At 33.7% G+C, this 60948-nt stretch overlaps 5 protein-coding genes, 1 long non-coding RNA gene and 1 other non-coding gene across 11 annotated transcripts; 5 read left to right on the top strand and 2 right to left on the bottom strand.

Annotated features, from left to right (window-relative positions):
- Positions 1-1515: 1515 nt before the first annotated feature.
- LOC137835671 (uncharacterized) lies at positions 1516-3423 on the bottom strand. The gene is made up of 3 exons (XR_011085114.1): positions 3067-3423; positions 2768-2898; positions 1516-2656 (listed from the first exon to the last, which is right to left on the bottom strand). It is a non-coding gene; the product is annotated as an uncharacterized lncRNA (long non-coding RNA).
- Positions 3424-9840: 6417 nt separating this feature from the next.
- Positions 9841-13937, top strand: LOC137835670 (BTB/POZ domain-containing protein At3g44820). The gene is made up of 5 exons (XM_068644276.1): positions 9841-9938; positions 10100-10242; positions 10438-10507; positions 11514-12728; positions 12820-13937. The coding sequence occupies exons 2-5, from the start codon at positions 10193-10195 to the stop codon at positions 13387-13389; spliced, it is 1905 nt and encodes a 634-aa protein (XP_068500377.1). The 5' UTR covers positions 9841-9938; positions 10100-10192; the 3' UTR covers positions 13390-13937.
- Positions 13938-14958: 1021 nt separating this feature from the next.
- Positions 14959-18582, top strand: LOC137835669 (protein RETICULATA-RELATED 1, chloroplastic). The gene is made up of 7 exons (XM_068644275.1): positions 14959-15718; positions 15815-15913; positions 16323-16543; positions 16952-17021; positions 17247-17326; positions 17461-17525; positions 17994-18582. Exons 1-7 carry the CDS (start codon positions 15317-15319, stop codon positions 18185-18187), a joined length of 1131 nt encoding a protein of 376 aa, XP_068500376.1. The 5' UTR covers positions 14959-15316; the 3' UTR covers positions 18188-18582.
- On the top strand, positions 14963-15044 carry TRNAS-GCU (transfer RNA serine (anticodon GCU)). The gene has a single exon. It is a non-coding gene; the product is annotated as a tRNA-Ser (tRNA).
- A 4322-nt stretch (positions 18583-22904) lies between the features above and the next one.
- Positions 22905-37902, top strand: LOC137835668 (AP-2 complex subunit alpha-1-like). Of its 2 annotated transcripts, XM_068644274.1 has the most exons (28): positions 22908-23401; positions 26387-26518; positions 26699-26824; positions 27134-27196; positions 27274-27371; positions 27459-27666; positions 27848-27919; positions 28001-28093; positions 28691-28792; positions 28974-29071; positions 29559-29640; positions 29803-29891; positions 30740-30845; positions 30926-30991; positions 31347-31453; positions 31542-31646; positions 31748-31868; positions 31964-32146; positions 32273-32503; positions 32807-32887; positions 32996-33160; positions 33243-33329; positions 36545-36670; positions 36783-36863; positions 36958-37029; positions 37176-37255; positions 37349-37515; positions 37589-37902. In XM_068644274.1, exons 1-27 carry the CDS (start codon positions 23270-23272, stop codon positions 37503-37505), a joined length of 3063 nt encoding a protein of 1020 aa, XP_068500375.1. In that variant the 5' UTR covers positions 22908-23269; the 3' UTR covers positions 37506-37515; positions 37589-37902. The 2 variants fall into 2 exon arrangements, with proteins under 2 accessions (XP_068500374.1, XP_068500375.1); XM_068644273.1 differs by having other exon boundaries at positions 22905-23401; positions 37349-37902.
- A 959-nt stretch (positions 37903-38861) lies between these two features.
- LOC137835667 (DDT domain-containing protein PTM-like) lies at positions 38862-45988 on the bottom strand. The gene is given in 10 exon segments (XM_068644272.1): positions 38862-39015; positions 39017-39882; positions 39963-40445; positions 40699-40727; positions 40845-41302; positions 41417-41541; positions 42018-42300; positions 42452-43496; positions 43678-44316; positions 44992-45988. Coding segments are annotated over 10 exon segments (4734 nt in total). The 5' UTR covers positions 45741-45988; the 3' UTR covers positions 38862-38958.
- A 3764-nt stretch (positions 45989-49752) lies between these two features.
- LOC137835666 (DNA repair protein RAD5A) lies at positions 49753-58959 on the top strand. Of its 4 annotated transcripts, none has more exons than XM_068644271.1 (20): positions 49753-50419; positions 50502-50635; positions 50982-51117; positions 51308-51361; positions 51451-51576; positions 51656-51807; positions 51991-52075; positions 52167-52439; positions 52531-52677; positions 52755-52910; positions 53570-53637; positions 54300-54422; positions 54495-54594; positions 54691-54803; positions 55732-56010; positions 56135-56335; positions 56555-56648; positions 56752-56823; positions 57522-57620; positions 58292-58959. In XM_068644271.1, exons 1-20 carry the CDS (start codon positions 49952-49954, stop codon positions 58412-58414), a joined length of 3003 nt encoding a protein of 1000 aa, XP_068500372.1. In that variant the 5' UTR covers positions 49753-49951; the 3' UTR covers positions 58415-58959. The 4 variants fall into 4 exon arrangements, 1 of the variants encoding a protein (XP_068500372.1); XR_011085112.1 differs by having other exon boundaries at positions 49791-50419; positions 55732-56006; positions 56190-56335; XR_011085113.1 differs by having other exon boundaries at positions 49791-50419; positions 55732-56006.
- Positions 58960-60948: the final 1989 nt, after the last annotated feature.

The raw sequence follows: 60948 nt of genomic DNA, 5'->3' as shown, positions 1-60948 counted from the left end.
CGTAGAGAATTGTCCATTCTGAATCCATACTCCATCTCTCAAGCAATTGGTCTCGCTAAACTCATTGAAGACAAATACCGTGATTCCAAACCCAGAATCTCACGCCCTTTTCAAGTTCAGAACTACAACACCATCCATACTTCTTCCTAGTCACCACCCACAAGAACCACTCCAAACCACCAATCACAGACTACCCTACCCATTAAACGACTCACCCCAACTCAACTACAAGAGCGTCGTGCACAGGGATTATGTTATAACTGTGACGAGAAGTATATCCCAGGACACAAATGTACACCGTCTCGATTCCTGCTGCTCTTGGATGATCTTGACCCACCTCTGGATCCTGTGGAGGAACCATCCACCACTATAGAGTACCCAGAGACCATACATTTTCATTTATCACCACTGGCCCTATCTGGTAATCCATCGTCCCAAACCCTGAAATTTACTGGAATGATTCACAACCTTCCTGTCACCGTTCTGGTTGACTTTGGCAGCTCCCATAATATATTACAACCACGTATTGCTCACCACCTTCACCTACCCATTCAACCTAGTCCCCCCGTCGGTGATGGTAGGAAATGGTGCCTTTATCCAATGCCAAGGCATTTGTCCTTCCGTCGACATTTCCCTCCAAACATCAACTTTTACAATTCCCTTTTACCTCTTACCTATTGAAGGAGCTGATGTAGTATTGGGTATTGACTGGTTGCGTACCTTAGGACCTATTAAGGTAGATTTTTCCATCCCCAGCATTGCCTTCACCTACCAAAACCAACCCATCACTCTACAAGCGGCAACCACTTCTACACCCACCATAACAACCTACCATCAGTTTTGTCAATATCTCTCTACTAACTCCATTGCATCTCTCCATCTCTTGTCAATTGATAGCCCATCATCATCCCCAAGCTAGAAAGCAACCTACAAAATCCCTCTTCCCCATTATATTCCTTACCTTTTCCCATGCAAGCCATTCTCCTCCAACATCACACAATTTTTCAAATACCCCACGGGCTACCCCCACCGAGGCTACATGACCATCAAATTCCCCTCCTCCCACACACACCTCCTATCAATGTTAAACCATATCGCTACCCACACTCCCAGAAGGAAACTATCACTACTCTCATTCAAGAAATGTTGCAAGATGGTTTCATCAAACCTAGCAACAACCCTTTTCCATCCCCTGTCCTCCTTATAAAAAAGAAAGATGGTAGTTGGCGTTTTTGTGTTGACTACATAGCCTTAAATGCAGCCACCATCCGTGACCGCTTCCCAATACCAACCATCGATGAATTGCTAGATGAATTAGGTTCAGCTACAGTATTCACTAAGCTGGATTTATACGCAGGGTATCACCAAATAAGAGTCACCCCAAAGGACACCCATAAGACAACTTTTAGGACCACTGATGGACATTACGAATTTTTAGTCATGCCATTCGGCTTGACTAATGCACCCTCTACATTCCAAGCTGCTATGAATGATCTTCTTCGACCCTATTTAAGACGGTTTGTCCTAGTTTTTTTTGATGATATTTTAATTTACAGTCCTACATTACAAGATCATATTACTCATTTACAGATTATTCTGGATCTCTTAGACACTAAGCAATTCTTTGTGAAGTTAACCAAGTGCAGTTTTGCAACCACTCAAGTTCATTACTTAAGTCATATCATTTCTCTTGGTGGTGTTTCCCCTGACCCAGAAAAAGTCACTGCCATACATAATTGGCCACAACCACGTTCACTCACGGAACCCAGGGGCTTCCTCGGTCTCACCGGCTTTTATAGAAAATTTGTTCGACATTACGCCACTCTCGCCGCTCCTCTCACCGACTTATTACATAACCAGAAATTTATGTGGCCTGTGACCGCTGATACAGCTTTCACCGAATTGAAATTACAAATTGCAAAGGTTCCTACACTACACCTTCCAGATTTCAGCCAACCCTTTGTAGTGGAGACCGATGCGTCTGCAGTGGCAGTGGGGGCAGTGCTCAGCCAGAACAAACACCCACTTTCATTCTTCAGCAAGAAGATGTGTCCATGACTCCAAGCGTCATCCGTGTACGTAAGGGAGATGTATGCAATAACAGAAGCAGTAAAGAAATGGCGTCAGTACTTACTAGGCCCACACTTCAAAATTTTCACAGATCAACAAAGTTTGCATACATTACTGTCACAGACTATTCAAACACCAGAACAACAGAAATGGACATCAAAATTACAAGGATATGATTTTCAAATTTTATACCGACCTGGAAAACAAAATGTAGTTGCCGATGCTTTATCCCGCCAAGGAACACCAACACCTTCATTGTTGTTTGCTTTGTCTTCGCCGATTCCCCTCTTATTTCAAGAGTTACAACAGTTCTTCAAAACCTCAGAAGGTGCCCAGTTAATTCAATCTTGCACGCACGATCAACCCCAACCCAATTTGTTCTCAGTTCGCAATGAGATGTTGTTCTTTCGACACCGACTGTTCCTTCCGGCGTCCAATAAATTTAGAGAACAAATCCTCCACGAAATGCATGAGTCCCCCACAAATGGCCATTCCAGCCTCAAGCCTACCCTCGCCCAAATTGATGTCTCGTTTTATTGGCCAGGATGGACGCGGGATGTGAAACAATTTCTCCAACAGTGCGTCACTTGCCAAAGAAATAAATACATGCCAAAAAAAATTCAGGGGTTACTTCAACCTCTACCGACACCAGCACAAGTATGGAAAGATTTGTCTATGAATTTCATAATTCACTTACCTTCCTCTGCGGGTCACACGGTAGTTTGGGTTATCTGCGACCGCCTCACCAAGTACGCCCATTTTCTGGCTCTTCCCACCCACTTCACGGCGCAACAACTCGCACGACGCTTTGCTGTGGAGATCTTCCGCCTTCATGGAATGCCAAAAGCAGTCGTATCAGATCGAGATCCACTCTTTGTTAGCACGTTTTGGAGACAACTATTCAAAGCTCAGGGTACAACATTAAAATTTAGCTCTGCCTATCACCCACAAACGGATGGGCAAACTGAGGTTTTAAATAGAGGGCTCGAAGCTTACCTGCGATGTTTCACGGAGGACCACCCGCACACATGGTACCAATACCTCCACCTCGCAGAGTTATGGCACAATACGACTCATCACTCGGCTATTGGCACCTCTCCCTTCCATGCTCTATACGGTCGTCCACCTCCTACCATCTTGGATTTGTTGCACACACCTCGCGCTGACACCACTATCTCGGATCTGCTACATCAGCATACCTTAGTGTTGCACTCTCTCAAACATAATCTCCGCAGAACTCGCCAACGCATGTGCGACCAGGCAAATCGGCACCGTTCGGACCGCATGTTCAACGTAGATGATTGGGTCTGGGTTCGCCTCCAGCCATACTGCTAACAATCTGTGGAACGTCTTCCCTGTCAAAAACTATCTCCTCGCTACTCAGGATCAATACCAAATAAGCCGCCGCATAGGCACCGTTGCGTATGAGCTCAGATTACCTCCCTCCTCTCGCATCCATCCGGTCTTTCACGTCTCACTTCTCCGGCTTTTCAGAGGACCAACACCATATCCCTCCCCACACCCAAACTCAAACTCTATCAAGAACATTAACTCGACTAACCCTTTAAGTTCCACAATTCAAACCACACCTGACCCTCTGACTACACTGTCCTTGCCGCCCAATCAAAATGCGCCAACACATCTAATCCCAGCTGTGTCAAAGAGCCCAAATCTTGCGCCCCACACTTCACCTAATATTCATAAAGCCCCAACTACACGTAACCTCATTCATAACTCTGCGCATGCCACTACACATAATCTTTTAAATGCCCCTGGCCCACCCCTAAAAACCCGTGCCCCACCCACTCCTCATAATAACCCTTTATCTCAAGTCCCCACACCAACTACCGTAAACCACATTAGTTTCCCCCTCGAGCCCCGTGCCTCACCCACTCCCCTTAATACCTCAAACGTAGAAAACCCTAACCCGGGTCCAACAAGACCTACACCTATGTCCAAACCTTCACTCCCACACATTCACCAAATTCCTATAACAGCCAAGCCCAACCAATCAGCTCAACAACCCCACTTAACTCAACAAGAACATCAGACTCACTTTGAGGACAAAGTGTCTCAGCCAGCGGATGGTAATGTTACACCAGGGCCCAACAACATCAATAGGCCCAAACGTCAGATCAATAAACCTAGATGGATGAAAGACTTTCTGATTTAATGGGCCTAAAGAATGTTTAATTTAATTGTTTTCAATTTTCAATGTAATGTGACTTAAAGGGGAAGCCCATTGTATCCTTTGGTAAAACCCTATTTGAATACGAGTTCAATGAATGAAGAGGGAGCTTTGCCCTTGGTCTTAAAATTCTATCTCTCGTAGTTCTTAGTTCTTAGTATTACTGTAGCGAAAACCTAACAACGTGTTTTGTTTCTTTAGTTTTTTATGGAAATAATTACCACTCTTGGGAGTCGATCAATGGTTGCAACCCTTAGTGCTACAACATGGTAGTGTCTTGGATTGTCCATGTTATGTCTGCACCGATTTAGTAAAGTGTGTTATGGATGAATAAAGCTGAAGATATTTGGGTAAAAAGATCTTTCTATTATTATGTTTTTTCACTAAATTGAGGATTTTGTGGGATGAACTTGGTGGTTTTAAGCCTGATCTGATTTGTGTTTGTTCAACCAAATGTTCATGTGGAGTGCTTTTTGTTATTTTTCAAAGAAAAAGAGAGGATGCCTATGCCATTTTTTAATGGTCTTAATGAAGGTACTCTAATGTTTAATCACATGTTTTATTAATGGATCCAATACCTTCTATATCAAAGATTTTCTCATATAAGTCTCAACATGAAAGGTAGTTTCTCAGAAGCAACTACAAGTTGAACCTATAACCAACAATCGGGATCCACAAGTATAAACAACTGCAAGTTCTGTAGAAGATTGGGACATGTTGAAGTTGTATGCTCCAGAAAACACGGTTTTCCCTCCAACCAAAAAAATAAGAATGTGAAAAACAAGAAATTTTGCACATAGTTGTGGTAAAGATGGCCATAACATTGAAGTCTCCTATAAAAAACATTTGTTTTCTCCTCAACACAAGCTTTATAATAGAAGAAATAATATTGTTAATAATATAGAAATTGTTCGTGAAAGTAGTAATGAATCTGTTCAACATAATCAGAATGACACAAGATTTTTGTTTGAGCCAACAACAATATCAAGCTCATATGTTTTGATACATCAACAAGGAATGACAAATGACAATGACTCTATTGAGGTTAATTAGATTGGATCAGTCACTTTAAATCATGGACATAATTCTGCATCAACAAGTATGAAGGTAATCAATACTTTGATATTTCCAATTATATTATTTTTAGGGATAGAAAATCCTAGATTATTGATTCAGGAGCTATTGCCCATGTTTCATGTTTTTTCACAACAAAAAGATTCTTACAAATCTATTACTCTGGTTATTGTTACCTAATGGCAAGCATGCTAAGGCTACTCATATTGGAAATGTTAAATTGCAAAAAAATATATTTTAACTGATGTTTTTATTCATATTCGAGTTTACTTATAATCTGGTTTTCATATCTTGTTATATGAGATTATCTTTTTTCCTAAAACTTGTATCATTCAAGATACAAAGACCAGAGAGATGATTGGTACAATAGAGATTAAAATTGTTTATATGCTTTTTCTTTACACAATAATCTCTACATAAATATCAGTATCGCTATTAAGCAGAGAAATGATTAACAAAATATTAACCTTTGGCATGTTAGATTGGGACACCTATCTATTGAGAGATTGGACATAATAAAACACAAATATTCTTTTATTCATAATAACAAATATTTTATTTGTATTACTTCTGATCTTGCTAAGTAAAAAAAAAAAACTTTTGCTAGTAATTCTCATGCTAAAGATAATTTTGATCTTATGCATGTGGATATTTGAGGACCATGTTCTAGTATTTTTATGGATTATGTTCTAGTATTTTTATGGATGCATATAATGTATATAGATATTTTTTTTACTATAGTTGATGATCATACTTTTTTTACTTTTTTATTTAGTTATTTCTCATGAAAAACAAAATTGAAGCTTGAACTTGTTTGAGCAATTTTTTTAATATGTTAAAATTCAATTTTAGAAAATTGTTTAAATGTGTTAGAAGTGATAATAGTGTGGAATTTAAGATGAATGATTACTTTGATTCAAAAGGAATTGTACATCAAACTACCTATTAAAATATCGAAACAAAATGCTATTATTGAATGAAAATGTTAACATATTTTAAATATTATTGAAATTTTGTTGTTGTTCATGTAGTTTTCTGATAAACGTATTCCTACACCTTTTTTTGATAATATTTCTCTTTTTGGAAAATTGTATGATAATCTAAGTGAATGCCTTTGCTATATGAATAACATAAAGGCTTAGAGAAAGAAATTTGATCCTAAAGCTAGTCCTAGTACACTTTTGGGAAATAAGGAACCACTAAAGGATACTTAGTCTTTAATCTTGCTACTCACAGTATAAAAGTTTTCAAGAATTTTATATTCTATAAAAACAAACTTTCATTATAATATGATAATTATAAAAGTGATAAAAAACCTTGTTTACTTTTTGTGTAGCAATTTTGATATTGCTAAAACTTATGAGTTTGATAAATCTATTAATAATTATGATGAACCTACAAATTGTCAAACAATTAAGACTAATTATGGTTTGAGTGATTGTAATAAAAATAATTATTTTGTTGTTCCTATTAGACGTGTTTCTCAGATAAGGCAACTACCTACATATTTAAAAGATTATCAAGTTACTATTAATACTACTAAGACCAAGAGAATGTCTAGAAATAAGAATCACATATCTTTCTTTATGCCGTATGAAAGATTGTCACCATGTTTTAGATTGTTCATGTTTGTTGTGCAAGTTTATCGTGAACCTAAAAGTTACGAGGAAACTTGTAAGTATCCACATTGGAGGGCAACCATGAATGGCGAAATTATGGCTTTAGAAAACAATAATATTGGGTATGTTACTTTTTTATCGAAAAATAAATATTCTATAAGCTATAGATGGGTTATTAAAATTAAGCGCAAAGTTGATGGTAGTCTTTAGATATAAGGCCAGACTTGTAACCAAAGACTACACCCAATTAGGAGAATTATACTTTATTGACGCTTGTTCACCTGTAGTCAAATTAAATACGGTTAGACTTATTTTTCTCTGTTGTAGATGTTAATAATTGGTCTCTCAAACAATTAGATGTCAATAACGTTTTTTTTACATGAGAGTTCCATGAAGAGATATATATAGACATTCCTCTGGGTATGTATAATGTTTCTACTAGTGAGGTGTGTAAATTAAACAAGTCTTTGTGTGGTCTTAGGCAAACCAGTTGACAATGGTATAAAAACTTTCAACTTTCCTTGTTTCAGATGGTTATAGCCAATCTAATGCTAATCATACTTTATTTTTCAAATTCACAAATTGTATCGCACAACCATATTAGTGTATGTGGATGATAATATCCTTGTTGTAAATGATATAATTGAAATAAATTTGATAACAAATCTTCTTAACAACACCTTTAAATTTAAAAATCTTGGAGACTGGACATATATTTATTGGCTTGAAAGTGGTCAGAAATGACAAGAGAATACATTTATGTCAACACAAATATATTCTAGATTTATTTGAAAGTATGATAATGTGAGCTCCTATAATAACTCCTATGAATCATGTTGTTAAGATGACATTCATTTTAAGAGATAGTTTCATTATCCCTCCTTTTATAAAAGAATGATTGGAAGACTTATATATCTAACAAATACTACCGGATATAACTCAAGTTCTTCATGACCTTAGCAGCTTGTCTCAACTCCTATTAATGCTCATCATCAAGTGACCATGTGTATTTTGTGATATTTGAATCAAATGCTTGGAAAAGGAATATTTCTTGGTGATAGTAGTGAATTCTAGCTAAAATGGTATAGTGACTCTAATTAGGTAGAATGTGTTGATACTAGAAGATTATGACTGGATGCATAATTTATTTTGACAATTCTCTTATATCTTGTAGTTTAAGAATCAATATACTATCTTTATAAACTCCTCTAAAATTGAATATAGAGTTTTAACTTCAACTCAACTGCTAATGCATTAGAGTAGATTGTGTATCTTATTAATGACTTAAAATTGATTATAAACAACTAACTTATTTATCGTGACAATCAATATGTTAAACAAATTGCTACACTCTCGAGAAAAAAAATAAAACTAAGTAAAGAAATAATGTATGATACTGAATTTAGAAAGTACATAGAATCACATATATTATAGAAAGAAATATGTTTACACAAAACTTTTTCTAAAGACTTAGAAATTGAATTCTTTATAAATTGAAATGAACTTAAATAAAATCATTTTTTATACAATTTTAAAATATTGCAGTTGGAATGAGTGATCTTGAGGAGTGAAGTAATGACATTGTTTTATCTGGTATGATAAAGAAAATACTTATAATGATGAATCACTATATCTAAGAATGATTATTATTTGCACTCCTTTATATTTAAATTAGATATTCATAAAAAAAACACAATTTCATATTGATTAAAATACTAATTAAGTTCATTATTATTATTATTTTGTAAAGAAAATATTTTTAAATTGTTACTATTTTGGAAATAATGACAGTTGATCTGTTTAAAATTTATTTCTATTTCATGTACTTTAGTTAAAAATAAATACTACCTTATTTTCTAAGAAAATAATTTTTTTTTAAATGGAGACAGTTCAAAATTAAATAAAACCTATTACAAGCACATTTTTGTCTGCAAAATAAAAAATTGTATAATATATATATATATATATATATATATATATATTAAGAAGAAGATTACTTTTTTGTAGCATTTTTTATTTTTATCAACTAAATAAACTAAATAAATGTTAAACATGTTTATATATATATATAATTTATATGACAGTTAAAATGGAATCCTATTTTGACTTCATTTTCCTCTTCTATAACAAATGTTATTTCTTTTATTAATTTTATTTTTCAATATTTTTCTCTTTGTCAATTCTGTTACACCAAACAAACCATAAACGGTGACATGCATGTTAGCATTCCAAAAAAACGATGTCACCCATGTTTAAATGCGCAATAGTGGGTTCCACTCACCAAACAAGACCAAATGCAACCACTCGCACCCTGGTTAAGGTAACAAGTAAATGGAAGCCATTGGACATGATTCAACAGTAGGCAAAGTTGTTAAGCTCAACCCCAAAAGAATAACCAAACAAAACTTTATATAAAAAAAGGAGAGAGAGAAAGAAAATGAAGAAGGAAGAAAACAAATGAAGAGACAAAAACTAATTTCCACCTCACATCACACTCCCTCTCATTTTATTCACTGTAATCTTCTCCTTGGCCCCGACCACGCTCCTATGTGCCCTTTCTTATTCATTTCCATTCACTCACTTCATTCTTTTTTTATGACTTCAACCAACCACACTTTTCCTATGTCAATATTATATTCTTTTAACTTTCTATTTTCATTTGAAAAAATATTATTCTCAATTCCTTTATTTTAAATATATATTATTTTTATATATTCTCACATGAGTTAATACTTAAAAAAATTAAAACAAACTTTTGTTAAGTTAAAGAACTAAAAAAAGTTTAAGAAATTAAAAGAATATTTTAAGTAATTATTTTGACAGAAAGTTAAATCTTATTATTATGACTAGAAAATATTATTTATATATGTGGTGATATTAATATATATTATTTGTACCAAGGCTTTTAAGTTACGAAACTGGCGCTGCAATTTTTTATCAAAGCTTGCTTTACTTTACCTCGACAGTTTCTGCCGTCGTGATCCTGCGTCATTCTCTGTTCTTTTAGTTCCAATTTTCAATTCTTTAATTGTTCTATTTCTAGGGGCTATGCTCTCTGTGCCATACTTTGGCTAGTTTATTTTTCTTCCATGTAAAAGATACACTATTCATCTGTGCCTTTATCTTTTTCCCTTTTTTTTCTTTTTAGAAATAAGAAGAAGAGCCAACAATTTAGGAAAAAACAATGATGTTGTGTTGGTAGCGTAAGTGGGGAAAAAGAGGGTCTTTCCTTCCCTCAACCATGGCTCCTACTGGGAAGCTTTCCGGGTTTCGTCGAGAAGGCACTGATTGGTACTCCCTTTCTCAAAAAAAAATGTTTTGAAGTGAAAATTCGTGTTTTTTTTTCAATTGACTGATGAGAAAATGACACCTTTTGTTCACCTGATTACTGGGTGGAGTCCAAGTCAGACATGCATATCGAAAAGAAGAAAAAAAAGATTTTGATGTGATTTATGTTGTTAATTTTTTGGTTTGTGGTCTTGATAGGTTCTGCAATGGGGGACTGCCAAGTGATATCACTGTTTCCATCGAGGGTGTCACTTTCCATCTTCATAAGGTACCTGCTTTCCTTTCAGAAATTTGCTCTTCTCTCTCTGGTTTATTGATTGATGAAATAGTTGTTGGGTTTTTTTTGTGGTTCTGGTTTGTCCTACTGCTCTTTGTGTTTTTATTTTTTCGGAATTTGATCCAACCGCGTTAATGTGATTCATGGCTTTTGCTTCTACTTCTGGTTTCTTTCATCTCTGTTGTTTAAGTGTTGTAACTCAACATCCCTCTTCAAATAAGGGAATTGGATTAGACTTGCTAGAGATACCATACCACATGTTATGATGACCACTAAGCTTTCTTGGTTTCACCTTAAATTTCATCTATTTGTTGGAATTTAATGCAATTCCACCAGTTTATGGGCAACCTTGTATTCCTACACTGGAATCCACTTGTATGGTTTTCAAAGGTTGTGATGTTCTTGCTGGTTTTCTTTTTGGAGTTTGACTTTAATATTCCTTCAGCTTAAGGTCGGATAGAGCAGGGAGAAGACTGTCTTTAATTATAAATTGATTGTATTTCAGCTCATTTGGTACTGTTTAAGATGGTGGTTATAGAATTTTGCTTCTAAGTTGAGGATGTTATTCATGATGTATATCCATTGGTGCAGATATTTCAGTACTAATGCTTGACTTTCCCAGTTAGCGATGAAGCTAAAAATTTATCTAGTTCTCAAACTCGTTTTACTTTCATGATTTGCTGTTACGGAAGTAATGCGACTAGGTGAAGTATTTTGCTTTGCATGTCATGAACGCTTGTTCTTGTTTTGTCTAAATTAGCTTTCTTGGCTAAGAGGAAAAGTTTGAGCTTTGAGATATTTTTGGAAATTCCTTTGGGAACTGGTTTTTCCGTTTTTTTCAATTTGGACTCGATGCATAATTCCATGATGAACCAGTGAGCATTTCTGTATCACAATGCTTAATTTATGTTATGGTAATTATACTGTTACGTTATTGGTAAGTTATTTGTGTACTGAGTGCATTGGAGTTTGAGTAAGTTATGTAATGGAACTGCAGTTTCCTCTTGTGTCTAAAAGTGGAAAAATTGCTAAAGCACATGACGAGTTCAAGGATATCGACATGAAGACTCTGAAGATGGTGCTGGAAGATTTTCCTGGTGGTCCTGACACTTTCTTAATTGCAGCCAAATTCTGTTACGGGTATCGTGTGGAACTGACAGCCAGAAATGTAGTATTGGTTCACTGTGCTGCAGAATACCTTGAAATGACAGATGAATTTGGAGAAGGTAACTTGTTGTCAAAATCAGAGAGTTTTTTCCATAAAAACACATTGCGCAGCTGGAAAGATTGCATTTTGGCTCTCCAAAGTTCCGAGCCTGTTCTACCTAGAGCTGAAAAGCTTCAGTTAGTGGGCAAGTGTTTGAATGCTTTATCTATGATGGTTTGTACGGATCCAAGTTTGTTTGGATGGCCCATGAAGATGTATGGGAGTTTTCAGAGCCCTGGTGGAAGCATTCTTTGGAACGGCATAAATACTGGTGCCAGAATTAGGAGCTCAGAATCTGATTGGTGGTTTGAAGACATCTCATATCTCAGTGTGAGTTTGTTTGAGAGGCTAATTAAGACGATGCAAGCAAGAGGTATAAGACCTGAAAACCTAGCAGGTGCCATAATGTACTATTCTAGAAAGCACTTGCCAGGTCTAGGTCGATGGCAGGGTGGTCAAGGTGGCAAGACCAGAACAGTTGCAAGTTTCAGCTTGACGCCTGCCACAGTTGATCAGAGGGTTCTGTTGGAAAGCATTGAGAAGCTTCTTCCTGACAAGAAGGGGAAATCTTATTGCCGTTTCCTGCTGGGACTTCTTCGTGTGGCTTTGATATTGAATGTCACCCAAACTTGCAAGGATTCTTTGGAGAGGAGAATAGGGATGCAATTAGAACTTGCAACTTTGGATAGTCTTCTAATTCCTACCTATTCAGATTCAGATGCATTATATAACACTGAATGTATTGAACAGATAGTCCATTATTTTATATCTACAGAATCAAATTTAACTGCCTTTTCTCCTTCATCACGTGACCAGCAAACGCCAGCATCACCATCATCTGAGTCTTTGAGGAAGGTTTCGAAGTTGATGGATAGCTACATTGCAGAAATTGCTTCAGATGTTAATTTAAAACCGGGAAAGATACGCAGACTTGCAGATGCCCTCCCTGAGTCGTCAAGATTATTGCATGATGGGCTTTACAGGGCACTGGATATATATTTCAAGGTTTGATTTTTCTGAGCTACACTTTTACATAAAGACTTATTTGTGGTCATGGATTGTTAGTTTAATGATGACTGCTTATGCTATTGTGCAGGCTCATCCTTGGCTCTCTGATAGAGAGAAGGAAGAACTATGCAACATCATTGACTACCAGAAACTTTCAATCCATGCTTGTGCTCATGCATCCCAAAATGACAGGTTACCCCTCAGAGTTGTTCTTCAAGTGCTGTTCTTTGAACAACTGCATTTGAGAACAGCATTAGCTGGATGTCTCAATGCATTGGATGGTGAGATCGCTCCAGCGGCTCCCGTTCCTGTAACCGGCTTAGTTGAAACGGCCGGTGAAATTGTACAAAGAGATGGGTGGGTGACTGTTGTGCGTGAAAACCAGGTTTTAAAGGTGGATATGGATAGGATGAGTTCTAGAGTTGGAGAACTTGAAGAAGAGTTCAGTAAAATAAAGCAAGAAATGAAAAGTGTGGCAAAATCTCACAGCTCCCGAAGCTCCCCTCGGTTGGTTGCCAGGAAAATTGGGTGTAAGCTTGTTCCTCGGCCTTCAGATGCTCAACCAGAATCCCTCAATCGCACCGGATCCACACCAAGAGCATCCATTGAATGGGCACGGCGTTCCCTTAAGTCCAAGAACTCAGAAAGTTTTACTTGAGTATCAAGAAACCATAATCCCTCTTCATTTTATTCATATATATATAGCAGTGTTGTGTGTTATAAATTTTTTGTACAAGGGAAAGGGAAGGAAAATGTTTCTCAATCCATTATGCCCTTTTGTTTCACCTGTTTACATATTTGAACATTTTCCATTTCTTTCCCTTGTGTAAAGTTGGCTGTAAACTTATGTAGGCAATTTCACAAATTGTCCTGTTTGTTAGGGGAGTTGCTCCTGTATTTTACTATCCCTATAGATTTATTCTTCATTTGAAACAGTGAAAGATGTTTGTTTTAGACCCATTTGTGTAGAACATTATTGTCATCGAAGAAAGAATCTTCTATGTTCCCCCTACTGCAGATGCAAAGCTGATGCACAAAGGTTGGAGAACTAAAAATGTAACTCACAATGTTGTGCTTATAGCAGAGCTTCTTTTGTAGATGACAAATATTGTATAGTTGTGAGGACTGTAATTTCTTTACAAGTGACACAAATATTTTAAGCTCTATCATTTATGCTGTTTTTTCCCCTTAGTTAGGGTCGGCAAATTTGGAGTTTATGATGTCTGCTAACTCTTGCTTCTGTTAAAACTTTGATTAATTCAAAATACTTACTATCTCAATATACATTATACACAAATTTTAGTTTTAACTATATGATTTCACATCAAATACTATTAAATATAGGAAACTAGTGTTTTAATCCTTTCAAATGCGCATAATAAATATTTTTTGTATATAATTCTTTAAATAAATTAATTATATGATTTCAATAAAAAAAACTTATATTAAAATGTGAAAAATAAAACTAATTTGATTTAATTTTAAAGATAATATTGCATTTATGATAACAGTAATTTATTCAAAAATGAATTGAATTTAAAAATAGTTAAACATAACGTGTAGTTGTGCAAAATATTACTGATTTGGTATTTGTTATTGTTAATTCATTATAAATATCAAATTTTGTTTGTATACAAGATTTATGTTTCCAAATTTTTATACTACACTTAATGAGATCGTGTTAATCTAAGATCCATGAGTTTGAAGGACTAATTTATTTTATAAAAAGGTTAATTAACATTATGTCATTAATCACATTCAACAACTATTTACCGAATTTTAACTTGAACGTCGAAGTGTCTTCTGCAGTTACTTCATTCATGATCGATTACTGAATTCACCAAGAACAAATAATATGGAAGACAGAAAACATCTCCCTCCCAAATCTATGTGAGAACAATATGATTAACATATTTTTAATTTTTTACTACCCAAATATTATATAAAAGCTAAATTAAAAATACATGTGTGGAAATCAAATTAAAAATACTTAGTAATAATAAAAAACACTAAATTGATAAGTTTTACCCATAGGAACCAACTGAGAATAGGTTACAAAATCAGAGTTATATTTTATGTTTACCCTTAAAAAATATTAGTAACTCTTGTAACTCAAAATAAAATACAAAGATAATAACATACTAATAAGAGTTTTCTAAATTGTAAAATTTTAAAAAATCAGTGGGGTAGTAAATAGTGTATATAAGCACAATCAGAAATGAAAACCAACAGTCGCTTTGGCCGAGTGGTTAAGGCGTGTGCCTGCTAAGTACATGGGGTTTCCCCGCGAGAGTTCGAATCTCTCAGGCGACGTTTGCTTTTTTCTTTTTTTAACTTTTGTTCGAAATTTATTACTGTTATATAGAATTTCTAGTCACACTCGATTCCCGAATCCTGTTCGAAATATAGAATTTCTAGTCACATTCGATTCCCGAATCCTAAAGTAGAGCCCAATCTGTTGCAGTTGCAACCTATTATTCTGCGACTTTTTATATCTCTCTCGCAGTCACTTTTATTTCCCCACGCAGCATAAAAACAACACTCCTACACAAGTGTTTTGTTACCTCACGCGCCGCCGCACCAGCATGTCAACCTTCACCATTTCCAACAACAGCGCCGCAAAATGGCCACTCCCCAAATTCAACTCTTCCCACTTTTCCCCCTCCTCGCCCATCATTCTCCGCCAATCGCTTCTCCACGTGAGCGCCTTCAGGATCCACTGCGTCCCTCCCGAACCCCTCCTCCCGGTGTCAGAACATAATCAGCACTCTTTTGGCGGCGGCGGCGGAGATGGTGGTGATGCCGGCGGAGGAGGTGGCGGAGACAGAGACGGAGGAGGAGATGAAGAGTTTGGACCCCTTTTGAATTTTGAAGCGGTTATGAGAGAATCCGAAGCTCGTGGCGTGAAGCTGCCTTCGGATATGGTGGAGGCCGCCAGGATCACAGGCATCCGGGAAATGTTTCTTCTTCGTTACTTGGAGTTGCAGGTGGGTTCTCTCTAAAGTTTAAATTTTTGGGTTCAAAAAAATGTTTTTTCTTCCCTGATTGTTCTCAATTTGCCTTTTTTATTATTATTATTGCAGAGCTCGTCCTGGCCTCTGTCTTTCCTGATGCAGCATTGTTCCATGCTGAGAAATCGAATGCTCGCGGACCCTTCTTTTCTTTTCAAAGTTGGAACCGAGGTTTGTTTCTCAAAATTGTTAAATGTATAGTTTTTTTTTTGTGTTAATGGGTAGAAGGAAGAATGATAAAAAAATAGTTAGAGAGAAAATAATTGATGATAAAAAGAGAGATTGAAATAAGAGATAGAGCGGAAGTCAGTTGTAAGAGAAGATGCATGTGTAAATATAACAAGGTTGTGTTTGATTATAACTTAGAAAAATACTTTTGTCAATTTCAATGCACAATCAGAAGGAAGAAAATGTTTCTTTTAGAATGAAAGAACTTTTCAAGTCAAACATGTACAATTCTTTGTTCTGGGTATAATGATACCGTAATGGTTATGATGTGAATTTGATGATTGAATGTTTTTACTTTAATTTTTTTGGATTAGATGTGGCGACCTGATTATCATTGTTTTGGCATGTGCAGATTGTTATAGACTCTTGTTGTGCAACGTTTGCAGAGGTTCAGAAAAGGGGCAAAAATTTCTGGGCTGAATTTGAGTTGTATGCTGCTGATCTTTTGGTTGGAGTGGTTGTTGACATTGCTTTGGTGGGTCTGTTAGCACCCTATGCTCGAATTGGCAAGCCTTCATTGTCAAAAGGTTTACTTGGACAAATTCAACAGGCTACTGCGGCTCTTCCTAGCAGGTTAGTGTTTTGAAAGGGATGAAAATTTTGTGAATTCATTATTGCTGTTCCAATGTGAGATGTTCACATGGTGTCATGTATTCCATTTGCTGATCTTACCTATCGGATAAGACTTTTGTTCTTATTGTTGTTGTATTGTGGAGCACCCCATTAATTCTATAAAATTGTATATGGAAGCTGGGGTTATTTAGCAGTTCATTCTTAGATTGAGATTTATTGTATTATGTTATAATTACAGTAATTGTGAAAAGATCCTACGAAGATCTTCCACCCCTTCATTATGCATGATGGAAATATTTAGTTAACTTCAAATTGCTTATGTTGTTATAAGCTTCTCCAATCTTTTTAGAGATCTAGTGGAATGTGAAATTATGGATGCTGTGATACTGAATTACAATTTCAATGCAGTGTTTTTGAAGCTGAAAGACCGGGATGTAAATTCTCTGTGATGCAGCGCATTGCTACATACTTCTACAAGGTGCCCTGTGTTCTGAAAGTTTAAATGTTAAATAACTATTTAATTTATGGCAGAATACATCTTATTTACAAAACCCAGTAAATAATAGAATCAAACTCTCTGCATGGAATAGTATGCTTCCGATTGCTTTAGTATTATATATAGTGCTATACTGTTATATTTGTTTCTTTAATTGGTTTCTGGTATTGGTTTATTCTTGTGAATACCTGAAATTCTGTTTTTCAGGGTGCATTGTATGGATCGGTTGGCTTTGGATGTGGTATTATTGGTCAAGGAATTGCAAACATGATCATGAATGCTAAAAGGTATGCCTACCCAAGATGGGTTCTGTTGTATTGTTTTATTACAAAATTTCTTACTACTAATCCCTTGTTGGCTACATTATTATAATACATGCTTGAATTTTTAATTATGTAATGTTTTTTTATACTTAAAACAGGAGCATTAGGAAATCTGACGATGACATACCTGTGCCTCCTCTTCTGCAAAGTGCTGCTCTTTGGGGTATGTCTTGTCCTGTTTATTCAAATTTTCTATCTCTAGTCTGTTCAATTTCTTGGGTTGGCTCTGCTGTATTACAAACTACAAGCCATGAATTTTACTTTCAGAAAATGAGTTTCATATTCATGTTTCCATTATCTCTTAAAAAGTTGTTTCCATTATTCTCAAAAGAGTGTTCTATTTTGTTTCCTTGCTGCCAAGATGGACATAAACATTTGAGCCAACTTGTTGCATTATTTTCAACAAGGTTGCATTTACATATTCTCATGTACCTTTCAACTTCTTGAGAGATGAGAGGGAGAAAAGGAAAGTGAGGCCAGATTATTGTGCTAGAGTCACAGCCTCAAGAGGACATTGGATCATGTTTACCAACATTACATGTGGAGTGGTGTAACAGTGGTTGAAAAGATGGTGATGCTATAAGATTATTACCATGTAACTTGCTTTATTTGTTTTCCTTCTATGTATCAGGATTCTTCCTTGCTGTGTCTTCCAACACCCGTTACCAGATCATCAATGGACTAGAAAGCCTTGTTGAAGCATCTGTGGTGGCAAAGAGGGTCCCACTTGTTGCAATGGCATTCACTGTGGGTGTGCGATTTGGCAACAACATCTATGGGGGCATGCAGTTTATAGACTGGGCAAAACAGAGTGGAGTACAATGAGTGTCCACACTTAGCAAAATTTCACCTTTTTCAAAGTTTTGTCTGAAAGTCTTGTCCCAAGGAAAAAGGCTCTTTATCAAACCAAGAACTGAAACTCCCAGCATTTTTTTATCTGTAGGGCATCTTCTTGTGATTAAAATAGGACCATACCCTCTCTTCACTCTTCATTCCTCTTGTTTTTTCTTCTCTACAATTTTTCACTTTCATTATCCAATGTTATGTAACTTAGCTGTGGCAGATGAAGGGGAATTAAGCTCCTTTTAACTAGGTATGTTATTTCAGTTAAACTATCAAACTCTTTCCTTTGGGGAATTATAATTTATGTTGGATTACCTTACAAGGGAAATTCATAATTTAAAAAAAATAAAAATGTACTGAATTTGAATTACTTTCTAGATAGATTGTTTTATTTTTTAAATGTTTTTGTTTGTATATGACAATTCAAAATTATTAAGTTTTAATTTTATTGTTTAGATAGAGTATTTTAATTACAACAAAATATAAACTTTATTTTAAAAAATAATATTTAATAATTTAAAAATATTAGTAGATGATGAATTTTAATCCGTGACAATCGTACCATCTTTTAGCTAAAATTTGCTAAAAGAAATCATTTCAAAAGTTTTTTTTCAATATTATTTTTAGTTGATATTAATGCAATTATTTTAGTTAACATTGATTAAGTTTTTTTAAAAAAAATTATTAGTTGGAATTATTATTTTTTCTTACTTTTGAAGATAACTAAAAGATTCTCTTACTTGAAAAATGTTATAGTCAAAATTGATAGAAGTTTTTCTAATAAATATTAGAAAAATAGTGGTTACATTTTTTCCTAAAATTAATTTTGATAGTGTGATTTGAGAAATAATCAATTAGTTTTAGCTTTAAAAAATTATTTGTCAACATCATTTAAAAAGGACTAAACTGAAAACAAAATACAAGATAATAAATCAACATGTACACGTGAGATTGAAGAGAACATGACAAATTTTAAATTTTTTAAAATTTAAATTGTATATAGTTTTAAGCACTTGATTTCCTCTTAAAAATTTCAATAATTTTTTTAAAAATTATTCTATCTATAAAACATATTTTATTTTGAATTATTTTAAATTTTCTATTAAAATTATTTATTTTCTAAAAAAAATCCTCCAATTAACTATTTGAAATGAAATGAAACTCAGTAATAATGTTTGAAGTTTCCAATTTTGTCGTTTTAGAAACAATTGAACTACTACATAAAACTAATATAGATTATTTTAAAAATATTAATTTCAGTATTAAAAATTTGTACATTGGTGAATGATGACCTGTGTCCCGAAATAAATAAAAAAATCTATCAATTATGGAATAATTTGGTCATTATTAGTGTCTTTTAATGCTAGTTGTATAAAATTTATTAGGTGATATTATAAATTCAGAAGCAATTCTCTACATAATCACAAACTGAAGCATGCCTTTGTTTGTTAGCCCAAGAAAAATGAATTAACAATAAAAGGCACACTGCGAGGGGCCCACTCCAGCTGTAAACACAATGTTTTTAATTTTGACAGCTGTGAACTTAATCCGACTTCAATAGCGCAATTTCACAGAGGAAATGCTAATTTGAGATTCAATTTCAATAGTGTAATTTCTACATTTCTTTAGTCCAAATGTTTGGGAAATGATACCCATGGAGAGAGTTGAAGAACGAACATGAAAATGAGGAAGAGAAGAAAGCATGATTGAGGAAGAAAATTTGATTCTCACTTAGTTACATATTTTTCAACAATTAAGTGTTTAATAGTTAAGTATAGTTAATATATTATTAAAATGTATCTTATTTTTTATAATTATATTTATTTGTAAAGTTTGTAATGAAATATCTTGTTGATGGACCGTATTTAATATTTATTATTACTTAGATAAAGTTATTCAATTTATCGTATATTTGATGCATTAATTCTGACTGACTGAATAGTCTTCTATATTAGGTGGTGATCTGGTTTGTCCAACCTTATCACCCAAAAATTTATTCAGTTTATTATAGTACTAGTGAAAACACATGCGCGATTCATATTTTCTTCTTTTATTCAATTTTCACGATGATAGAAATGTAACATACATATAGAAATAATTTTGGATGAGTCGAAATTGAAAAACAAAAAATAGAGTGCATAGAGTGATTAAAAGTGTGAGATTTGGTGTGAAAATGCGTGAGAGTATGCTCTCTTTCTTGCCTTCAAATAATGAACTATGGGAAGAGTGTGAAGTCATATAAAAATTGTACATTAATATTAATTTAAAAAATAATTTTATTTTTTAAGTAATTAATAATGACAAAAGTAATTTGTATAAAAAAAACGGTTATAATAAAACCCTTGTTAAAGTGTCAAAATAAACTTTATTATTTTCTTTTACAACACATGCATGTATGGAAAGATTTCTTTTGGACACTTTTGAATGGATGTTGGGAAAGACTTATTTAAGAAAGTTTTTAATGCATGTATTTGTTAAGTGGTTAAGGAATGAATTATTTTTAAAACATATTTTTTAAGTTATTTTTTTTTTAAATTAAAAATGTTAAAATATTATAATGAATTATATTTTTTGGTGCACAAATATCAATAAATATTTTTTTTAATATGTTTGATTTATAGTTTTACTTTTAAAATATAACTCAATTTATTAGTTTTTAAAAGTTGGTAAAAATATTTAATTATATATTATTTTGTATAAGTTTCATATAAATTTATCATAATTACAGTTTTTAGTATTAGTATTTTTAAAAATTATAAATATAACTCATTTTTTAATTTTAAAAAAATTATTATCAATAATAATTATTCTTTAATATTTTCTAACTGTAATACTACAAAAATTAATAAAAAAATTGTTTTTATAAATATTTTTTGGTTTAATTAAATTTTAAGTTTCTTTTAAATTTGAGTATTTTTAATTGAATTATTGTCTTTTGTATCCACATATTTAAAAATGTGAAACTTTTTATTTAATATAAAATAATATTATGGTTAATATAAATGACAAGTGATTTTTAACATTTTAATTATGTTGGATAACCTCTTGAATGACTTTCATTTACTAGAAAAATATCATAATTAACACCATTGATATAATGTGACAATAATAATAATTTCTTATAATTCAATATGATTTTAATTAAAATAATAAAAAATACTTGTTGTGTTTTATATATTAACTAGGAAATCTTAAATTTCTTAAAGTGTAGAGACAAGTGAGTAAGATCACTCTACAATATCTTCTTATACAGATAATTCGGAAATATTAAATAGTGAGGACTTAATTGAAAAAATATAAAAATTTGCAATACTTAATAGAGCAAACAAATCTAAGAGACATTTAATTGAAAATATCTACATTTATGAAACTCTTAATTTTTTTATTTATTTTTTAATAATTATCATAATATTTTAATTTTAATTATGTCTTTTATATTTTATTATTATAAGAAGTGGATATATATATAGACGTAAAGAAGCATGAAATTTTCACTGGTTAATATAATTAAAATCAAAATGTTCCATTTTATTAACTTATTTTACTGTAGTTTTATAACATGCAAAACGTAAAGTATAACTCATTCAAACCTTTAATATGCTTATTAAATATTTTCTCGTAGAAAAAAAACTATAATTGAAGTAAAAATAAAAAGAACTTGATTTTATTTTAATGATATACCATTGAAGGTTCAATGAATAAAATATTCTATAAAACTATTAAAATAAGTAAGACATTAAATAAGGTAATATTCAATCAAAAGACATAAGTAAAAAAATTATATAATATTTTAACTCAATTAAAAATAAAGAAAATTAAGTTCGTGATCATCTGTCTTCATTTTATTTAGATGAGATGAATTAATTTTTTGAATCTGCCGGTAGAGCGAACCTGCCAACTAATCCATCATCTTTTATTTATGATACTTTTAAAAGTAATGTGATGCTTTTAAAATCAAAATTGATGATGATTATGGATATTTTTTGTAAAATTATATTTACAATAATTTTTTTATATATAATTAATTCATTGGGTATTATTGATATTTACTTTATTTTATTTAGATATTTTATTTGATTAGAATATTAGAGTTGATTTAATATTATTATTATCTCTTAATTTTTATTATAAAAAATAATATAAATAATTACAATCAAATAAATAAATTCTAAAAATTAAAAATAATGGACTAACTCACTAATTCATGATATAATTAATTAAACAAATTACTAATTTAAACTCGTATAATCTGATCAATCGGATCCAAACAGACACAATCCGATTTTAGATTTTTGGTTATCCTTTTGTTCCTCGAAACCTAGTTAGAAGAATATAGCTAGGAAATGTGGTTCAAGAGTGATAATGGACCCTGTGATATAATTCCAATTCCAAGAGTAGGAGGACATATATGACTTTAGGTCTTTGACCCTTCCCACACGTCCTTGACTTACACACCGAAGGCCAAAGAGAGACAATAAATATCATAATCATGAGCGGATAAAAAGACACCAAATGCAAATACCAAACCAATTTCTTAAAAGAAATGGTGAAATAAAAACAGTCAAAACACTTTATAAAACAATTTTATTTAATAAACACATACAAAAAGAGTATGTTTAAAAAATACGTTGAAGAGCATATTTTTAATAATTTATATAATTTAATTGAGTATATGTTAAAGTATGTGAAAAAGAAAAGTCCCGTGGTGGCAAAAAGAAAAACAGAAAATGATGGAATGACGGAATTGGTAAAATGGTATGAAAATGGAAAATAAAAGGTGGTTCCAGCAGTGTTCGAGGGCCTTTTCAATTTCCGTCAGTCCACCCTCTCTCTCTCATTCTTTCTTTCTTTCTCTTCTCTCTCCTGGCGAACTGTTTTTGGGTCTAGATCAACCGTAACACACAACTGAATTGTTTCTCCTACTCGGTTCTCCGTTCGACGTTCCGCAATTCGGAGCTCAAGATCACCGACCGTTCAAAATCCGCGTTGGATCGGATCGAATCCGCAACCGAATTGAGTTTGGGGATCTGAAGAGAAGAGAGGGATCTGTGAGCGCCATAGGTGATGGCGATGTCGGGGATGCGAGGACTCTCCGTGTTTATAAGCGATATTCGCAATTGCCAGAACAAGGAGCAGGAGAGGCTTCGTGTGGACAAGGAACTCGGCAACATACGCACGCGCTTCAAAAATGAGAAGGTTCGGTTAGGGTTTCTCTTCTCCTTTCAGCTTTTTCCACTTAGTTCCTGTTGTTTCTGCACCGTTTCTCGCTGGTTCTGTTGCTCGAGATTTTGTTTGTTATCACCTCGAGAGGCAGTGGAAACCTAGAAAGTTGTAATTGATGACCTCTTGGCAGTGTCGGGATTGGTGTTTAAAATTGATAGAGGAAAATTAGGTATCGGACGTGCTTTGAATGGTGAAATGAGTTGGACTTTAGCGAGTTTGTGATGTGTGGACCTGAGATTTGTACTGGTTTACAGCTGCGTGAAAAACGAAGGTTTTCATGATAGTTTAGTTGTTGACGAGTATATGGAAAAATTAGCAATAAGCTGAAATTGTAAGGGTTATAGAGTGTTCTGTACAGTTAGGTATCCGTTCTTGGTTTAGGTGTTAAGTTATTCTGATGTGTTCACTTATAATAATGTCCGTTTGGCTGCAACATTGAAGATGACATAGAAGGGCAGCTGGTATCGATCGATTTAATAGCTCATGTGTAGATATTTATGTGCTAGAAGGTAAGTTCTTCTCAGTTTAAACAGATACAGTACTAAGTAGATCTAATACATTGCAAGTAGCGTAGTTTATTTCTAAAATAAATTCTGGTGCCCATTTTGTTAGTGTGGCAAAGAATGATTGGAAGCCTGTATCTCTAAGGTAGGAATTGACTTCAAATATACTATAATTTGTTCGGCTATTATATTATTATATCTGTCATCAGACTTTGTTATGTGTTTTATAACCTCTATAGATGCATCTATCTTTCTTCTAACTTAATTTCAGTAAGTTCCAATCTAGAAGATGGTCCTGGCCTTGCATTCTGATGGTTAAAATTTGCTATTGCATAAAATCAAGTAGTGAAGTGGATGAGTTTAGTATTGTTCCTGAAAGGATTCTTACTATTTGGTTTTAGGGCGTAACTTAATCCCACATGAATACAACACAGTAACTAAATACTGAAAAGCTAGAATGAAAATGCAATATTTTCTATGTCAGTTAGTTAGAGAGTAAATATTCAATGTTGGAAACACCGTCAATCCAATTTCATTTGTTTTTTCCTACTACCTTTTAGCATTTTACCTTAACTAAGATCTAGTCTATCGATTGATGGAGGAATTCCCTAGATTAATAATACTCAATTCTTGCCACATCAATTCTCTTTAGTTTCTAAAACCTAATTAATTTTGTTCTTGAGTTCTAAGAAGAATAAAGACATTGATAATTTATGGTGTCTATGTTACTCACAAAAAATCCCCCTCAACAGTATTTATAGAAAATTAATGATTATGGTATTTTTAGCATGTTCTTAGACAGGTCATATATAAATTTTCCATCCTCCTAACAACCCACAAGATTGTAAATGACCAATTCAGTATCATTAAGTTTAACACTCAGTTGAATAGAAGGAAACTTAAATGAAATTGAAATCCAAATAAATTATCATTCAAACCAAGCTGTCTTCGTTCTAACAGAAAATTATTGATCCTAAATAATGGAAGAAAAAAATAAAATTGTAAACTTATACCATTATTGATTGTGACTTTTCCTTTGGAGCTTTCTAGTTCTATTCTAACCTGAAGCGCAAATTCTCTTTATGCAAGCTCCCCATCTGACAACTCTCTCTCTCTATAAAATCTCATTTATATTAGGTGGGAGTCATTTTTCCTGATTTGTTTTGGATTTTTGGTGCTCTAATCCTTCTAGGCCTATAGCTCCTTAATTTTCAGATAAGGAGATGGTTTGTTTGATTCTCTCCAATATGAACTTGGAGATTTGAGTAAGATTTTGAGCTTATGTACTCTTTGTTTCTCTACTTTCTCCATAATATCTCTTATAAAAATATTCTGGAATATACCTGAAAAGCCAAATTAAACGTGAAAATGTATGGAAGAGGAACTAACTCAAAATCCAAAAATATAATCTAAAATAAGCTCAGTTGAAAATTCTGATAAATAGGAACCAAAGGTGTGTGCGATTTTGCAGCACATCATTTTCTTAGCACAAGAATCAACATATGTGTAGTCAATTTGTGTGTTTGGGTCACTTTGACACAGTCACACGCATATCTGTATGTTTCCAAATGTGTGGCTCTGAATACAATTTTGTAACAGAAATTGATGATCTATGACTCTGAGGATTGCAATGTCATTGCCGACTGGCAAACTAAAACATTTAGTATTGATTATTTATTATAAACAGTACCCAATGATGGAATTTCATTTTACCATCACCTTCAATGGGTTATGAACTAGTTTCTAAATATGAGGAACCTTTCACATTAAAGAGTTCTTCTAGCATTGGACTGTGGTATTGGATGCAGAATACTGTTGTTTGACTTTTGCCTTTGCTGCACAACTCTTTGTTGGGATCTGCTTTTATCCTTGCCAACATAGTTCTTCCTTAACACTCTAATGGTGCCTATGGTTTTTATTATAAACTGTCATTTTTTTGGCTCAAATGGAATCATATAATCACACCAGAGGGTTTCAGAACTATCAATTTACTAATTGATTTTCTTTATTTTTCAGTCACAATTGTAACTCCTGGAGCCAAAGTTGGTTTAATTGTGTCCTGAAATCTGTTTTATTTGTTATTTCTTCTATATTTGTTGTTTTGGATATTTTTTTTTCCTATATATCTGTTAAACTACCCTTTTAATTATAGAAAAATGAGTTTCTGAAATTTATTTTTTTTGATTTTTTAAATCCTTTATTTTTATTTATTTTGTTGACTTTCTGCTTTTAGAGCAGAAGGGTTTTCTAATTTTTGTTTTCCCTTTCCAAAACTGTCTTTATCTCAATGCTTTGGTTTGTTTATATATTCCGGTTTTTCCTGAAAGTAAAATATATCTACTCATCTATTACTCAAGTTCCATCAATTTGTTCTTGCTGTTATTCAAAACAACATTGATGTCTTACACTTATGAATGGCTGTATTTAATTTGTTTTACCTTTGGTTCTGCTGTAGGCTCTGACACCATACGAGAAAAAGAAATATGTTTGGAAAATGCTTTATATATACATGCTTGGCTATGATGTGGATTTTGGTCACATGGAAGCTGTTTCCCTTATATCTGCCCCAAAGTATCCTGAAAAACAGGTATTTTGTTCTCCTCCGTGATGCCTTTTTGTAATGTTTTGTTACTCTCTGCTGATATATACATTACTCCATTGTTTTAGAGCGTTGTTTCAGTTTCAGTTCATTTCCATGTTTACCTAGCAGAGAAAATATCTATAGACTGTGAAGAAGGAATTCTAATATCCTCATAAATGACTGCAGGTTGGGTACATTGTAACTTCAAGTTTGCTTAATGAAAATCATGACTTTCTTAGGTTGGCTATAAATACAGTGCGCAATGATATCATTGGTCGTAATGAAACCTTCCAGTGTCTAGCATTGACTATGGTATGGTAATACCTTTCCTAGAATTGCTCGTCATATTGATCATTTAATGGTATTACTTTTTTAGTATCTTTAAAGGTACTAAGAAGAAGTCTTTCAACAAGTTTTGCAATTTGTGGTGGACTTTCTCTTCTAATCATTTTACCATCCTCTGGTGATTATGTTCCATTAAAATCTTTTAATTGTTAATATGAACCTTCAATGAATATATAATTTATAAAGTAATAAAATGTCCACATTAGATGACTCTTTAAGTTTTTTTCTTTTATCATTGTGGTTTCAATGTATGTGAGCAAAAGGGTTATCTTGTAGGTTGGAAATATTGGTGGGAGAGAATTTGCTGAGTCCTTAGCACCTGATGTGCAGAAGTTGCTGGTAAGAAATTATTGCATTATTGTTAAATAGGTGGCTTTATTGGAAAATATTGATCTTAACTGCATTTTGTGATCTAGATATCAAGCAGTTGCAGACCACTTGTCCGAAAAAAAGCTGCATTGTGTTTGCTGCGTCTGTACAGGAAAAACCCTGATGTTGTCAACGTAGATGGATGGTAAATCTCAATGTAATTATGCTAGTATGCACTTTTTTCTTTATGTTTTTTCTTCAAAGAGCTTATTTCTCAACCTTCTACCTTAAGGGCGGATCGGATGGCACAACTTTTGGATGAACGAGACCTTGGTGTTTTGACATCTTCTATGAGTCTTCTTGTTGCATTAGTATCAAACAACCACGAGGCGTATTGGAGTTGTCTTCCCAAGTGTATCAAAACTTTAGAGCGGCTTGCTAGGAACCAGGATATCCCTCAAGAATACACTTACTATGGTATCCCGTCTCCCTGGCTTCAGGTTTGTGAACTTTTCTTTTTGTCTAATATATATGTTTTTCGATTGGCATTGGTTTAAGGAAGGTTTTGAAATTCTTTCAGCTTGCTTTCTATTATCGAGAACCAAGTGCTGTACTAAATTTTTCGTTTTATCCAGCATGCAAACCTCCTTTTATTCTTTTACCAATTTTTACTTAATGTAGGTCAAAACAATGAGGGCTCTTCAATATTTTCCTACAATTGAAGATCCTAATGCCAGGAGGTCACTGTTTGAGGTTTGTCAGATCACATTGAAATGTCCAAAACTTTTGTTTATTAGATAACAATTTTACCCAAGCCTTGATTTATTATTTCAGGTCTTACAAAGGATACTGATGGGAACTGATGTTGTAAAAAATGTGAACAAAAATAATGCATCCCATGCTGTTCTTTTTGAAGCCCTTGCTCTGGTATGTTTATTGTGCTATACTATATTGTAAACAAACAACCGCATTTTTGTTCTTTACACTGATCACTCTATATGGCATTAACCTGCATGTGTAAATGATAATCCAATGATTATGAATTTTACTGGTCAAACTAATTGAAACCATTGCACAGTTAACCCCAACTTTTTACATTGTACTTCTAGCAATTTTTATGTTAAATGCTTCTTTTTCATTTGTGAATTCACTTCTCAAGTAGACATATTCTCATGTGCTTAAATAATATAAGTGGGACTCTGATATTACTCTGTACTATTTTACCCTAAGCGCACCATATATCGCGTACCAAACTTCAAAGAGGGAAATGAAATGCCATTTCATTGTACATATATTTTTCTTCTCTTTTTCTATATTTGATTGGTTGTCTTCATTTCTATGCACATCTTTGTAAGAATGCTTATAGTGTGCATATGGGGGTTCTGTAGGTTTCCTTAATTCTTCATATAGAGATGCATGTAGTGAAGTTGGTGGCTGTTACACCCCTCCCAATTTACTCAAAAGGAACTTTTTCTCACAATGAGATGTTGTAATTATTGTCTCTATTCTGATTGTTCTCTTCAGGTGATGCATCTTGATGCTGAAAAAGAGATGATGTCTCAATGTGTTGCTCTTCTTGGAAAATTTATTGCTGTCCGTGAACCAAACATTCGGTATCTTGGCTTGGTAAGTTGTGGCCACATTTCACTGCATATTTATCTTTTCTTTCTGTTTGAAAGGAGGGACAAAAATTGCATGGCCAATATTCTGTGGTAGATTTCATTACAGTTTAGAAGGCTTTGGTGGTATTGGTTGGTTGTCATAATGCAATGTTGCAGTTCATAACATATATGCTATTACGGTGCAGGAGAATATGACTAGAATGTTGATGGTTACTGATGTACAAGATATCATAAAAAGACATCAAGCTCAGATTATTACCTCATTGAAAGATCCTGACATCAGGTTACATGTTTTATTCTATATGTTAACATCATTGATCCTGTATATATCATCACTGAATTATTTGCATTCAGAACCCAGTCTTTACTTATTGGTATATAAAGTGGGCCAGTTAAATATAGGATGCCCATTCATTGATTCACTGTTGTTACATTCCTGCTGACCTTGCTACAAATTTAAATGGAATTGAGATCAAAGGAGACACTTTCTTTTCAAGATATTGGTTTTAATTTTTATGGTCTCCTGTATTGTTAATGAGTGGATTATAAATTATTTTATTTGTTTTTTTCAAAATGGCAACCTGTATGTGAACGTTTATACTGTTTTCTAAACTAGTTTCCTTTAAAATGCAAATTTTTGTTAAATCTAGTTTCCTTTATACTGTATGTGAACGTTTATACTGTTTTCTAAACTAGATTCACTGTTGTTTCATTCTGAATGCCAATTTTTGTTAAATCTAGATTTTGTAACTGCATTTATCTACATGCAGTATTCGGAGGCGTGCTCTAGATTTGCTTTATGGCATGTGTGATGTTTCAAATGCAAAGGATATAGTTGAAGAACTACTGCAGGTATGGAGCTACTTCCAAACTAATTCATGCAATTTGAAAATCTATTGCTATGTAAACCCTACCAACTTCCCAACAGCCTCTTCATAGTACAATAAACAAAAGAAATAAATGTATTAACTGGGTATATAAAATGATTAGTTTGCGATTTCAACTGTTTTGTAGTATCTCAGCACCGCAGAGTTTGCAATGCGTGAGGAATTGTCACTTAAAGCTGCTATTCTAGCTGAGAAGTTTGCACCAGACCTTTCATGGTAATGTAATTGAACCTACTAAAGAAATTAAATAATAGTATTGTTACTGTAGCATAAATCTCATCATTGATTCTCATGATATGTAACTCCTGAACTGGTCATAAAGGTTACTTTCATACTGTTAGCCTCTAATGAAGTCTTAAAAAATGCAATATATAGTTTCTTCCTTCATAGTGCTAATAAATCTAGGACAACGATTCAGCTATTTTAGATGGGCAAATAAACAGATAGTTTGCCCTGACCTTGAAGAAAATCCCCCAACAGGCTCGAGTGCAAACCCAAGTATTGATATGTCACCCAATTATTAGTTTTAAGAGTGGTTTCATTATCATACATTTGATGAACTTTTTTTATAAAAAATTAAAAATTCAGTATAATTGATGTGTCCTTTCATCTTTTGCTGTAGCTTCTTTTCTATTACTTCTATTTTGAGGATGACCTGTATTCAACTTTTTCACTTGACTTTTTTGTCATAAAATATCTTGAGAAAAGACAGTATAATTATAAAATTCAAAATAACAGCCAACCCTGTTTATTGTCAATCAGAATTTTTCTATTGGCAAATACATGCAATTAATTTAGAAATTACTGGGGACGGCCTAGAGGAACTGCTAGATTGTGTTCTTTATGAACATGTGAGATGAACATAACTAAGTACTATACATTTTTCTGCAACTGTGAAGGGATTGCAAGATTTTGTTTATATAATTTTGTTCAGTATTAGTAAAATAGAAACAGTAAACCTGTCACCCTCTTACCTTAGAATAAAAAATCCCTAGTTATCTTAGATCAGAACTTATTATTGATGTAATATGTACATTGATATCATGCCATCCCTTTTTATACAGGTATGTTGACGTGATTCTTCAATTAATTGACAAGGCTGGGGATTTTGTTAGTGATGACATATGGTTTCGGGTGGTGCAGTTTGTTACAAACAATGAAGATTTACAGGTTTGTTTGAAACTTGTAGTGACTATGATGCTGCTCCCTAACATAGAAAACATTCACTAGGCATTTTATGTCTTTCTCAGCCTTATGCTGCGGCGAAAGCTCGAGAGTATCTTGACAAACCTGCTATACACGAGACAATGGTTAAGGTTTGTACTTTTACTTCCATTCTTTAATTATCTGGATGCTACTAGTTTGTATGGACAATATTTCTGCTAAGTGACACTTTCTTGAAGAGGGTTTCTAAACTGTAAAATGGGTAAGAAATATTTAATTATATTCGAGCAAAACAGAGACATCTTTGCGAAGTGGTTCCTTTAACTTGAACTTCCATAATCGCTTGAGGGATGCAAGAAGTATTTCTTTCTGTTATTATGGATTTTATGTAGTATTGTACTTTATATTGATTTGTTCGCAAATTGAAGTTTCATAATTTATATATTGATTTATTCACTGTTAAAAAGCAAGTACTTGTTTTAATTTCTATCTCGTACACTTCAACAGGTCAGTGCGTACATCCTTGGAGAGTTTGGACACCTTCTAGCCAGACGACCTGGGTGCAGTCCAAAGGAAATATTTGGCATTATACACGAGAAGCTTCCTACTGTATCGTAAGGGGAATCACAATCTACCTCATCTAATTTTTTAGTTGAAATCCAATTTTTCCAAGATACCTTACAAGATGTGCTTTATATTCAGGAATTCTACTATTTCTATTCTTTTGTCTACATATGCTAAAATTCTGATGCACAGTCAACCACCCGACCCTGAATTACAAAATCAGATATGGACAATATTTAAGAAGTGAGATTGACCTCTTCAGTGTTCAATTTCTTATTATCATGGTTTTTTATATAGTTCTTTATAAGGCCATAGGTTCTTCTAACCCATTTGCTCATGTTTAGATATGAAAGCTCAATTGAAGTTGAAATACAGCAAAGAGCTGTGGAATATTTTGCATTGAGTAGAAAAGGTGCAGCTCTAATGAATATATTGGCCGAAATGCCTAAATTCCCTGAACGACAGGTTTTCTTGCAATATTGATTCAGAGACAACTTGTTTGAAATTTGCACTATCACTTTTGATATATACTCATGGATTTTATACTCTTTCAAATTCAGTCTGCTTTGATTAAAAAGGCTGAAGACACTGAAGATACTGCAGAACAAAGTGCCATAAGGTTACGACAGCAGCAATCTCAAACATCAAATGCTTTGGTTGTAACTGAACAAAGTCATCCTAATGGAACTCTTCCTGTTGGCCAACTTAGCCTTGTAAAGATTCCCAGCATGAGCAGTGCGGTGGTTTGTTGTTTCACTCTGCTTTGTGTATCTTCACAAATGATTTTGGTCAACATGATTTCATCTTTAACTGTATAATGGTTCATCCTATTTCTTAGTTTCACTCCTGTTTTTTTTTTTTCTGAACAGGATGATACTTCAGCAGGTGAAAGATTATCCCAGGAAAACGGGACTTTGAGTAAAGTAGATTCTCAACCTCCTTCAGCAGATCTCCTTGTTGATCTCTTGGGTCCATTGGCTATTGAAGGCCCTCCCAGTAGCAATATCCACACCCGGTCAATCTCTTCTTCAGGATTGGAAGGAACTGTGGTTGAATCCACAGCCATAGTACCTGCTGGAGAACTGACCAACTCTGTGCAGGTACCTTGCATTAACTAGTAAAGTCTTTTGCTTAACTGGCTGTGCTAACTGAATACTAATGCAAAATTCCATTGGATATGGTTTTTTGGCATATTTTCTACATCTTATATTTTTCTACGCTTGATTATTATTGATGATGAACCACATTCTTTCAGCAAGACTTTCTTGGACAAATACAAATTTAGACCATCTAACTATTACTCTTTCACTAGACTCTCTTCTCTAGTGTTCAATATTAGAAGGATATTACTACAAATTTACTGGTCGGCATTGGAATATAACTTGCACGTTTTGTATGTGCAGCCAATTGGAAATATTGCTGAAAGATTTCATGCTTTGTGCATGAAAGATAGTGGTGTTCTATACGAGGATCCCTACATTCAGGTATTTTCTTCATTTATTTTGTAATGTTCTCTATTTTTTGTTTTAATTTGATCATGTATATTTGCATCTTAAACTTGTGTTCTTAGATTAAAATTTTTGTTTGCCCAGATTGGTATTAAGGCAGAATGGAGAGCTCACCTTGGGCATCTTGTTCTTTTCTTGGGAAACAAGAACACTTCTCCTCTTGTCTCTGTGCAAGCTTTAATATTGCCTCCCACACATTTGAAGATGGAACTCTCTCTAGTTCCAGAAACCATACCTCCCCGGGCACAAGTGAGAATCCTTTTGTTACTGTTGGTTTCTTTCAAATATTGTTATTTTGTTAATTTACATTTTCCCTCTTTTGATTGTATAGGTGCAATGCCCACTTGAGGTCATTAATCTCCATCCAAGCAGGGATGTCGCTGTTCTTGATTTCTCCTACATGTTTGGTAACGATAGGGTACTTAAATTTAAACTTATGTTTCATTTGTCTAATTTAAAAAATACATGCTTTGAAGGCTACTCCGAAAAGAAAATGCCAGTTGACTACTTTATGTTAAAACACACACTCACAAAAACAGAGAAGAAAAGGGAAAGAGAATAAGATGTGGTACTAAATTTGAAAATTTATTTCCCACACACATGTGCCGCAATACATCATCTCTCTAACCAACTTGAATTTGTCAGCCTTATGAGGCTTTTGTTAAAATATCAGCCACCTGTTCAATGGTACTGCAGTGTTTTAACTCCAGCTTTCCTTTACTGACTTGATCCCTTAAGAAATGAGATCTTGTCTCAATATGCTTGCTCCTTCCATGAGCAGTAGGATGTATACCCAAGCTTATGACTTGTTGTCTAGTAGCATCTTCATTTCAAGTTCTCAAGCCACAAGTTTTGACAAACTCCCATTGAAGACAATGCCACCACTGACTTCTTAGAACACCATGAAATAGGTGCTCCATACATTATAAACACAACCTGTTTGTAGCCAAATACTTCATCAAATATTACGATCATGTTTTGAAAACAACCCATATCCCAAAGTGCCATTCACATATCTCAATATCCTCTTTGGTTCAAACAAATGAGCAATACTTTGATGAACCCTAAATCTACTAATCAGCCCCACTCCATAAGCTATGCCAGGTCTATATCTGCACAAAAATCTCAATGAACCAACAATCTGCTTATACAAGGTTGCATTGAATACCTTTTCAGTTTCTTCCTTCTCTAACTTAATACCACAATCAACTAGTGTTTGGGAAGAATAACAATCCCAAAAAATAGGATAGCAAACTCAGATCTCTCACGTCAAACTAAAACATAATTCTCCTTTAAACTTGTCAATTTCTACACTGCATTGCTTTCAGTAACTAGTAGGTCGTCTACATAGAGGCAAATTAATATTAAATCACTTACAGTAGCTCTCACATAAAGTCCATATTTTGTTGTATGGTTGCTGAAACCCAACTGCAAAAGGAAGCAATCTATTTTTAAATTCCAGGCATGAGGGGCTTGTTTTAGCCCAACCCAAAGGAACTTGACTGTCATTTTATGCGGGAAAAGTTGTTGTCCAAGGGTGTTTGTTCCGAGTTTGCAAATCCAATGAGCAACTTGCACATGTGTTAACAAAATCCTTAAGGGGACCTCGGATTGAATTTATTTGTTCCAAGCTTGGTACATACAATTTGTATGCTCCAGCTTGAGAGGGATTGAATAGCTATTAAATATAGGTAGTTAGTTGTATTGGAAAACTGCTATATGAGTTGTTTACATATTAGCATTAATTTCTTGTACCTTTTGGTGTTCCCCATGTAATTTTCTTCTATAAATAACAAAGATCAGCTGAGATAATAAAATCTCTTAAGCTCTTTTTATTATATTTTCAGTCTTTAAGTGTTGTGATATTTTTTATCTCGTGGCCAAGATCGTACATTTCGACTCTTCCTTGTTGTGGCTGCTATTTGTCATTGGCTACTTCACCAATGACGTTGATCATGGTAACCTTGAGGAAGAGACTTACATAGAACAACCTTCTAGATTTGTTGCTATGGGAAGTATGGCAAAGTTTGTAAATGTGGATATCTCTATGGACTGAACCGATCATCTACAACATGGTTTGGTAAATTTAGTTATACTAAGCAAATCTTTGGATTGAAACAAAGTGAGATTGATCTTACAATTTTCTAGTGTCATACTTCCCCTGAAAAGTTTGTCTATCTAATTGTTTGTGTTCATAATATAGTTATCTAAGGAAATGATGTCTCTCGGATTTCTCAACTAAAAGAGCACTTATTCAGTCACTTTTTGACCAAAGATCTTGGCTATTTGAATACTTTACTGGTATTGAAGTGGCTCAATCAAAGAAAACATTGTAAATGCTCGAGTTTTTGGACGAGACAGTGCTAGAAAATTGCAAGCCCATTGATAGTTTATGTGCACCGAAATCAAAAGTTAATAGTGGGCTAAGGTGAAACCTCTTCAAATTCAAAGAGGTATTGGAGACTGGTGGGGAAACTCATTTATCTCACTATTGGAAGACCTAATACCTCTTGTGGAGTTGGAGTTGTTAGTCAATTCATGCATAATCCTCACATGGACCATTGAAATGTTGTGATTTCCATGATATGTCAAAAAGACTCCAAGACAAAGATTGTTGTATGAAGGCAAGGGAAATAATCAATTTTTAGTGTATTGTGATGCATATTGGGTTGGTTGTCCCATTGATAGGAGGTCCAACACTAGATTCTATGTGAATGGGAGGGAATACTATTTCTTGGAAAACAAGAAACAAAGTATTGTCTGATCTAGCAGAGAAGCTAAATATTTATCTATGGCTTTGGCCACCTAGGAACTTGTGTGGATTAAACAACTACTTCTAAAGTTGAAATTGAGCTGAAGAAACTATATTGTGATAATTAGGCTGCCTTTTTTATTGTCTTCACTGGGTTTCATGGGAGAACTGAACACAATGTTGGAGGCCAAATTACAATATATAAGTGGGGACAACTCTCACCTTACAAACCGGTTTTGTGAGGATGAGTTGAACTTAAACTTTTATAAAATAGTGTCAGAGCCTATCCTAGTGAGGTTTGTTGGGTCAATTGTGTCAGTTGATATCATGCCGTTGTTGGACTATTCATAAATATCTAGTCCCATGCACAAGATGTCAATGCTTTGGTGTGAGGGGATTGTGTTGGAGATCTCACGTTAGCTAGAGATAAAGCAAAATTACAGTATATAAGTGGGGGACTTTAAGAGAGCATAGAATTTAGTTTATACATTCCAAGCATAGTGCATACAATATTTATGATCTAGATTGAGGAGGAATGTTTAAATAGGTGATATTATTTTGTTGTACATCTTTTATAAAAGCTGTTTTTGTGTATACCTAGGTTTAGGAACATAGATATACTTGTAACTTAGGAGTCAAATTGTTGGTTTTTCTCTATTTATCTAGTACTTCCTCCTTGTTAAATAGAGGAAAACCAACAACATTTGTCGCCACATTAGTTCTTTTGCATCACTACATTGGTCCTAATGTTTTAATTATTAAATAGTCCTTCAAACATTTTTTTCCCAAATCTGTCCTTCAAAATTGATGGAAAGGGATTTTCTCTCTCTTCTTGAACAGAACAAGAAAAGTTTACCATTTTAATCAATGTTGCTTCATAGGTCAATGTCAAGCTTCGCCTACCTGCTGTCCTAAATAAATTTCTCCAACCTATATCTGTATCTGCGGAAGAGTTTTTCCCTCAATGGAGATCACTTCCTGGACCACCTTTGAAGCTTCAAGAAGTGGTATGTATCTGCATTATTTTTATTATTTTTTGTGGCAGATTTGCAGTTGCTTTACTGGCTTGTTCTTTATGGTTATCCAAACTTACATTCATCTTTCCTGTTGGTTTTGCAGATTAGAGGTGTTAGACCACTTCCACTGCTTGAAATGGCAAACTTATTCAACAGTTACCACTTGATTGTTTCCCCTGGCCTTGTATGATATTGAAGTTCCTCCTTTTACTTCTTTTTTATTTATCTTTCTTGATATTCTTAACTACTAATGTACATTATTTCTGCTATCTATCTAGGATCCCAATCCAAACAATCTTGTTGCGAGTACAACATTTTATTCAGAAAGTACTAGAGCAATGCTTTGTTTAGTAAGTCCGCAATCCCTACAAATAGTATAGTCGTCATTATAACTTGTTTGTTTTAGGTTTATCCCAGTCATTCATGATTAAATTAGTGATAACATTAGTTAAAGCTTGAGGTAGTTTTAAAGCTTTTATGTGAATGGTGTACACAGATAAGAATCGAGACAGATCCAGCAGACAGAACCCAGCTAAGAATGACAGTTGCTTCAGGGGACCCAACACTTACATTTGAGTACGTGATTAATTTTCTACTTTTTTACAACATGTTTTCTATAGATTGATTCTGAATACATCTTTTGCTGATAATTCTTATATTGGCTTGCAGGCTGAAGGAGTTCGTAAAGGAGCAATTAGTCAGCATTCCCACTCCCATCGCAGTTCGTCCGACGACACAGCCAACACCAACATCTCCACTGGCTCAACCCAGCAGTGCTCCTGCATCCATAACGGATCCTGGGGCAATGTTGGCTGCTCTTTTATGACAACATAAAGGTGTTCGTTCATTAATCATTACACATTTGTAAACCTCATCTACACAGCCTAACCCATGTTTCCCTCAAGTTAGTGAGGTGGATATACGAAATCATGATGCAAGGGCTGGCGGAATTACGAGTGAGCTTGGTTTGAGCAGGGATTTCTGGGTTGGTGGGCATTTTTGAGATTCTTTCTGCACAAAGTGTTTGTCCTTTAAGCCAGATTTTATATATCAGTTGGGCAAGGGTTCTCAGTTTTCTCATATTTTTCCCCTTCCCAGTTTCGCTGGATTGTTTGCGGTGCACCTCATAGCATGTAAGATATTGTCTTTGATAGAAACAATTGTAAGTTTGAAATTGTTATTTTGACATTACATATACAATAATAGCTTGTGAATTAAGGACATGCGCATTTTTGCTATCGATGCATTAGGGTTATTTTATGTTTATATAAAAATATTATGAAGCGTGTTATGCCGAAGCAAATACATCGAAATTTCCGTTGCCAGGTAGTCGTTGATTTATATTTACAGCAAGTCCAAAAGATGCTTTAATCATATTCTCTAAAACCCTAATAATTTGAATTATAATTTAAATAGTGAAAACTTTAGTAAACAAGAAGTTTCATAAATATTGAACTCAAACTCAATGTGTATTATAATATATGAAGAATTAAGATGAAGATAACTAAGATTTTCTCGGTATATAAGAGGTTAATCTAAGATTCAAAATAACTATTCGCACTTAAAAGAGCTTAAAATTTTAATCTGGTTATAGGAAAACTAGGTAATATTCAATGTGAAATTACGATTGTACGAATAAATTGATGACAAAAATCACAAATTCCTTGTATTAGGACGAATGCAATTATAATACCAATAAGCTCATGAACACTTAATTCGCAAAGCCTATATCTTATCCACTAGTATAGTAGCAGAATCTTAGAAAAGGTTATGAAATCCTAAAGCGCCTAGGGAAGCTGAATGAAAGCGGTTTTACAGTGCACAGTGTAAAGAATGACTGCCAATGGAACTCGGAAAGGGCAAAGGCATCTCAGTTTGAGCTAAAGATCCAAAGGTGAAGGCTTCAATTTTTGACCGACCACCAAAAAAATATGAATCCAATCTATACAAATAATCCTGTCAGATAAGCAACACAAAAACATGCTTATCTCCCATGATCAGAGCTAACTTCTATGAATCCAGCAATAGAAGTGGGAGGAAATGCAATTATTATGGTTCCAGAACATTCATCCAAATGGTTCACGGGTTGAACACATATATCTGATGTGAAAATTACTCAGACTATCCCAGTCGCAGGTAACAAAATTCATAGCAACCTGCAGATGAATTAAACTCTGAAGGCGCACAAGAAGTTCCGCTGCAATTCATTCAACTCGTATAATACCCGAACAAATCAAAGAACACATACTGAGCCAGCTTGTATGATTAATGCTAAAATTTCAAGTCAAATATTGTATGCTGCTATCGCCATTCCCGGCAATCACCACATCTCCAACTTGCAGCAAGCCGAGATGGTGATTCAACCCAAGGCGAACACTGGCTGTGAATCCAAATCCTACAAATCTGACAATGGAGATCAGGGACCGGTTCCTTTTCTGAACATTGGCGACAACTATTAACATTTCCTTGTAACAGATTTGTAGGCTCACAGTTGGATGCTAAATTAACACTCCCGCATTCTTCAGGAACATCTAATGTACAAGATTTTGTCAAACACCCCGAGAAGACCCGAGACGCATTAGCTTCCTCAGATTGAATATTCTCATCTGAGTGGAGAAGTTCAGTCAGAGAGAAGTAGGTATGAGGTTCAAAATCCACCAACTCATCATAATTTACAATTTCGGGGTCCTTCAGAAGACTGCAGTCAGTAGAGACATGTTCTACAGGAGATAAATCTTTTACTGATTTGGAAACCATTTCATTGCTGGTTGAGAACTCAGCATGAAGATTACCTCTAAAAGAACCATTATTCTCCCTCTCACGTTTAGATGACTTCCCAAGTCCTGGCCCAGAGACAGTATTGTCCACACCCTTTGCATCTAACTCAGGTTCTGTAATCAGCTCAACACTTGAAAGGGAGAACAGCAGAGGATCATTGTCTTGTCTAGAGACATCCACTGCAGGATAGATAGGAGTTGCAGGCTCATACGTTCTCCTGTCAATAGGTGTACCAGAATCAGAATCTCCCCCGAAGTACTCTTTCTTTGAATCCCTTGAAGACTTCTTGCCCTCTTGAGTCTTGTAACTCAAATCAGAGAAAGGACATAAAGGCGACTTTATCCTGCGACACTTACAACATTTGAAGCCCAGAACATCAAAAAGTTTGGACTCTTCAAGTTCGACAGCTTCAGCATGGTACCAATCTGTAAAACTCAGAAATTAGATAAATAAAGGGTAAGTAGGTAAAAATGACAGCATTTTATTACCTTGGTAGAAAACTTACGTTTACATGTTTCACAACAGATATACATTAGATCAGACTTATATGGTTTTTGGCACAAGCGACAAACAGGCTCCAGTTGAGGCAGGCCTGAACCTCCTTTTAGAAGAATGTTCTTGAGCCTGAAATCAAAGCCTGTATCTTCGTTGTTCTTCTTTTTCCATATAATACCCCAAGAACAACTTCTGCTACGGCCTTTTGTTTCCGAAGGGAAATCAGAAGCAACTCGTTTCATGTCAGATCGACTATTCTTTGTCCTAGAAGACATCAATCCTTGACCATCACATTTAGGCCCCGGTCCCTTCAGAACTGCTGAAGTGCTTTGTTCTTGTCCTTCTAAGAGCAAGGGACTAGTTGGAGACTCGTTACAAGACACTTTTTGAGTAAGTAATTTGGCATGATGACATTGTTTGCATGTGGCCAAGAACTCAACTTCTTCACACGTAGAGACAGTTGAACTCACTGAACAACCCGTGTGACAATAACCTATGCCCGTATGAAATGAAACATTAAGCTAAATAAGTACAAAGTAAAACAAAATAAAAGGACAAGATACTAAAAACAATAGATTTTAACAATTCATTTGTGTAGATTCTTCACATATGGCATTCGTGTCTTTATTCAATAATTCATTTCATATAAACTGAAAAGATCTCCTTTCAAAATAAAATAAAAACATCATCACAGCATACTAAATAAGTGAAACGTTGATGGATGATGAATCACACAAGGAGCCTACCTTGACAGGCACTGCACTTGAGAGCATTCCTGAAATAAAACCAAGAGAAAAATTGTGGAATTAGAGAAACTAGTGTAAAAGAAAAGAAGGAATAGCATATACAAACAAACACCTGAATAAAACAGTAACAACGAAAGGTAAATTACCCAATTAAAACACCCAGCTGACAAACAGAGCATGATAACATGTTCAATTTGTCTCTCTTGCAGGTAAGGTAAAAAAAAATGTCCTTGTAGGTAGCTTTCAACTGCCTTCGGTGCAACTGAGATGTGATGTACAGGTACTCTTCATCAGATAGCCTTTTTCCATTGCGCATTTCATACTCTTTTACCAAATATAAAGGAATGCGTTTTTCAGAAAACCAATATTTTTCCTTTCCTTCAGGACCTTGCTCTATTTCAACATGTTTCATTACCCGAGAAGGAAGATGTTTTTGGCTTCCAAAGGCTACTCTATATAAAATTTTGTCCTCTACAACTCTTTTTTCATGAATATTTGCATTCCTAAAAGCAGATGCTTCGGTATCTTGACCTTTCACATCTAGGAGGTTATGCTCAGGACGAATCAGATCACTCCATCTGACATGAAAATCTAGATAACGGACCTGACGCAAATAATCAAATATCATGTAAGTTATTGACAAATCTAACATGCTGATGCAAACAAGCAAAGGAATTGCTAACGCAAAAAATAATTTTATATATATAACAGAAGAGACCTGAAGGGCCAACTGGGATGCATTCCTACTCATTTGTACTGCAGCCCTCCAAACAACCTGTCTGCTTCTTTTAGGAATCTCAGAGCCGTCAGCATATAATATACCCAAAATTTTCCTAAAACCACCTGATGTCCAAAACATTCAGTATTTGTGTTTTTATTCCCATACAATCTTAATTTACTTCAAAAGCAAATGGCAAATGGCAAATAGTTGTCAACAGCTACGAACAGACAGGATGGTAATCGAGTAAAACTACATAGCAGGATTTGTAGATGCAACTCATTTATATCAAATTTAAGTTTGACAACCACAATATTTCTATAACTCCTGATCTATGAGTTGAAAGCTCAAGGCAAGTATTAATATGTAATATATATTTATGGTTTAAATATATAAATACATTTAGAAATTAAAAATACTTTATCATTTATAATTTAATACAGTAATATAATTTTAACCAGAAAATGACCCATTAGTGTCACTTGAGGAGAAGATTTCCATTTCAATTAATGGTTAATCAATAACTGATTAAAAATGCAACAATCCAATTTAGCTAATAATCTACTTCCAGTTAACAATCGCACATTATATACTAGAATACCTTGTCGAGCTGCTTTTCTGGCCATGGATTTTGGCAAAACAGCTTTCTGAAATACAGATTTGGAAAATTTCGCACCATGCCACCATGTAAAATTTTCAGGACAAGCACCAGCTGTAACTTTATTGATAGATAACTGTTTCTTACGCCTCCCACATGTCGCGCGTTTCTGTGTAGTTCCAAGAGTTACTGCAGCACTTTGAATTGTAGAAAATTCCGCCAACCAATCATCCATCAACTTCACCCAGTCCCCACAAAAAGCAATTGTTCGAATGTTCTCCTCAAGCTGAAAAGGACAATTTCATCAACCAATGAAAAACAAATGACTTACAAATCTGCACATTTAACAAGTGGAAGAAATGCAGGCAATACATCTAAAGTCTGGACATTAAAAATTAATGAATCTCCTTGATTTAAAAATAATAACAATCACTCACTTTGAGTAAAAGGGGTTTTATATCACTGAATGATGTGGCTCGTTCCACTTGTTTACGCCAATGCCTTCTATAACATTCACTTAAAAAGGGCCCAACTATTAAACCACGTAAACTTTCCTCTATATATATAACATAAGTTGCAATGCTAGGGATGATTCCTTCTCCAATCCTGACAGGAGCAAGACCAGAAAGGATTTTCATTGCATTTTTGGTGGCACTTAGAGCAGCATGATTCAACATACATCCTTTCTTGCTTGAAATAAGGGCTTTACAAGAAAGGCACCAGCCACACCTCTCTCTTGGAACCTCTACAAGCTTCTTTTCAGAACTTGGCCAAAAGAAGCGTGAAGCTGTTTGGGAGAATGCTTTTGCAAGTAAATAAGTGTTTCCAGATGTTGCTTTCCCCAAGTTATCAGACACATGACCCACTGATCTAGAATCCTCTGAAGAAAGAACGGCCAGGTTAGCAGCGGCGGATGCCGCAAAATCACCGTGCATATAGCAATTAATGTATGACTGTGGTTTATAGGAGGAACCAGTGTACACAAAATCATTAGTAAAACTGCCTTTGCACTTTCCAAAAGCAGATTGGTCACCTTTAGCTTGCAAAGACAAATTCATAGGCAACTTTATGTCATTTGCGTGCCCATAATTATTAAACTGGCTGCTTACAAAGGAGAACTTAGCAGGGCCAACTGCAGCTGACTTGTTAAAAGAATCTTCATACTTTGGAGCAGGACCACAAGTTGTAACCAAAGAACCATCAAGAGATGGTTCCAAATTATCACCACAAATTCCATTTGCAAATGTTAAACTGTATTCTGCCTTCACTTCTGTGTTCGAATTTGTTAAGTTTATTTGTGGTACACTTGTGACACAAATGGATACGAAGTTTTCTGGAATTTTCCAATATTCTAAAATTGCCATGCAAATACCATTGTATATAGGTCTAAGTTTCTCGGATGCATAGAGGACTTGAAGAACTTCAGGAATATCATTCTGACTGTAGTACTTAAGACAAAATTCATCTCTGTTGACACTGAGCCTGCAAAAATATAATATCAAAATCTAACCTAAAATTTGCAAGCTCATCTATAGTGAGAACTGGGAATGATAGCAAAAGTAAAACAGATAAATAAAAAACCTGAACACATTCAAAGTAGCACAAGGATTCATCCAGCATAATAAATGGAATGAAAGAAACACAAAAAAGATGTTAAACATACACCAGTAAGTGGTCGCAAGTACCCATGAAAACTTGCCCATACAAATCCCTTCCAAATACTTCAGCCCCTTTAAGTGATGTTCCCCGTGCAATTGTAGGCCCAATCATATTTATTTTGCACTCTGGACAATACCATTCCCCGTCTGGTATATGCATCTTCATCACACCAATACACCTAGAATGATAAACAGCAGGACAACCATCACAGCAAAGCAAAGTTCCATCCATGCCACATAAGCGGCATTCATCTCCATTTCCATCAACATCCTCAGCATTCAATTCTGAAACATACTTCTGAGTTTCACTATCCTTGCAGGCAGTAGTTTTGGAATATCTTGGATGAACTCTTCTGGGCCCAATTTCAGTAGGAAGGCTATCTTCATTATCGTAATCAATCCCAACCTCTGATTCTTCACGCATGCTCATTTCAGCTTTAAACTCCTCAGATGCCAAAGCATCATCACAGAGAATTTGCAAAATCATCAGTTTCCTACTTGCAGGCAATAAATAGTACTCACCATAAAAGATTTCGTCATAAAATCCTTTCCAATCAGGTCCCTTTGTGTAACCATAAATTGCTAGATATTGAAACACAAAAACAGGCCAAGTCAAAGCATCAAGCAAACGCCAATCAATGCACCTGAAAGAAAATACATATTCCAATTAATATTTTTTTAATATAAAAAATCTCATAAATAGGACACTAGGGCATATACAATAGTGTGCGTATTGAGAAATTAAAAGAATGACAATTAATTGTCCTCTATAAAATTAATCAATTGGTCAAACAAATAAATTTTCATTGCTTTAAAATTCTAACACAACACTCCGACCAGACACTCAAAAGGACATATAACATGCCTTCAAGTGTTTTGGGATCTAAACAAGAAGAAAACAAGTTAACCAGTAGAATAAAGGTAGCCGTGTGCTCCGCCAAGCCCTCAAAAACAAAAATGGGAACATAAATAAAACAGTTGTTTTCCATCAACCAAACCAAATCACTACATAAAATCATCACACTAACACTACGGTCTGCAGGCCTCCTTGGATGAAAATGATAACATAAACAGAGAACTTCGTATTTTAACCTATGAGATAAACTGGAACGTAATAATAGTCATAAAATTACCACACAGCGGTCTAGAACACTGTAAGCATGATTAAAAACAAATGAGATAAAACAATTTATATAGCATCAGTAACCTCTAACTCTAATCAGAAAACAGTACCAAAAGCAACTGCATCCATGTTTTGTCCTAAAATTAAATCTAATGCTAAAGTCGAAGTAAAAAAAAAAAGTCGGAGAATTAAGCACCTAAGGCATTTTATTGCACGCCGCGAGCCATCTGTTGAAATGTTTTCAAGGTGACGTCTCAAAACACGCATCAGCGAAATGTGAATAGCATCAAGCAACGTGTTCGAAACTTTACAGTTCAAAGCACCTACAAACTCGTCCAAAGTAAAAGGACTGAGAAACAGACGAATGCTAAACGACCGCAAGAATCCGTACACTGAGAGGAGATTCAAAACGCACGATTCCGGAACGCCAATTGTTCCTGAAGACGGCGGCAGCGTTGGAGGAGACGGAATTGGCGTTTCAGCATCGGAACTCAAAATCCTGGCCTCGCCGCACGACTCATCGTCAGTTTCATCTAGTTCCTCTTCGTTCTCAACCATTAAATCGTCTTGCAATTCGCTGGAACCTCTCTCCCGTTCCTCCGCGATTTTCGGCAACACCAATTCCTCCAATTCGCCTTTCCTCCTAATCAAATCATCGTCAAAATAGCTATCAAGGAGAAGTATCCTACGAATCAAGCTGCTATCTAAATCCTCAAATCCGCCACTCTCGTACACGACTCTGTACAATCCGCGCTCGTAACGTACGACTTTGCCGAGAAGAACCGTGTTCCTGCGGAACTCTTTCAGCACGTATCGACCAACCAGTGCAACCGGAGGCAACTTATTTGCCTCAGGAAACGCTTTCGGATCGCCGGCGACGGTTCCGTCCTCTTCTCTTCTGCGTTTGCGCGGGCGACCCCTAGATCTCACTACAGGAGGTTCCATCGTGGAATCAGACGGAGAATGAAGCGTCTCTGCGGTTTTTGCAGAGTTGTTTGTGTTTAGCAAAAGGTTTAGGGTTTGTTAGGATGGTGCCAAACGACGTGAAAGGTGGCAGACAGAGTGAGGGTGAGAATTGCGGGGAAGAGGTTAGGGTTGTGAGAAGAAAAAGAGGAAAGAGAGGGAAATTTTGCTAGTGATGGTGTTACACCCTCCAGCCAAGAGGTTTGTTGTGGTTATCCCACGTCGGCTCCGTGTTGCCAATTTCACTCGGACGAGTCAAATACACGTTCTCTGATTTATTTATTTTTAATATCTTACTCGTAAAAACTACTAGTAATTTCGTTCAAGTATATTAGGAAAAACACAGTTTTATTATATTAAAATATATATATAATATAATTTAAAAAATATATATATATATAATTTTATAAAAATAGTATTGAAAAATTATATAACTGTAATTTAAAAAAAATCTAATTATTTTGAAATAAAGAAAAATTATTCAATTATTTATTTTATTAAAAAATACTTTTATTTATTAAAGGATTAGATTATCTAATTAAAAATAAATATAAATAATAATTTTTTAAATAATGTTTTCAAATTTTATAGTTATTTTTTATATAAGTAGTTATTTTAGTATAAAACAGTGTCATTTAAAGAGTATAATAGTAAAAATATATATAACAAAAAAAAATCATCTTTATTAATGTATAGATATAGTAACAAATACTTAGTATTTTCAGTTGATGTTTGCTATTTCAACTTTATATAACAATAATTTATAATAAAATAAAATAAAATATATAAATTATATTGTACTTAAATATATAATAAATGTTTAAAATATGTAAATTATTTAAATTTTGATAAATAAGTTGTAATATAATGTAAGTATTTTATTTATTAATGGGTACTATTTAAAATAATAAACTTATTTTACAAACAAAGATGACGGTTTGTTCTTATTTTTGTGTGATTCTGAAATTCATTTATCATGAAAATAAAATATTTTTATTATAATTGAATTAAAATGTATATTTTATGATGAATTTATTAAAATATAAATAACAACATAATGAATATTTTTTTGTACTTTTAATAAATTTACAATTATTTAACCTTTTTAGTTTTCTATATTCCGTAAATCAAATGATTATATTTAAAAAAAAGTGACAACGGCTACCAAATAAAAGTTTATTATTTTTCCTACTTCAATTTATTATTTAATGAATTATTTACCCATAATCTTGCAAGTTCCAACTAACATAATTTGTGTTTTTTTTATAAATTTTGTGGTGATTTGAATACTTTCAAAAGTAAATAACTTTTATGCTTCTTTTGTAACCTATTTTTAGATTTTTAGAATTAGATAAGAAAAGTGACTGCAATTTATTTATTTTTAAATAAGTTAATTTGTTACTTAGAAGTAATGGATTTACTCATAATTCTGTTACTATTGTATAGTTTTTGCAACTAATTTTGGTACTTTAAATTATTTCAAAAATATTTAACTTTTAGAGTATTTTGTTTTTAACATGTTACCACGTTACCGTTCAAATTAACCAGATCGAAAACAAAATTGCTATAACTAAGAAATCGTTTAAAATATATTATATTTTTTATTTTATTTTGATTTATTGCTTGAAATTACTTATTTACTTGTAGCTATTTAACTCACGTGATTTGTACTTTTTTACTAGTAATTTTGGTACTTTAAATAATTTCTAAGTTATTTAATGTATAAATCATTGTCTGTAGCAGGTTCTAGAGTATATAAACCAGGTAAAAAAAAAAGTATACACAGAATAGACATTTTTTGAGGATACATTGTTTTTTCCTTTTATATATATGAGTTTGTTATTTGAAATAGTTTATTTACCAATTACAAAACTTGTGAAAATTGTAATGTTTTATAATAATTTTGGTACTTTAAACACTTTCAAAATTAATTATTTTTTTAAACAATTTTTTGTAATATATTCCAAAGCAAATGAAGTTGATAAAAAAAAGTGGCATCAACTAAAAATATCTGAAAGTATATTATTTTTTTAATTCATTTTCTATTAAATAATTTGTTTACCCACAGTTATGCAACAACTTTATGTATTTTCTTAAAATACTGATAATTTTTTAAAGCTTTTATGTTAGGTATAAAAAATATTGATAATTTAAATAATTTAAAAAAAAATAAAAAAATAAAATAAAAAATATATATATATAAAATATCAAAGTACATTGTTTTTTTTTTCTATAGTTTTTTTTATAATTTTTGGTTAACATAATTTTTTCATTTTTTCTAATAATTTTGATTCTTTGAATGATTTCAAAATTATTCACATTCTTCTATAACATTGAGGAATTGCAAAACTGTAGTTTAAAAACTAAGTACTATAAACAAAACTCAATTTATAAAAAGTGAGCTGATGAATAGATGTGAAAATCGTTGAATTAATATATAACAACGAACCGGGAAAGCTGGAAAATATTTTTTTAAATGTATAGAATTGAATTTAGAAAAACTTTTTTGTATATTTATAAGTGATATAATTAAACGTAGGGTTATTTAATCTAAGTTTCATTAGAAGGTATTTTAATATTTTATTCATTAATTATATTGAAAAAAAAGTACTTAATGTGTATCTATATTTTTAAATAATCTGACATAATTTCTTTAAAAATTATTTATAATTTGAAAATAATGACTTTGTTTAGGCTATTAAATTAACATGCACAAATATATATTAAAATACATACATTTTTATGTGCTTTTACATAAACATTTATTTTTAAGGTTGTGAGTTCAATAAAAATACAAGATTAGAAAAACATTGAGATTAGTTTAATTAAAAAGTTTATATTTTCAATAGAAAGCTTTTAAAATACTTTTAATTTAAATGCAAACAAACTTACACTAATTAAAGATAAAACACATGTAGTCACATTTTTATTACATTAAAAAAATATAATTTTATAATTTGTATGAATAATTAATTAAGAAAATATTATTTAAAAATATATGTATATAATTTTGTAAAAATAATATTAAACAATCATATGCCTGTTATTTTTCTAAAAAAATTATTTAATTATTATTTTTTTAAATATTCAATTATTATTTTTATTTGAAAAAGTAATTTTTTTATTTATTGGAAGATAAAATTATCTAATTAAAAGATGACAAAAAAAATTTACCAAATTATATATTCTTTATAAAATAATTATCGGAAACAAACTTATTTATATTCATATTTTTTATATAATATTATTATACTAAATAATTTATAATAATCTTTTAACTAATATATAGTAAATTTCTTAGCAAATAATATATAATATATTTTTATATACATAGAGAAAAAAGTAATAATCTTTTGTATATTGTTATAGATATTATGAATCAGATCTGTTATTTTTTGAATTTAATAAAATTTATTTTTTAGTAGATATTGATGTAAATTAGTTATAAATATTTGAATGTAAATATTATATTATAAATAATTAAAATAAAATAAAAATATTAAATATTAAATATTTATTCTTTCTATATATTATGTGAAACACGTGAGTGTTGTATCTTCATCTTCTTATTAGGATAGAAATAAAAATATATTAATTATTAATTTTTTTTTTAAAATTTTGTAAAAGAATATGTTCATAGAAAATTTATAAAATCAATAATTTTATTAAATAGTTAATTAATTTTAAAAAAATATTTACAGTTATAAAAATATCATAGATAATGAATGATGTAGATGCAATACCAAAATGAATATTTTTTATTTATAATTATATTAAGTAAATACTTAAACTTTTTACTTTCATATACAAATTTTAATTAAATTAGTTTGATACTTTTAACACAATTGTATAATATTTTTCACAAATTTAAATATTTAAAATTTATTAATTTTATTTTAATTTGAACTTAAAATAAAAATTAAATATATTAATACAATAAAAAAAGTGATAAATGAAGTGTGAAATATCAGGTAATGTTGGTGTAATTAATATCAGCACAATAAAATGAGATGATAGATATGGCGGGAATGCAAGGGAAATGACGCCAAGATAACATAATATCTCATTTTTCACCGTCACTCAGTTCTGGCGCGTCTTTTGGAGTTTAGAATTGTGCTTTTTCACTCTCTCTTTTTCTTCTATCAATTTTTCGAACTCCTGTGCCAAATCAAGAACTTAGGATTAGGGTTCCGATGGGGAGCAAGGTCGGCGATCACCACTTGTCCACAGTGAGATCCGTCGTGGGTTCAGAATTCTCCGACATGGAAATCATCAGAGCACTCCACATGGCAAAAAACGACGTCAATGCCGCCATCAACATCATCTTCGATACTCCCACCGCCACAAGATTCAATCCCACGCCCCCCAACAATCAACGTGTTTCTCCTCCCAAACCCTCCCCTTCCACTCCTATCACTGCCAAGCCTAGCTTCAGTGAACAACGCAGCTTCGATAATAATAATAACAGTGATGATTGGTGGTTTGTGAGTTGCGGAGAAATGACGGGTTTGTCCACGTGTAAAGGGAGGACTCTAAACACCGGCGAGACCGTGATTTTCAAGTTTCCGATCAAGTTATCCTCGCCCTCTCCGGGGAGGGGGTTTGGACGGGCTGCGGCGTGTTCGGAGATAGTTCGTTTCTCCACTGAACAAGCTGGGGAGGTTGTGTTGTGTATGAGGTGATAGAGTTTGGTCAGTTTTATTTATGTTATTATTTTTATTAACTGCTCTTTGGGTTTAGCAGATTGGTAGAATACCGAACGAATGGGCTCGGTGTCTTTTGCCTCTCGTGAGGGATCATAAGGTTAAGATTGAGGGGAAGTGCAAATTTGCTCCTCAAGTTTTGGGCATCATGGACTCCATTATTTTGTCAGTGAGGTATGTAATGTTCAATGCGAAATGGCAGGTGGCTTGCCACTGTACAGGGATTATACTTACTTTGTTACTACATTGTATGAAGGATTTAGATAAACTTATTCACTAAAAGTTGAAAACAAGAATGAAATAAGATTTTCATAAACTATAATTAGTATGCAAGGTAAAAATTAAAATTTCAAGAAATTAATACTAGACAAGTTCATTCTATTATAAGAAAGCTTATTTCATTTTCTCTTTATAATTTTCATTTCCTAGAAGAGTGTTTATGACAAAGTTTGTTTTAAAACCTTAATGTTTTTTTTTATGGTGAAAACTGACTTCTGTCTGCTTTTGGTATCTCTTTCAGTGTATTTATAAATAGTTCAATGTTTAGTAAGCATCACCAGGTTTCTCTCAAGGATGCTGCCAACTCGACTGATGAATCAGTGTTTCATCCACTACCAACACTGTTTCGGTTGCTGGGTTTAAACCCTTTTAAAAAGGTGGTTGTTGGCACAGTGTTTCTGTTTTCTATCATTTAGAAAACATCTTTTATATCATTGATATATTCAGTTGAAAGTTGTGATATTTTCTTAATGCTTGCAGAGTTAGCTTATATTGTTGGATAAGGTAACTCTCAAGTAACTCTAAAGAATTGTACTCAAATATTGACTTCCATTACTTGATTTCTAGGCAGAGTTAACTCCAGGCGATTTCTATTCCAACAAGCGTCCTCTCAGTGAAAGGGTACAAAATGACAGATGTAATTGGTTTGTGACTATTTCTGTGAACATTTTTGCATGGTACCTTTCTTTAACCAGAGATATTCTCTTCAGGTAACATTACCACGTGCCAAGTTTGAGCACCCTTCTCAAAATGGCCATGAGAATGACAATGAGGATTCTATTTCTGAAATTGAGGTTGAGAATATTGTTGGTGTTGGATCAAGCGCAGAGTTAGAGGTGCTATATTATGAGAAATGCACTGTTTACTTATACCTATAACTGGTGCTGTAATCTTTAACCAGTTAGTGATGTTCAGGAAATGGAACCCCCTGCTAATCTTCAGTGCGATCTACGGCCTTATCAAAAGCAGGCGCTTTATTGGATGATCCAGATGGAGAAGGGACAATGCATGGATGAGACAGCAACAACCCTCCATCCATGTTGGGAGGCATATCGCCTGGTTGACAAGTATGCCTGTGGTTATTTAATATCATGGTTTTAAATTGTTTGCATTGTGGGTACCAAATTGTGGACAAATGCATTAGATGTGGCCACAATTGTGGTTCTGGATCACAATTTAAAATCTTGTTTAACACATAGAAAAAAACCAATGAGTGGTTCTGATGAAGTATTTGTTCTTGTACTTGTTAGGAGGGAGCTTATTGTTTACTTGAATGCATTTTCTGGTGAAGCTACAATTGAATTTCCCAGCACCCTTCAAATGGCCAGAGGAGGAGTATGTTTCTTCAGGAATTAACCCTGAAATTTTTTTCTTGCTTTCACATTGTTCAACATTTGTAATGTATTATTTTGTGGTGAATTTGAAGATTTTGGCGGATGCTATGGGGCTTGGAAAGACCATCATGACCATATCCCTTCTAGTTGCCCATTCACGAAAGGGTGAATCAGTAAGCAATCAACCCATAACCAAGTCCTGTACTGAAGGAGGTGAAGTTAGTGATACAGTGCATACTTTTTCAAACATACCCAAGAAGGCAACCAAATTTTCTGGTTTTGATAAACCAACGAAGCAAAGGAATTCTCTAACAAGCGGTGGCAACTTGATAATATGTCCGATGACTCTTCTTGGGCAATGGAAGGTATTAGTGTTGTCTATAATATGAAGCTCTCTTGTTGCTTTTCTCCACTTCAAAGTAATTTCACATTGTATTCATATGTCAATTTCTCCAGGCAGAGATTGAAACTCATGTGCATCCTGGGTCTCTGTCTCTATATGTTCACTATGGACAAAGTAGGCAAAAAGATGCAAAAAGTCTGGCTCAGAGTGATATTGTAATTACTACATATGGAATTTTGTCCTCTGAATTTTCAAGCGAGGTATACCATCTCTGATACTGCCTATTTACTTCATTTTTCAAGACTTTTCAACTAGTGCATATCTGTCCTATGTGCAGAATGCAGATGATAATGGTGGACTCTTCTCAATTCGGTGGTTTAGAGTTGTTCTTGATGAAGCACATACCATAAAATCTTCTAAAAGCCAAGTTTCTGTTGCAGCTGCTGCTCTAAGTGCTGACAGACGTTGGTGTCTAACAGGCACCCCAATTCAGGTGAATTATAAACTAGTCTTTCTCTATCACATGGCTGACTAATTTCTTTTTGGTATATGTGGATTAATTAACAAATTAATTTATACTGATCCTAAATTATGTGATGCATTAACTTGATATGCCAGAAACCTTTGATTGGCTCGCACCAAGGCTATATTGTATGATTAAGCTTATGAAATCTTTATTTAGCTTTGACAGTGTTTTGTAGTTTCCATCTTTGAGTAGTATAATTAGATTCTATCCATGTCAATTTAGTTTCCTGGTTGATGAGATTTTGCTCATTTGTGCTGAGCTGTGGAGCTGGAAATTCTAAAATCTATCTGACATCATAGTCTCATTATTATTCATGTTTTTATTATAGTGCTGTCAGCTGGAAATGCGTTTAAACAGTATAATCCTCGGTCTGCAATACACATATGGCTGACAATGCTGTCAAATCCTTAGTTTGTGGAATACTTTGTTCTTTTTTCAATGCCAAATGTTTCTGGGTATGAAAACATCAATTTTGGGATTTTTTTCCAAATGAGTCTCTACTTCAAAGTTTTCATATGACCTGCTTCTCATGTATTTGTATTGGCTTATTTTGGAGTAGTCACGACTCAGTCTCATGACAGATGTAGTTTTTATGCTTCCTGACATGAGCCTTTTTTAATCTACAGAACAGCCTTGAGGATATTTACAGTCTTCTGCGGTTTCTGAGAATAGAGCCTTGGGGTCATTGGGCCTGGTAAAGTCATCTTTCTTGGTGGTCAATTTGTTTCGCCCTTTATTATGTCCAATGTTTTCTACTTTTTCCCTCTTTTCTCTTCATGATTAGGCTTTTTTAGCTGCTTTTTTATTATTTTATTTCTGAAGGCCATTTCTGGATGGTGAATAGTGCTAGATTTAGATTTTTTTGGGGGGGAGGGGAGGTTAAATATTGTGTAATCTGAAGTTTTTATTCAAATTCGAACTGTATTTAGAATTTTAGAATACTGTACATTCTAGGGAAGTTGGAACTTTCGTTATTTTCTTTCAAGGATTGAAACAATAAGAACAAGACTTGCACATGGAATTTATGATTTTATATTATAAATCTTGTGTAAGCTTAAGACAAGTGGTCTGATTGACCATCCTTTTTACTTAGCCTTTCGAACTTCTGTTGGTTGATTACAATGGCATCTATGGATGTAAAAATTTCACACCTTGAAAGTAATGTTTCCCTGTTTAAATTTGTGTAACTTAACTGGAGTGCGAAGCATGAATCAAGTTGGATGTTATGAATGCTTAACATTTTATTAGAAGTTATTACTACTCTGTTAATGACCTTGATTGTTCAATCCTTTTAAGTGGGTATGTGGCTGCAGCCTACTGCTGGACTCTGAAAATTTGCTTTATATGACAATCCAGGTGGAACAAACTTATTCAGAAACCATTCGAGGGTGGCGATGAAAGAGGGTTCAAGTTAGTTCAATCAATTTTGAAGGCAATTATGTTGAGGAGAACCAAACATAGCACAGATCGAGAGGGCAAGTCAGTGATCTGATTAAAGACCTTTGCTATTTTGACAAGTAGTTTATTCAATTAACTCACCGTTTGTTGCAGGCCCATTTTAGTTCTGCCTCCAGCTGATATGCAGATAACTTACTGTGAACAGACAGAAGCTGAAAAGGACTTTTACGGAGCTCTATTCAAAAGATCTAAGGTATTATGGATCTAATCTAAATTTAATATTTTTACCTTATTTTTTTGGCATTGAAACAATTCACACTGATCCAACCTGTTGATGAAATTTATGCAGGTAAAGTTTGATCAGTACGTTGAGCAAGGACGTGTTCTTCATAATTACGCTTCAATATTGGAGTTACTTTTACGTCTTCGGCAATGTTGCGATCATCCATTCCTTGTAATGAGGTAATTTTGTACCGAAATTTTGCTGTCTGCACAACTTACTGTAATTGTAAGCATCTTGTATGATCATTTGGTTTTTAAGGACGTGTTGTGCTAACAATTAATCTGTTCAAATTTTTTAAAATGTTCTGGCCTACTTCATTCTATTCATAAGCTAATATAAGGAGTTTATTGGTCAGGTTTGATTAGTTTTCAATTTCAGAAGAAATTTCAGTACAAGAGAGTTAAAATTTATATACGCACTGATCTTTGAAATATACTATAATCTAGTTATAGTTTCCAACTTGAATTTGAGAGTACTAAAACTTTAGTACACTAAAAAAATTGATCATAATGATAATAGAATAATGGCATGCTGGATGACGGTAGCATTGTGGAAGCTGAAAAGTGAAAGCAAAAGTGATAACTAGGAAGTCCTTTTATATAATTGACATAGCGTGAACACAATATTTAGGAGGGGTTATATTATATTTTTTTTCGTGTACTATATTTGGAGGGAGTGAGGGACATAAATTTTTAGGGTGAAATACTTAGGTTCACAATAGGATTGGAACTTTGGGGCCTGTTTTTACAACACATCCTTTTTGGTGGCCCATGAACATTTTATTTGCATCATTCAATTGTCTAAAGTATTTGGAAAATGTTTTTTATGTTGTAGGTTCATCACAGACATTTTTATTTCTTGAATTCCAATGTGTGTGTAAGAAGTGTTTGTACTAGTTTGATGTCTTTGATTGCATCAAACACAACATGCCGCAGGATGATTATCTTAGCTTTGCTTGTTTTACATTTGATGTTTCTTGGGAAGCTTGTTTAGTGCAATGTGATTGAAAAGCACTCTTGTGATTATGTTTTCTTTGACGCTTGTACTATAAAGTTGTTAACTCTTCAGAAGTTAGCTTATTGTCATGGTAACAATTGATTCATTTAGTCGAGGTGATACTCAAGAATTTGCGGATCTAAGCAAACTCGCTAAGCGCTTCCTTAGAGGAACATATAATACTTCAGATGGTGAAGTAAAAGAGGCACCTTCACTGGCGTATGTTCAAGAAGTTGTGGAAGAGCTACGTAAAGGGGAGCAAGGAGAGTGTCCAATATGCCTTGAAGCATTTGAAGATGCAGTGTTGACGCCTTGTGCTCACCGATTATGCCGGGAATGCCTCTTGGCAAGTTTCCGAAATGCTACTTCTGGCCTATGTCCTGTTTGTAGGTATTATCAAGCTATTATAGTTTTGGATATCTTCTATTTAACTTTGAAAGAAGGAAGTTCAAAATTGTCTTCATTGCAGTATTTTTCTGATGAATCTTGGTTATGGCACATGTCTGATTTACAGGAAAGCAGTCAGCAGGCAGGATCTAATCACTGCCCCTACTGATAATCGGTTTCAGGTGGATATTGAGAAGAACTGGGTAGAGTCGTGCAAGGTGACTGCTCTTTTGAATGAACTTAAAAACCTTTGCTCATCAGGCTCCAAAAGCATTGTTTTCAGCCAGTGGACTGCTTTTCTGGACCTCTTGCAGATCCCTTTCACTCGGTAAGATTTTTGTTGCTGGTTGAATCATATCATATTCTTGGAAAGATGTTGTTCTTGTGGGAGAAAAACCCGGTGAATTCTTCATTGTGTTGTAATATTACTGTTCTTTCTAAGTTGATGCAGCTTTGATGATTGCTATGAGCGTAGTTACCCTTTTCCTGGTTTAAAATTTTGCAATGAAAATACCAAGGAGGTTTGTTTCTTTGTGAACATCTACAGGAATAACATTTCATTTGTTCGTCTTGATGGGACTCTGAATCTGCAGCAGCGGGAGAAAGTAATCAAGCAATTTTCAGAGGACAGCACCACTCTGGTCTTGAGCTACTTCCTCTCATTTTTTTCCTTGACATTGTAGAGAGGCTGGTTCAATGCATTGACTATTTTTGACCATCAGTACCTATTTCTTCATGCATCAGGTGTTGTTAATGTCACTAAAAGCTGGTGGAGTGGGTATAAATCTAACTGCAGCTTCTAATGCTTTTGTCATGGTATGCACAAACTTTTCTTAACCATATCACACGAGGATAGTGTAATAAGTTTGCATTTGGATAATTGGACATGGTCCACATGATCTGAGCTTTTGATCAAATTGACTGTGAAGAAAACTCATCCTTGACAAAATTATTGTTACCAGCATTTGATGCACATATAAAAAGTAAAAGTGACCAAAACTGATGATCTTTAGTGAGTGTATAATATATGTTCTCCATACATTATTGAAATGAAAATCACCATTGTCCACTACCCTTATAACTTACCAAATATTTGGTTTTGTTTCTTTATACAGAATTTTAAAATTTTAGTAACACAACGCATGGCATTTTCTTTAGTCATCATTTAGGATAAGTTAGTCACAGAGCAAAATATTTGCATCACATTGTCATTTAAAGATTTAAAAATCATGTTTAGTGTGACATCAAATTTAAATTATTATAAACTCACCATTACCTTTAGTAGTTTCTGTATAAGTTTACAACATTTTTTGTATTCTACAGTAGTTAGGTTTTTTTGTATGTTTTGGACAAAGAAATTTAATATGCACAATTTGTATGTGCAACATGTATATAGAATTCTGAAAGTTTCATCCGAATGTTTGATGGACAATCAATAAATGACATTATTATTATGCCATTTGGAAAGTACTTGTTTTCCAGTTTTATGGATTATAGATATTCACTTTGGACAGGACCCATGGTGGAATCCAGCTGTTGAGGAACAAGCTGTTATGCGTATTCATCGCATTGGACAAACAAAGAAGGTGTCCATTACACGGTTTATTGTGAAGGTATGCTTGATATCCCAATTTTGGAAAATCATGTTTGTATCATGGTTGTATTATTATATATTTTTACCAGGCCTGTTAATTGCTTCCATGGGTACACAAAATCTGGTAGTAAACTGCTGAAGTTTTATAGCTTGGCTGAACTGGGCTTCAACCTTTCTAATTAAATATCTGATATATATAATATTTTTTAATGGAATTACTTAAATTTTGTTGAGGTGATCTTGCTTTGAGTGCAATTTCAGATTGGTTCATTGATGTTACTCTTTCGCAACTTTTCCATTGTCGGCTTTTTGGAGGATTTTTGTTCTTGTTTATTTGTCAGTTTGTAAAATTTAAGATCATATTAATTACTCTGTTCTCTAATTATGTGTCTTCTAATATTTAATTAATTTAAAGATGTGTTTATTGTGTGGGTGGAAAGAGAAAGAGTAAAACAGTGAACTTCTACAACTATTTTATTAAAATGAAGAAAAAATATTGTATTTCTCGGTTCTTACAAAAATTAAAGACGGATCAAAAGAAATAGAATAAGTGATATGGATAATTTGTTATCTCTTGTCATCATGTCTGTTTGTAGTCTATCACAAAATTTTGTGAATTTTTACCTTGGTATCAATTATTAACTTATTATTGACTTGAATGTGGCATTTGTTTTGCATTTAACATTGCAGGGGACCGTTGAGGAGAGAATGGAAGCAGTACAAGCACGTAAACAACGAATGATTTCTGGTGCCTTGACTGATCAAGAAGTACGAAGTGCACGAATTGAGGAGTTAAAGATGCTTTTTACTTAGACTACTGAGGCAGTGGAAACATGTTTGCTTGCTGTTAGGTGCATCAGCGCTTTCACAATTTTTGGACCCCCTGGTCTTCTTTTATTGCTGGTGACTGCAAGGTGTATGTTACTTGTAACATGAAGATGCATCTTTGGCTGCAAGTGTGCCAGGGAGTCGCCTTTTAGCTCGCAACTTCCATACCAATATCAAGATCAGTAGATATCTTGATCAACCCCTTCTCGACTTAGGCTGTCTGAAAGGGAAGGTGCAAATTAGATTAACATCTTTGTTGCAATTGGGTACATATGCTCTTGTTCTGTTTGGGAGACGGGAAAGAGTGGAAAGGGAGGAAATAGAGGGGCTTATTTCCCTTTGTTTGATATTTTAAGTTAAAAAATAAGGGAATTCCCCTTCATGTTTGGACTTGATAATAGAAGCGTAGATCTCAAAATTAAATTTGTAATATATTTCTTACTTTGTCGATCTAATTTCATGTCCAGTGGTACGTACGTAATTCAACAATTATTTAATTGAAAATGAGTAACTCCCAATTTGGAAGGAAAGACTCCTTGAGTAATTACTTATTGATATGCTTGTCTGTGTATTTGTCTGGTTTCCTTTCTTTCCCTCGAAGTTATTTCGTGTGGATCATGATTGTTGTTATGATATTATTGAATGAAATATTAAAAAATAAAATTTTAAATTGAAGGAATTTAAATTCAAGTAGGCAATATGACTGTTAGAAATAGCAAACCTCAGACCTTAGTACATGGTTTGGCAAAATTACGTGGAAATAGACATTGATCTGCCAACGATCTGAATCTCTTAATAAATAGACAATTTTTTTCATTTATAATTTATCCAAAGACAAGCAAAAAGAAGGTTGCAATAATTTGTAGATAAAGATCCTAAACATTGTTTGCATCACTTTGACTTGTTGAATGTTTAGGGTTGACAGCAGCCCCAGCACATTTTCTTCTAGCGTTTCCTTTCAACAAAAAGGAAGATTAAGTTATGAAAATAAACATTCCCAGCGGCAACGTCAAATTGAAGTAGGTGACTTACACTTTTACGTTGGATTGCTTAAAATATTACATGCACCCAGTCTCCATTTTTTGCCTTCACCTTGACTTTAACCAGCCACAACATCTTTCCCTCTACCTTTTTTCTCTGCCATTTCCTTGGTGAAAAAAAAAAGTAGTTTAATTAGTAATAATAGCCCTTGCTGCATTCCCAACTTGGGTTTATATCAGCAGCAACATTACACACTAGTATTTAACATTAGCTATACATACCTAGAAATTAAAACAGTGTAACGAATATTATAATTCTGTTTATACGATGTAAAACACACTTATCAGTGCTAATATACCCAATACCCTCCAAAAGTTAAAAACCATCTTCTACTACCTTTTTATCTAGGGATCAATTTGGATAACTTTTTATGTACCATTGAAAAGTCTCATGGAGAAACAAAGCCCTTCTTGTAACAGTTGTTCAGAGCTTGGTTGTAAATTGGGTCTATTTCAATTTTAATGGTATTCCCTCGGCTGGCTTTTCTTGTCCACTGTAACTCCATAACAGTTTGTTGTCTGCTTCCCTCGGCTTTGCATTAAATATCACACTAATAGTTAGCTTGGTCTATTGTCAGTTAAGTTAGTTAAGAGACAGTTATTGTTAAGCAGTTAACTTAGTTGTTTGTCATTTAATAGGCAGTTATCTTTTATTACTGGAAGTTGGAGTTAGTTATTGAGTTTATATGTTTAGTATTGATTCAAGTTTTCTTTTTGCTGAATAGTTACTGATGCAAGTTTGTTACGCTGATAACAGGTTGACGTTTGCATGCATCTCGTACTTTCACAATGATTGATAATCCTAAATGTCTTTGTCAGTTCATAATTTTTTAAAACATTAGTTTTTGACACCATTGAAAAATACCATGTTTAACCTTAACCTTATTTTGTCTTATTCTCTAACAATAATTTATAACTTACGTTGTTTTTGTGCTAAAACTATAAAAAGAAGCGTTAAAATTTAAGCTAAAGCTGTTCAGATATCTTCCACAAAGTTAGTTAAAATGGCACCGGCAACTATCACTCTCAGAACGTATCCGATATATGCCTTCGTTTTTTTACTCTTAACAACATCACTGTATCGCTATAAATAAATGAAACCTATATTCTGAGACAGAAAGTAACTCCAAAACATTAGGAAAACTATACATTGCAGTTCGCATAGTCACAGTTTCATCAGTGTCTTTCTGCATTCGTAATATGGCCGAGAGAGATCATTCCAAAAACAAAAACCCAGTATTGGGTCCAGATGAAAGAGAGAAGAAGAGGGGTAGGCCTCTCAGGGGCAGAGGCCGAGGACGTCCTCCTCATGATATAGTTCCTACCATTGGTAATATATTACCACATGAATTTTTCTTTTATATGCTTCTTATATACATGCGTGTATTATTTGTTGAAGATTTGAGTTATCATCTTGTAAAACTCTTTTGACCCCGGATAGTTAAAAGGGTCTTGCAAGAATTCAATGCAGATTAATAG

The sequence above is a fragment of the Phaseolus vulgaris genome, chromosome 5, assembly GCF_000499845.2.
Source record: "Phaseolus vulgaris cultivar G19833 chromosome 5, P. vulgaris v2.0, whole genome shotgun sequence".
Lineage (NCBI taxonomy): Eukaryota > Viridiplantae > Streptophyta > Magnoliopsida > Fabales > Fabaceae > Phaseolus > Phaseolus vulgaris.
This window is presented reverse-complemented; position numbering and strand designations above follow the sequence as displayed.

Coding starts and splice junctions, on each gene's coding strand:
- LOC137835670 (XM_068644276.1), top strand. CDS start 10,193: ATGGCTCCTACTGGGAAGCTTTCCGGGTTTCGTCGAGAAGGCACTGAT. Junction 10,508..11,513: donor TCACTTTCCATCTTCATAAG/GTACCTGCTTTC, acceptor ATGGAACTGCAG/TTTCCTCTTGTGTCTAAAAG. Junction 12,729..12,819: donor CACTGGATATATATTTCAAG/GTTTGATTTTTC, acceptor GCTATTGTGCAG/GCTCATCCTTGGCTCTCTGA.
- LOC137835669 (XM_068644275.1), top strand. CDS start 15,317: ATGTCAACCTTCACCATTTCCAACAACAGCGCCGCAAAATGGCCACTC. Junction 15,719..15,814: donor TTCGTTACTTGGAGTTGCAG/GTGGGTTCTCTC, acceptor TTATTATTGCAG/AGCTCGTCCTGGCCTCTGTC. Junction 16,544..16,951: donor ACTGCGGCTCTTCCTAGCAG/GTTAGTGTTTTG, acceptor ATTTCAATGCAG/TGTTTTTGAAGCTGAAAGAC.
- LOC137835668 (XM_068644273.1), top strand. CDS start 23,270: ATGGCGATGTCGGGGATGCGAGGACTCTCCGTGTTTATAAGCGATATT. Junction 31,869..31,963: donor CTAAATTCCCTGAACGACAG/GTTTTCTTGCAA, acceptor TTTCAAATTCAG/TCTGCTTTGATTAAAAAGGC. Junction 33,161..33,242: donor CCATACCTCCCCGGGCACAA/GTGAGAATCCTT, acceptor TTGATTGTATAG/GTGCAATGCCCACTTGAGGT.
- LOC137835666 (XM_068644271.1), top strand. CDS start 49,952: ATGGGGAGCAAGGTCGGCGATCACCACTTGTCCACAGTGAGATCCGTC. Junction 52,911..53,569: donor TAACAGGCACCCCAATTCAG/GTGAATTATAAA, acceptor TTTAATCTACAG/AACAGCCTTGAGGATATTTA. Junction 56,649..56,751: donor CAGAGGACAGCACCACTCTG/GTCTTGAGCTAC, acceptor TTCATGCATCAG/GTGTTGTTAATGTCACTAAA.